Here is a 64,511-nt window from a genome sequence, read left to right as displayed (position 1 = left end):
TGATCTGGCGGATTTTACGATCGGCCGCCGACATAGATATTATGGGCAACGTTATAAATATATCGGCATATTTGTATTTACCTACATTAATTATCATACAAATACATACAAGAACTCGCGTGACACTCGTGTGTTATTGATTTGTTAGTTTATAATTTTATGTCCTAAGTGTAATAATAACTCAATTTACATGTACAGTCGCTGTTATAATATAAACATTAACATTATGTATTAACATGGAGCCGATTTCGATTAATTTAATAAATCACTGTTTATTGTTTCATGAATCTCAACATTCTGAGTTGACAAAAATCCGTATCATTTTGTAAAGTCAGGTGCCCAAAATATGCGAATTTTTAGATTTTTAAGAACAGAGACAAGCATCTTCTGAGCTACCTTTTCATAGTGGTTTATTTTGGAACTAATGAATGAGGAGTATGGTTGTCAACCGAGCAAGCAATCTAGTTCAGCAAATCAATGTATTAATCGATGTTCATGCCAATATCGATTCTTCCTGTTCGCAATTCTGCACAATCTGCATTCCACACAATAGTATTTCACCACATTCGCCATTGTGCACAGTCGTTATTTGTGTACAGCAGCGATTCTTCCTGTTCTCAATTCTGCACAGTCTAAATTCCACACAACACAACAGCACTTAATCTTATTCTTTATTTTGTCTTCGTTTTTAGTCGTTACATTTACTCGGTCGTGATTTTTCATTAAGACCGCTTCAGAAAACTACCACAAGCGGATAGAATGGGCCTTAGAATTTCTTACTTTATTGTAAGAAAACTGCATAAAATGAGACAGTTTCTATTTTAAATGTTATTGAAGATATTTGCTATAATTATATGAGGCCCAAAACACGATTTGATTAATTTGCCTCGCTAGATTAGGATCGCAAAGTTAGCTCTGATTTAGCGTTTTTTTGGTAGGTTGAGTTAACTAAAAACCTGTTTTTTTTTTGCTATTCAGTTTTCAGTATTCATTTTTGTATCCTTTTATTCCTTATTAAATATGTGACAAACAAGGGCGTTTTTTTATAATCATATAAAAAATTAAGCATGTACCTAAATACAAAATCACGCACAAAACAATACACAAACACGTCAAATATTTTACATTTTGACAATTGCATAATTCGCTAATTTAATACCAGCAATCAGGTAATAATACGTTTTTAGGGAAAATTAATAGGGTGTCATGGGGTGGGATAAACGTTCCAAATAGACTATCTGGCATATTAACAATTTTTGCTAATATACAACACAAAATTATTCATTTATTATTTTTATTTTTTTCCTTTTGAGGTACGACACCCTAAAAATCACGATTGTGTGATTATAACGACTGAAAACGAAGAAAAAATAAAGAATGTGATTAAGTGCTGTTGGGTTATGTGGAATTCAGATTGTGCAGAATTGCGAACAGGAAGAATCGATATTGGCATGAACATCGATTAATCCAACAATATAGATGGCACTGTAACGGACAAAATTATAAAAAAAAACTCAAAACTCCAATACTAGCTGGGTTCATCTTTCACTAGCCAAACTATTATAAGATTAAAAATACCTTGCCAGTAAATATCAAAATTTCACAAATGGTCAATGGACAATGAAGTGATCTTGCAAACGTAAATACAGCTGTATAAATTATCGTTTCTTTTCCTTTTGGAGATACGAAACCCTAAAAAAAGACAACAGTGACGGCCAATAATAAGAAAGGGACATCAAACCAATTTTAGAACAAAAATAGTCCCGAGGGATGATAGGGGCTTTTGTCTCGATAGAAACTAAACAATATTAAGTGCCCGAGACGTCTTATTTAATAAGAAATTGTGGAACGTTTGTGAAAGACTTGGTAATTGATATTACTTGTTTACATCACAAAATATAAAGAACCAATGGTGATTGTAAATTAAATCAATAAATATGAGTACACTACACAACACATACACACATAGCTGTAAAAACATGCAAGTTAACTGAAGTGGTCCTCGTGAAAGTCCTCGAGTGGCAACCACGAAGCGGAAGACGAAGCGTTGGCAGGCCTCCCACTAGGTGGACTGATGACATCGTGACAATTGCGGACATCCAACCAATGAAAGTGGGGAGTTGTCGTTCATTGTGTCCTTCTAAGGCCTTTGTTCACCAGTGAACGTCTTCCGGCTGATGATGATAATTTTTTTTTTTATTTGACTGGATGGCAAACGAGCAAATGGGTCTCCTGATGATAAGAGATCACCACCGCCCATAAACATCTGCAACACCAGGGGTATTGCAGACGCTTTGCCAACCTAGAGGCCTAAGATGGGATACCTCACGTGCCAGTAATTTCACCGGCTGTCTTACTCTCCACGCCAATACACAACAGTGCAAGCACTGCTGCTTCACGGCAGGATTAGCGAGCAAGATGGTGGTAGCAATCCGGGCGGACCTTGCACAAGGTCCTACCACCTGCAAAATATGATACCTCATATTGAAATATGAGTATTTACTAAGCAAGTTGCTCAACGTGCTATGGAAAAGGCTAGCTCGGAGTTTCTCTGAAAGATAGAATTCGTAACGAAGTGATCCGACAGAGAACCAAAGTTTACGACATAGCCCACCGCATTAGCACGCTGAAGTGGCAATGGGCCGGCCATATAACCCGAAGAACCGATAACCGTTGGGGTAGACGAGTTCTTGAGTGGAGACCACGGATCGGCAAACGTAGCGTAGGACGTCCTCAGACTCGGTGGAGCGATGATCTTCGCAGGGCGGCTGGCAAGAGCTGGATGAGTGGCCGAGGATCGTGCTCAGTGGCGTGCCGTGGGAGAGGCCTATGTCCAGCAGTGGACGAATGATGATGATGATAATGATGACTAAGCAAGATGTCATTAACCGCTGAAGAGCTCCATTCTGCGGAGATAATCCAGGCCAGCTCACCAGAAATTCACTAGCAGATTACATGCATTATTACCGGATTTACATGTACGCCAAATTTTAGCTCACTTGTCTAGTTTGTGACTATAACAATGGCTACAAAGTTACTTTATGTAAGAGAAAAGATTGATTTGGCCAAAAAGGTACCCACATACAAAATGAAGTTAAGGGAAACCAAGAAAACACGGTGTATAATATCCTATCGTTATAGATTTCCTCATTATTGTTAAGTTAACAAATACTTGGTATAGTGATTCTGTGTAAGTGGCTAAGCCATATCAATGATCTTAATTCATGTTAAAACGGTCTTTAGATCAATCGTTAACTAGAATCGTGATGTTCAATCATTTACCTCTTAATGTTCACTGCGACAATGTATTAAAGTTATATATAAGTATATATTATAATAAGTCCTAGTTTATGAATAATGTGTGCCTTAACGAGTTTGATGAAACTGATTCCAAGTAAAGCCAAAATATTTTAATTCTATTTAGGTACTTATGTACTCGTATAGGTAACAAGCACTTATGAATCAATGTCAAAAAAATTATACAACCGCTTCGGAAAAACTTCTGTTGAGAAAAATCTGGCAAGAAACCGAACAAGTACAGTCGAGGGCATAAATATGTAGGTATATACAACCGTAGCGTCAAATAGTTATATTCATGAAAGTTCACAGCTAATTCTTATTCGACGACCACGACCACTCTGCTGAGAATATAGCGACTTAAAAGAGTAGAAGATGGGGGCGTATTAAAATCTTAGGCTTAGCAAAGCCACCGGAATAGGGTGGTTATTTATGAAATAATTTCATACTCTAGAAAATTCAAAAAGTCCTCCAAAGTCAGGGCGAAACTGTAACGGTGGAAACACCAACAGCACTACCAAAGCCAAAAAAAACTTGTTTTTTTTTTAGTTGTTTTGTCATCATCAGTATGATGGCCTATTCAAATTCAAATCATTTATTCAGTAAATAGGCCGCAATGGGCACTTTTACACGTCATTTTTTTAAACTACGAATACCAGCGCTTTCGGAAAGACCATCATTGCCAAGAAGAAAGCGCCGCAAGAAACTTGGCAGTCATTTTTTCAAAATAAAATAATTACAAATAAAATACTTAACAACTACGGTATACAATTAAAGAAAAAATACAAAAAATAATAATAATAATACAGGGATGTATGGGGTCCCTTAGTTACAAAACTAAACACTAACTATATCGACGTTCAGTGTAAGTGTAGAATGCTTCCACCGTCATAAATGAAAAAAAGAAATAATAATAATTTAATTCTAAAATATACATTTCAGGTCAAGTAACCATTAAGCTTTTGGATTCCGAAGGCAAGCTCACGTCTGCCGCCCCCAAAGTTAGCTCACGCATTATCCAATACACTATTGCTACTGTTATTTATTATTAATAATAGGGTATTAATATCACGGTATCTATCGTTTCAAACAACATACAAAATATATTATTTTAATAGACACTAAATCAAAAATACTTATATAAAATGACAGAGAGAGACAGACAGCCAGTGAAATTACTGGCACTTGAGGTATCCCATCTTAGGCCTCTAGGTTGGCAACGCATCTGCAATTCCCCTGGTTTGCAGATGTTTATGGGCGGTGGTGATCTCTTACCATCAGGAGACCCACTTGCTCGTTTGCCATCCAGTCGTATAAAAAAAAAAAAAAACAAATTTGATTTATAATTAAATTAATAAAGTAAAATAACACAGAAACGTAATAAGTCAGCATTAAATGAATACGAAGATGACAATGAAAATTTCGAGAATCTCAATGGAAATTTCGTGAAATTTGAAATGTCAAAGAGCTCGCGTGATCAAATTGCACGTGTGTAAAGTCTCAGGTCAAAAACATACAAATTAAAAATAGAACAATATGTATAGATATAAGAGCAACATAATAAATTTTCCGACGACAAATTATGTAAATTAGAATCCTGTTGTATATCTGTGATAAAAATTGTCTACTTAGGTTTCTTAGCATCATCAAATTTAAATTTAAATAGGCTATCAAAATAAACTGTGACGTTTGTGATCGAATAATTAATTGTAAATAAACATATTAACGAATATGTTCCTTGTAGTTTTTGTATAAAGCTCAGAATGAATCAGACTTCTGAAGCAATACAAATTGTCTGAAGAATACGACACATGATGTCAATAACCTATATCATACAAATATATGTTGTTATTAAATTTAAAGCTTTTTCATACAATAACTGACGCGAAAATAGATTTTACGCAGATATTGTAAGGTTTAAAAATAGCATTTGACAAATGCAGGTCTTCTCTAAGTACTTTATTGAATCAAGCGTTACTTTGCGGAGGTCCATATCAACTGAAGTCACTCTCTGTCACTCTGAAGATGAGCTCTGGTTGAGTTCGAAACGCGTCAGTGTAGTGTGGTGGTGGTGATAGATGGGTTTGTGTGATTTGTGTGTGTTCTTACAGTGTGGAGGTGGAGGAACTGCATGAACACGCATATTTTGCATAAGCTTAGCTATCGTAAGGTCGCGGGTGAGCAAGGAAATTCTTTTAGTTCATTTTTCTCTAAGTACGTTTATCTATATCAATATTACTAGCCGTTACCTCGACTCTGTCCGCGTATTCGGTTATCGTTATCCCGCGGGAACTGTGCAATTTTTTGGGATAAAAACTATCCTATATCCTTCCTCGGGACTCATGCTATCTGCATACCGAATTTTACCTAATCGGTTCAGCGGTTTGGACGTGATGAAGTAACAAACAAACAGATTTATAATATTAGTGGGAAGTGCGATTTACTAGACTCGTACCTTCGTCTTTGTACTTCCATTAGGTCCGGCAATTGAATTGAAATTCCAGCCTTTCTAAATTCCCATGGGAATACTCAAAAAACCACATCGTAGTTTTCATCGACTTTGCATTATAATTATATACAATCGTGGCAAATTTCATGATACCAACTCCAGCGTTTGAAGTTTTGAAATGCTTCCCGATCCCCTAGGACTTATCGGTTAACGAGTAGCCCATGTGTTATTTCTGACGACCAGCTACATATCTACATACCTACCGAATTTCATCCAAATCCGTTCAGCAGGTTTAGCTTGAAGGACACACACACAAACTGTCGCATTTATAATAATAGTAGGATATCTCTATATTTGCTTACTGCGTCAGCTCAGCGACTCAAAATGGATCTTGGTCCTGATTTTCCATAGTGACCAAGCAATCAAATTTGTTGACTGTAAACTACGTTTATTACTTGAAACAACGATTAAAAATAATACATGCAATGAAAAAATGGACCCTGACATTATAGCCCAGTAAACGAGGCGTCACACGTGATCGCATGCGCACGCGTGTACAGTTTGCTTATCTTTTTTCTGACTGTAACTTGAGACATGTTTTTATGCATGCTTTTTAGGGTTCCTTATCTAAGGGTCCAAATGTGACCCATTGTTTTCATTCACGAGTCACATTGGTCTTGTGCTTACGGCATTCACCGCGATCCCGCGATCTTAACCAGGTCGTCGCTCCATCTTGTTGGAGGCCTACTGACAGCTCATCTCCCGGTCCAACCCGATCTGACCCGACGGCCCGACTGGTCCGAGTGGAGCCTTGGGGGAGGCCTATGTCCAGCAGTGGACGTCTTTCGGCTGACATGATGATGATGATGACGAGTCATACAGGTTTTACAGCCAAACGTTTAGAACTACAGTTGCAGTATAAAAATGTTATTGGCCCAAAGTCATAGAAATTGACAAAAAATATTTTCAAATGTTTTTTAGGGGGCCATGTATACAGCTCTCGTACAGCCTGTAAAAAGAAAATGTCAGCTACCCTATCTAGTTGGGTATTATTGTAGTATTGGTGCTAATTTTGTAGATGTTTTTTGTTTTTAAAAATATTGAACAAAAAAGAATGAGAAGCCACTAAAATCAGCTTTTTTCGGTACAAACAATTTTAAGACTTTCGATTCACTTTGAAACTTGAAATTTATCCGTAATGTTTATTATTACGTATATTTCACCAACTGATACTAATAATACTATTATTTAATTTTTCCTATTACAACCAACTTAATTTTGCTGTCAAATGCGTAGCACAGATCTGCTATTCGGACGGCTTATATTCTACAATTGGTACGGAACCCTCAACAAGCGAAGTCCGACACCTGTCCATTTTTTTTTTGACACTGTCACTTGTCTTTTTACGCGTTCTTTTTATAGACTTTACGAGCATCATTAATATTTGTTATTCACTGAACGAGTACTAAACTATGTTAATTTCCTGCTCAATTAATCACTTGACGTACTTTTTTAACTATCAAAATAAGATTTATCCACAGATTTTCTACGATAAAATATGATACTGAACTGTTGCGTCACTTGCTAGCCAACCCAATCAATAATTTTTGCGATGAGGTGAGTGTAATTTTTTGTGAAAATAAAAATTAGTAGGTACCTACTACAAACATTTTTGCTTACTATATTATTTTGCTTACTGTACTTGCATTGTTATTCAAATTACAATATCCATACCAAATTTCAAATTGATGCCATTGACCGCTGATGAGTGCTGTATTGTCACCGGGTGAATACCTATAAGTAGGTATGCTCAATGTAAGCTCAATCGGATATCAGAAGGCGTGCAAAAATTATCCGTAAAATTTTAAACCAGACATACAAACTCACATACGAACTTTGAAAGTTAAACAATAGTACATTGTTGTAGAAGCTGAAAAGTAAGTTCGTTTATTGCACTTTTGGCCGAGACTAAACATTGTGCTTTTCACGATCACTGCGAAGTTTTTTTTTTTATTCGACTGGATGGCAAACGAGCAAGTGGGTCTCCTGATGGAAAGAGATCACCACCGCCCATAGACACCTGCAACACCAGGGGATTGCACAAAACAAACAATAATAATCCAATGACTGCGTTGCTCCCGCCAATTTTAGTTTTTCTTTTGTGAATTTTTTTTTAAACGAGTCCGTTCGTAGCGGCCAGTACCCAACCACATATTTAAAAAATCAAAACTTCATCCTCGTTATGTCCGATCTACTGCGATGCTGTGGCGCTTTTTCATACTTGCTGAGGCCAAGCTGAGGGACTAAATATTTAAATATCATGGGACACTTGACACCAGTTGACCTAGTCCCAAACTAAGCAAAGCTTGTAATATGGACACTAGGAAACGGATAAACATACTTATATAGATAAATATAAACTTAAATACATATTAACCCAAGACCCGAGAACAAACATTCGTATTAAGGTAGTTTTCCACCGGCGAGGCGAGACGAGACGAGGCGAGACGAGAATTGAAATTTTTATGGCAGCGCCCGCGGCGGCTCGCGGCGGACGCGCGGGAATGCATACAAATTTCAATTCTCGTTTCGCCTCGTCTCGTCTCGCCTCGCCGGTGGAAAATCACCATTATTCATACAAATATCTGCCCCAGCCGGGAATCGAACCCGGGACGTTCTCTAACCACTAGGCCATCCGGTCCTCTAAATGCTACGAAATTCAAAAATCGAAGTTCGTATCGTACCGTCTCTCTCACTATCGTACTTAATTATATTAGTGCCAGCAGGACGCCAAGATGCGAAGTTCGAATTTTACACTACGTAGTATACTGTGGGGACTGTAACTAGGTAAGAGCTTAGGTACTGGGGATCAACGCGCGTGACTTTAAACTCAGTTCAAAATAAACAACTTCTTCAATCATTTGGATTTATTTCAGACTTAAAAATACATTTACATAGCATAGCACCAGCCGCTTAGGCTATCGGGAGCAATCTGCGCTCCGGCATGTATACCGCTGTCAAACTGTTTTAAAGTTATATTCTAGAAACACTATATAAAAAACCTATCAGTTTATACAAAACTAGAATAATCTAACCTGCCAGGTGGTCAGTTTTACCACCTGCCAGCGGTATACAGCCTAGTTCCTACAATACCTAGGGCCTGAATCGGAGACGCTTCGTAACCGCTCGGTCAAAAGGACGTCTGGTAAAATTTCTGGCAAATAATGTATTCAATTTTAGTCTAATAAGCTGGCAGCGCAACGCCAACCGTGTGGTGATATTGCTGTCAATTTAAGATATGTTAACGGTATGAACGGTTTAATAAGTTTCGATTAAAAATATTTTTTTAATACAAGCTTTTCTTGCCGACTGTACTTTTTGTTGTCTCTATACCAAATTTCAACTCAACCCGACTACTGAAACTGGATCAAGATTTGACCAAAAAAACACCAACAACAACTGCAAATAGAGCAAGTTAAATAAAACTAATATTAATTCATGCGTACCTATTCGCCTTAAATGTCGCTCAATCGTGTTTAACAGTCGTAATGTTTTCTTGTTCTATTTAGTAATAGGTATCAGCAGAAAGTAAACACCGGCTCGGCGTGTGGCGCACAGAGGGGTATTAATATCATGCTAACACTGCCGAGCAGCGGGGGTCAAAAAGGCCATAAATATTACTGCACAATTAAATCTTTATAATACTTGTGTTTTCTGTACTGCTTACTATGTTGGTATCCAATAAAGAGTTATTGTATAGTATTTTCCCAATAAAGTCGTCATGAAAGTGCACTACTAATCGTCATCAGTAGTCTGATGAGTCGATATACTCTCCATATGTATTCATATGTATGACCACTTTGTCGAGTGTATACCAACAGAAAAAAAAGAATGTAGGGTGGAAAATCCGTGGGTCACGTAATAAATAAACACTACCATTCTGACATTGCAACACAAGATTTGCCCAATTTGTTATTTAAAAATATTTAGTCAGTAAGTGTTACTAATTTAGTCATAAGTCAACGGTTACTAAATAATACTATGGATTTGCCGGTCTTAAATAAAGTTTTATTTTATTATTAGCAAGTAAAATGCTAGAAGCATCCGGACGAACTTTGCACAAAGTCTTACCTTAAATCTAATTCAGTTCGAATATATCGCGCGTCATTTATGTAATCCTAATTTTATACCAAGTCTACCTAAAATAGACATATAAAATTGAGACATTCATTTAAAAGCGTCATAAAAATAATAATAATATTAATTCATTTTTAATGAAAAAATCCCTGAATTTTACTCAATCTAACTTAATGAATCGACTATCGAAAACCAATAGAACTTTATCAATTTCATACTTCTACGGTTAATTGGTTCTTTTTCGTGGAATTTAATCAATACTTAGCTTTAGAAATAAAATAATGAAAAAACGAGAAAAATGAGAACAATTTCTCGTTACAGGCGATTTATGAATTCTTCGAAATTAAAAAAAAAAGAAACTAAGGGTAATAAAGCTGCACACAAATTCAATTAATTTCAAACGTGGGAGCGTAGATTGTGCATTAAGGGGCGTAAGAAGGGGATTACCAATTGTAATCCCCTTACGGCCCGTGATACACACAATGATTTTCATCACAATGCGAGGAAAAAAATGCAAAAAATTAAGTTATTTTGTGCCCACACACTTCACAGCTCGGCAAAAGAAAGGTGCTAAAGCAACTGAATAAAATAATGGCTACCCGCCAATACAAGAGGCTACTACAAAATTCGAAAATCGAAGTACGTATCGTACCGTCCCTCTCACTCTCGTATTAAATAATATTAGCGTCAGGAAAACGATATGAACTTCAATTTTCGAATTTCGTAGTAGCCACCCTGATTGTCACTTTTTTCGAGTCGTCTACCATAGATAATGCTAAGAACTGTGTTTAGTTTAGAATTCAAATGGTCTTACGGCCAAATTGTTCCAACGTGCTAAAGAAATATGTACTGAAATTATTGCAAAACAATTTGATAAAAATAAAGAAGTTTCACGAAGCGTGGCAAATTTTTATGGTTATAGCTAAGTTTTAAAGATGAAAATAAAACTTGGCTTACTTGAAACCTCTTAAGACCGAAATGACGTATCTCGACTAACTTTTCACAACTAAAGTCATAACTCCCTTGGGGAGGAAAACTATACGTAAATCCATAGTTCCCGCGGGAACAATTGAGGCCATTGTCCTTTAGTATACAAGCATGAAATAACATCATTGACGAGCAAGTGTGATGAAAAGGTTGTAGTTCATTGATACCGACCTCAACAAAGTAGGTAATGCCTCAATAAATAAATAATACCTACGGTTTTTTACACTGATGTCAAGTTGCCACTTTTCGCACAACTAATTTTTAATAGCAATTAAGTATCAAGAATAAATAAAAACTTCATTTCAAACATGACCTCCTATTAAAAACAATTAAGCAAATCTATAAATTAAATAGGACTCAACGACCCGTAATGTTACAAGCACGTGTAGCATAAACGGCTACTCACTAGCAGTGTTAACACTCAACACGGCTATTTATACAAATACGAGCAAGTCGCAGCCGCGTATGCATTCATTTGTTTGACACCGAACTGATCAATTGTATGTTATAAAGTCAATCGTCGTTTAATTGCTGACGCATTTGAAGTGTTAAGTTAGAAGATACGTTATCGTGTTAGTTATGTTAGGTGTGAATGTGAACTGTGTTATTGACAGTTAGTGTGACAGATCGAGACTACTGGTAAGTGTAAATTAAAAAAAAATGGTTAATTTCTTTGTTGTTGTGTAAGTTTGGTTTTTTTGTTACTTTAAATTATTTTAAATTGTTATCGTCTTCATTCATACACTTGCAAAAAGGAAAAATACTGCGTGACATTTTCGAATAACAAATGACGTATTGGTTTACTGATTGTTTGTATGTAACACTGCTAAATGCCAATGTATATATATTGACATACAGATGTGCAAATTGCGGAAAGTTTTAAAAAAGTTGGAAAAATTCTCGGAAATTAATGGAAATTTTCACAAGATATAATAATAGGAAATTTAAATTTAAGAAACGGAAATTTTCAATTCCGGTACAAAATTGTGAGAAGTTTTCGAAATTTTCCTATATGAAAAATTCAGCAATTTTGGAAAGTTTCCTGAAGCACACCAGTACATGTATACAACAAAGTGGGCTATCTAAATGGGTGAAACTTTGTTCTGTTTGTCTGTTGTGGTAAATGCATGATGATGTTTGTATATGTTTATCTTTAGTTGTGTTTCTGTCAATTGATTGTCACCGGTTTTAAACTTATTTCAAATATGTTTAAATTCTATATTCCGATCCCTTTCTGTCCCGCATTGTTGATAAGTTTTTAGGTTAAGTTTTGATTTACCTAGTAACCCTCAAGGTTAAGATTCTGGCAATTTGCGACATCGTGCTGAGCCAGATTCCCTTTTTGTGTCCCTTTTGCTCTTTTCGCTTTTGATTTGTTTGTTTTTGATATGTGTATATATTTTCTTTCTTTCTTTCTTTCTAATAATAAAATTATGAAATATAAACGAAAACTTAATCTCAACTAAAGTAAATCTACAACGTGACGAGGTTTTCTGCCTCAGGCATCGACCTTAGGACAGGCCGCATTACCTCCCTGAACTGCAATTCTTACCCCCTTATTCATAAACGACAATCAAACCTATTTTAGTTAAAATGCCGCTAAAATTCGTTTGTCCTTATCTGTCACTTCGACATTTGTATTTGTTAGAAAGGGACAAAGCACCAAGCAGCGTTTTATGAATAAGGGGGCTAGTTTTTGAGAAAGGTGACCAGCCCTGGGATTGCCTGAGACTAGAACCAATCGGACACATATATTTTTTAGGTCATCTGACCATGGTTCCACTGTCTCAAAAGCAAGCTTGTTATAGCAGAATATCTGACCGCTCGGAAATAAGTACTTATAGTGACTATTTTTATGATCATCATCTCAGCCTATATACGTCCCACTGCTGGGCACAGGCCTCCTCTCAGAACAAGAGGGCTTGGGCCATAGTTCCCACGCGGGCCCAGTGCGGATTGGGAACTTCACACGCACCATTGAATTGCTTCGCAGGTTTGTGCAGGTTTCCTCACGATGTTTTCCTTCACCGCAAAGCTGGTGGTAAATTTCAAATGTAATTCCGCACATGAATTTCGAAAAACGCAGAGGTGCGAGCCGGGGTTTGAACCCACGACCCTCTGCTTGAGAGGCGATAAGTCAACCCACTAGGCCACCACGGCTTCCGCTGTAGAATTGTCGTGTTCCACTTGTTTAGTTTTAGACACTATCTAGATAATAAAAATATACGTGACAACAAATAAACTTATTCTAGGATATTGAACAAAACAAACTGCCACATTAACACGTTTTTAAGCGAAACTTTTTTTTGACGTAAGAAACTTTTCATTCCAATCTGACATGTGATATTCAAAATTAGATTTGTCATTCAAATTCATCTCGGCTGCCATTCTGTAGAGCTATAATAACGGCATTGCCTAGAATTTTTAACTCTTACCAAGTCTAAAGGATATCGTCACCCATTTTAGATTTTGCAACATGTGAGCAATAAATCGTTTGAATTTGAGTAAACTTTGTTTATGTCATGGCATGTTGTTGTTGTCGTAATGGTATAGCAATAACATGAAAAGTGAAGTGGAAAGTGGTCTGACTAATAGAGCCTAGTTAATAGAGATTAATCTCGATGGTATACAGAAATTAAGCTTTTACATGTTTTTTTTTGGACTTACCTTTTAAAATAAACATTCATTTATTAACTACAGATACTAATTATCTACACAACATAATTTTCACTATTGAATTGACATTATAAATGTTAAAATATTTAATGAGTAAAATATCTATCCCAATTTTTAGGGTTCCGTAGTCAACTAGGAACCCTTATAGTTTCGCACTGTCTGTCCGTCTGTCTGTCCGCCGGTAAGCTAAGAGACCGTTAGTACTAGAAATCTGTAATTTGACATGAATATACATATTAGTCACGCCAAACAAAGTGGTACAATAAAAAAAAGTTAAAAAAATGGGGGTATTTTTTTTCTCGACTAACCTTATATTGTGGTTTATCGTTAAATAGGTACTTTCAAACCATTGGGGGTTTCTAAGACAATTTTTCTATTCAGTGATCTGTTTGCGAAATATTCAACTTTAAAGAGCAAATTTTCTTTGAAATCGAGCGTCCCCCCCCCCTCTAAAATCTAAACTGTTGGGTGGAAAAAATTTAAAAAATTCAGAATGGTAGTAAATATATCAAATTTTATAGCGGCTAAGATTGCTTGAAAATTATTAGTAGTTTAAGAGTAAATAGCAGCCCAAGGTATTATACCTAAACTTGGAAGATTAATAATAATCTTTATTGTTCAATAAGAACCTTAAACAAACAAAATAAAATTCAGTACACAATACGAAATCCTTAGAAAAATATTTGTGATTTTTTCGTAATAGCTACGGAACCGTATCCTGGGCGTGTACGACACGCTCTTGGTCGTTTTTTTAAATAGCCTATATACTGCCCTGCTGGGCAAAGACTTCCCCTCCTGACCTCCACTATTCCTGTTCCTGTTATGACGCAAATATATATAAAAAAAACTATTTACAATAAAATAACTTGCCGTAATAATCCAAGACGTCCTACTAACATAATTATAAAAACACAGTTACTTTCATCTCCACTGATAGCATTATCTCTGTTTTCCCTCAGCCAGCGCCTAATCTAATCTTCATCAATCATCTTTTTGTAAAGAACATTGTGGGTGTTATAAAAAATTCTTTCCCGGCCAAAGGTAAGTCTTTCCTCTCGTTTAAAATCTTAAATAAATTACTTTATCGCAAAATAGCTGAATCTCGTACCTACCATTGTAGAACATTTTTATAATAACATAGCTGACAATATTTACGAAAGTTAATGTAAAAATATCGATATAAGTAACAAAACATAGTTTTTTTGCCTATATAAGCTTATCATTAATTTTAATCTAATCCTAAATTCAGTGAGTAATTCTGTGCCTCCAGCGAATGTTGGTACAATTCAGAAAGTGTTATTTATTTTGAAAAAAAATCGTATTTTAGACAAACCTATTTATGCCTAAGCTGAAACGGAGATACTTCCCTTGCCCTGTAATCGCTTTGGGATAATAATATCACTGTTACTTAATAGCATTTCTCCACATGTGACAATGGGGATTGCCAGCATATAAAAGACACTGCTAAATTTCACTATTTCTCGTCATTGATTCAATTATCGCCAATACAATAAAGCATACTGTTTCGCATTTCTCATTTTCGCAAGCAGCATCATCAATTTGGTTTATATATCGAGAACGAGGATAGGTACTTAAGGTCAAGGATCCTTTTAACTTGTATCCTTTTAACTATGTACAAGATGTACAAGTGCTCATATAAACCCGGAAAATACTACAAGAACCTAAAGGTATAATCTTAACGACAACACTCTTCAAAGGTTCAATTAAGGAAATACACCACATTTAAACGTGGTACACAATAAACGTTTAATAAGTAATTAAGGAGGGTACAAGGTACGAGCAAGGTCTTTTAAACCAGTCGATCGAAAAGTAAAACGATGAACCGAATGCGATTTACAATCTCTGTCTTTTTTATCGGAGAAGTAGAGACAGAATGATATTTATGGCTAACCGGAATAATTTGTTTGTTGACGCCATTACAAATTTACAAAAGTTCTGAGATTCTATGTCATCCAAATATCTATTAAGTTTATGCTATTTAATGTGTCACGTAATTTTGATGCCGTCCTTGTTTGTTTTATTCGATTAAACAATGATGGCATCATATAATATTTTACACATAAGATAGTAAAAACTTAACAGAAAGTGGTGATTTTCGTTCTGACTTCTTTGATTACTGTAATTATTTTGCTTTTACTTGCCTTAAATACATCGATAATAAAACTGAAACATGGATTCACAGAAAAACCAGAAAAACTCCTGTACAGTGGTGGTGTAGTGGTATAGCACGCAGCACGGAATGCTGAGAACCTGGATTCGATTCCCAGCGCTGGTCTCTTTTTCTGGTTTTCAGTTTATATTTTCATCCATGTTTCAGTTTGTATTTTCGATGTGGATTTTACGGAATATAATACAAAAAGACTCCAAAAAACCAATCTTAATTTCCTTAAATAGTTATTCCTAATAAAAATAAAAACTAAATAAAGATGGATTGAAAGAATTTTCTGTAAATTTTTATTTTAGGTTTTTTATCGATGACCCATATGATAATAATCAATTCAGAACAATTAGGTACACTAAGAGAGTTTTAACGGCAAGCGTATGTAGTTTTTTTTTGATGACATGTATTTTGCACATAATAAATAATCAATATTCCATAATCGTTAAATGTTTTCTTCATTTCATGGCAAAAATGATTTTTAACCTTTCTCGATCAACTTTTCGAACAAATATTTTTGTCTGTATAATTTTTTTTTATCCAAGTCGTGAGAACGTTTGCGACAAACTAATTACGTTTACTAAAGCAATACTCGTATCATTAATAAACGGAGGTCGTCTGTAGAAAACGTGGAATGAATAAAACAACATTCACACTTGATCCATTCACAAACTTGAACCTGTGAGTACGGAAGCACTTGCCAAACCTGTTACATTAACGGCTATGTTTAACGTTAATTTTTTTGTTACTCGTAAAACATGCAATGTATTATCTAATTTATCTACAACTGAGTCATGCGTGATGAATCGTTGCACATTTGCAGTAGATTTCATTAATATCGCGTTGTTTTTTATACCCGTCAAGGGTAAAAAGGAAGGGCTTTGTAAGTATGAATGTTTGTATTTACGTGTTCCATCATAGCGCGTAGGCTACTTACTTGTCTGTTAATAGATTTGTTATTACAGACCGTGTGACATGGGCTATATTTTATACGAAAAACAAATAGTTATTATAGTTAAATCCTACCATAAACGGGGCTAATAAACTATGAATGAAAACCAAGAAAGCTTAAAATAATCACTCTTGATTTTACATTAAATAACCGAGCGAGAAAATTTGAGGAATTTTTTTAGGCATGCCGGAATTTTGAGGAAATTTAATTCATATAAAATTTCAGCTGATAATTCATTGGCATTTCAATTTAATTACGAATGGTACTCGTAGTTGTAGGTTTACAAGTGTGAAACCACGGGCTTTAATATAATTAATTACTCTAGTTTTTTTCAAGCTTGTGTTTAAGAGCGTTTATACCTGCTGAGCTGGCAACGTTGCATTTTTGTTAGTTTTTCTCGATTATTCCATGAAAATTGAATGAAAATTAAAAATGTTGTCTGATAGAACACTTCTTAATATGTAAGTTAATGTGTCTACTCCAATAATTATGCGGGATAGACTTTTATATTCTTTAAAAACGAATTAATGTTTATTGAGGTTTAAAGAAAATAAAAGTCAATAACGAATAATTATTGGAGTAGACACATTAACTTACATATTAAGAATCATACAACATTTTTAATTTTCATTCATTTTTTATGGAATAATCGAGAAAAACTAACAAAACTGCAAAGTTGCCAGCTCAGCAGGTATAAACGCTCTTAAAAACATGGTCAATTTTATGAACAAAACGTATAGTAAAAGTGCATATCTCAGCAACTTAAAAGGAAGTCAATGCATTTAAAATAGTTATTAAATATAACTAATGTCTCTGCTTGAGGTCAAGTTATCAATTATGTGCTGTATCGTTGTTCATTACGTAAACATTGTTGTTATCATATTTCAAGTTGCGTTGACAACTAATTAAGGATGCCTACAAAATCGTGAACATAATTTATTTTATTATTTACGAAGTTTTCGTCGTTATTTAAAGCCCACTAACAATAAAAGATTGAAGCTCAGTATCACACTAATATTATACTCGTACCTGAATGAGAACATTTGTGAAGATTTGATGTTTGTTCTTCAACTATTGCATCTAATAACATCATCATCATCAGCCAAAAGATGCCCACTGCAAAAAAAGGCCTTCCCCTTAGAACGCCATAATGAACGACAATTTGCCACTTGGATCCACCGATTTCCCGCAACTCTTTCGATATCGTCAGTGTACCTAGTGAAAGGTCTGCCAACGCTTCGTCTTTCAGTACGTGGTCGTGAGTCGAGGACTTTTATCCCTCAATGGTTATCTGTTCCTCATCATCGGCCTATCTTAGTCCACTGCTGGACATAAGCCTCTCCAGTTGCACGCCACTGAGCACGATCCTCGGCCAGTCTCATCCAGTTCTTGCCAGCTAACCTGCGAAGATCATCGCTCCACCTAGTCTGAGGGCGTCCTACGCCACGCTTGCCGATTCGCGGTCTCCACTCAAGAACTCGTTTGCCCCAGCGGTTATCGGTTCTTCGACTGATATGGCCGGCCCACTGCCACTTCAGTTTGCTTATCCGGTGAGCTATGTCGATGACTTTAGTTCTGTATCTGTTCCTATAATGTCTTAACAGATTAAGCTGAGTTTTAGTAAGTAAATGATATTTTAACGAAAAATCCAAACTGAAACATGGATGCACAGAAAAAACCCAGAAGAAGAGACCAGCGCTGGGGATCGAACCCAGGTCTTCAGCATTCCGTGCAGCGTGCCATACCCCTACACCACCACTTGACAGGAGGAGGTGGACAGGAGCGCTGGTCTCTTTTTCTGTGCATTCATGTTTCAGTTTGAATTTTCGTTGGATTTCACGGGATGACCGTAAAAGTAACAAATTTGGAGTTGAAATAAAAAATACATAAAAAGACTCCAAAAAACCAATCTTAATTTAGATGATGAGGAGTAATGTTAAATTCTTTGAGGAATTTTCGACCACCATGGCCACTCGAAAAAGTAGCGACTTAGAAGTCATCTTTATTCATAATACATTCAGTTTCAATTCCGAAGGTAAATTCTCCATGATCGGAAAAAAAACTCTTTCCGAGTTATTTTCGGTCCGCAGTTATTTTCGAGTTTCAACTTTGGCCGGATTCACGCCCGAAGTTTCCAATCAGCGTATTCACACCACAGTTTATTTGGAATCTTTCGATGAGTTACAAATTTCTTCGATGTTTATGAATGAATTTGTAAAACGGGGAAAGTAACGCTCTTTTAGTATTTGTATTAGAAACTTGGTCTCTGAGACTGCAGGATCGCCGTAAAATCGACGCATTAGAGCGGCGGTTTTTTTGGTGCTGGAGGCGTCTCTTAAAGATCCCGTGGTCGGCATTTCGTGCCAATGTTTCTATCCTCAAAGAGCTTCATATTAAACACCAGCTTTCGTTGACTGTGCAATTACGAATACTGCAGTTGGTCACATCTCCAGGAATATAAACTCAATGGAGAGATTGGTGGTTCAGGGTCAGGCGGAACGCAAGAGGGCACGCAGCCGATCACCAACTCGCTGGACTGACCTGATTAAAAAAGTTACTGAGTCCACCATGGTCCAGTGTACTCGCAACGCCTCTAACCGGCAGAAATGGAAGCACATTGCTAAGAGGGCTGTCCTCGAATAAGTCTACGACCCACCGAACATCTCTCCGTGTACCTCGTCTGCGCAACTACGACCACTCTAACAAGAGTGTCCGACTGAGAAGAAGAGATTAGTATTTGTATTAGAATTTGTACGCCAAGTCATGTTATTCTTTTGTTGGTCAAAATAAATATCCAGATTTGCGCTGTAATCGTTAATCCAACAATAGATAGGTACCTCTCATATTTCGTTTTCTGGTTAAATTGTTTAACATACTTGTACAACGGCAAAACCCCTAGACAATGAAAAAAATATCCTCCGATAGATAGAGCTATTTTTTTAACTTAACTAACTAAAACGTTTTTTATTATTATTAGGTTTTATTAGGCGTTGTTATTACAACAACAACATATGTGTTGGGCATTATTAACATTTTTTTTGTTTAGTTTATAACAGATTTGTATTACAATTATACCGTATTCCATACCACAGTGATATTGAACTAGCTAATGATATTTCGCCTTTTGTTTATTTAGGTTTATGTAGTTATCAATTACAATTATATGAAAACCCAAAAAAACTTCTCAGAGGTGTGCAGTCAAACTATCCTAACCATCAACTAGAACATTCCTGATATTTTTTCAAACCACTTGTATACTATTCCAACGAAAAAAAATTCAAAGTGATTCATTAACACATTATAGTTCTGAGGGTACCAATCAAAATAAGAACCTATCCTTTTTTAAAGTCGGACAAAAATAATACAAGGGCTTTGTACAGGCTGTAGCTTTTTCCCTAAAATTTTCACAAGAGTTCGGTCGTTGCTTTCGGCAGTTTTGCATTCAGAATTCATGGTAGGACCTCGGAACGCATAATTATTCACTCGAATTCTGTGTATTTTTGTCACGCTTTTTTACTTTAACATAGACTTCAGTTGTGAAGTTCGTAAATTCGAAACATTAAAGAGGAGAATGTTCGCGCTACGGATGTAGATTTTGGTTACCTTGCGACGGTTGGCTCCCAGTAACCTTGTGCAAACAATCGGGCATGATCAATGATCCCAGCGCGCACTTTTTTCGACCCTATTCTTCACACTTTGTTAAGAAAAAAATCAATACCCTTGATTTAAAATTCAAACATTTTTGAAGACTAAAGTAGGTACAATACAACTAAAACTGAAAGTTAAAAATAAAATTGATGCCGCCATTAATAATTGTAGACAGATACAAAAGGGCACCATTATTATTAAAGCATATAATATGATTACTACAGAACTCAACACTTCGTGTGACTCGACGCACTTGGTCGGTTTTTTAAATAACTAAAAAGGGGACACCAGCACATTGTAAAATTAGTACTAAGTGAACGAATAAATCATTTTTCATTTTCATTTTTATTTTCAACTATTGTTCACTCGTCTGAATGATTTCAGTAAATTATTCTCGAAGGGTATTTTAATAAAGAATAATGTTTTAAGAATAAAAAAAATTCCCCAGGACTTTAAATTTGATTTGATTTGATTCCCAGGGATTTTTTATTTCGGCAACATTTAGCAAACAATAAAACTACTTGCAGATAATTTTATATATTCCTATTGGGTCCCAGCGGTTTGATGCTTTATAAGGAAATAATAAAGTGGTTAGTGGACCTCACAGGGGACCGAAGGAAGAGCCCCCATGCAGCTTCCTCGGACATAGAATTAGCTTAGCAATTCAGAGTGGAAACGCTGCTAGCATCTTAGGAACCTCACCTAAAGGAAAAAGAGGGGTCTAAGGGAGGTCCTTTAAAAATAACTGATTTAAGTTACCTTTATTTTTTCTATGTACTTTAAGGATAATTAATTACACAAACATTACGTTGCTTATCAATTAAGACTTATTATCTACGTCATAAAGTTCATTATTGTAATATAAAGTACCCACCAGTTCATAATTTAAGTATTAGCAATGTATAATAAAAAGTACATATAGTCGAAAATAGGACCTCCTCTTTTTTGAAGTCGGTTAAACATCTACAATGATAAAAATAAAAAAAATAAAAGTACATATTTTTTAAGTGTCAATAAGCGCGATTAAGTTTTAGATTTTTAAAATCAATCGATCGGCTTTGAACGATAATGCCACGCATTGATCAATATTTTTTTAATTTTCAAATCTTTTGAACTGTTTATTATGTGGTATTCAATAAAGAGTCATATTATTGCTTCGTGAAAATTGACGGGAAAGCTGTTTAATTTCTTTGTTCTTGTGTTGCAAAATAAAGTCTTTGTCAAACGACACATAAAAATTTACAACGTGCGGCAAATATGACTGGATAGCTGAATTTCCTCTTTTGTATCATATTCATTGATTATGCTGTATCTAAGGTCAAAGAAGGTTATCATGCACTCCATTGCGGCCAGTTATTAGTTTTTTTAATAGTTCACGAAGTCAGATAAAAAAGTTCCATTCACTTTAAATATAAATACACCTATTTTTTCGAGACATGGTGTTAACTTCTTAATTTTAAGACGGCTTGACTGAGGCAAAGTTCTGTTACGGTTATGAATCTCTATTAAATGTACGTCAGAAAATTGGTTTCCTGCTACAACCAGAACTGTCACATCCAATTATTATTTCATCGTTTCTTTTTTTTACAGCGTCATCTTATATGTAGTTTATTTTACCGTGCTCTTAGGTCTCATATTTGCATACTATGATGTTTTTTTTATATAAATTCATTATATTATGGACCCTCACATGACAGCACTCAATTCATTGAAAAAAAAACCAAGTTATATCGTAGTTTTTTGTTTTTGTTGTCTATTGTAATTTTTAATTTTGTTGTCTTTGTGAATGTGAATGTCTCTTCTTTATCTCCTAGTTACAACACTTCATTTAGACTGCTAAAATTATAATATTTAGACAGTTGGCAGCACACAGTTTAGGCATGTTCACACGTCCACTATTTGCAGTTGTTTATTAATAAACATTAAAAAGTCTGCTGAACTTTCAAATAGCTCAGCCTTTAGTAAAAGTTTTTACACGTGTGGTCTATATAAATTATATTTAAACAGTTGATGTATCAATTATGCGTAGCTAGTCCTACTAAAATTATAAATATGAAAGTTTGTGAGTATTGTGTGTGCGTGTGTTAGTGTGTTTGAGATTGGTATGAATATAGTTTGATCTCTGGAATAACGGGTCCGAATCGGCTTGCATGCTTATTGAAGGCCGAATGCAAGGTTTGTTGATCGTTTGTCATAACTTTTTTTTATCTGAATCCAATGATTTTTCAGAATTGTTATAAAACAGACCTAACCTAACCTATAGTTTTTAATAGGATGACCATTTAAATTTTTCAGAAAAATTTAAGGTGCTGCAATGTAAGTGCAACTGTCAACTGTCCATATATTCCCATCGCAGCCAGCGTGCAGTTTGCGTGCAGTTGTGCCGACTGCAATGGAATGGCTGTGCAAAATGTATGGGCAGCCGGCAGTTGCAGTTACGTTGCAGTTGGAATGCAGTCCGTCTGCACTGGCCCTTAGGCAACGTAGTGCTGGCCATGATGTGATTCTTCGAAATTCATCATCATCATCTCAGCCTATATACGTCCCATTGCTGTGCACAGCCCTCCTCTCAGAATTAGAGAGCTCTTATGAATGGACTGGGAATTCTTACAGAGATTTTAGTGAGGTCGCGAATTTTCAATTGACTACCAGATCCAATGGTTTGCATGAGCAAAAACCCAAATAAGGGCTATAATAAATTAAAGTACAAAATACCACACACGTTCATAAATTCTTACTACCGTCCTTATCAGGCTCGTTTAAATTAGTTGTAAACGACAGTTTCAACTCTAAACATAATTATATATACTCGTACAGATAATATTAATACACGTGTAGCCTTGGGACATAGAAATTCAAAATATAAACAATTGTACAAAAAAGTGACCCAACTTCTTATCGGGCATTACACGATATGTATTTAGAAACTGCGAGAAAAACGCCTAGAAGTTAACATTACGTTTTAATTTTACTTACATTATAACATGACGAGACGTAGTGCTTCTCTATGGGCTTTATAAATAGGCTCAGAGTTGCTCAGCAAGCTATGGAGAGAGCTACACTCAGGGTTTCACTAAGGGATCGAATAAAAAATGAGGAAAGGAGATGCGTAGAAGAAGGAGGGTCACTGAAATAGCCAAGCGAATGGCTTGTTGAATTGGCAGGCCATATAGCTCGGAGAACAGACGGTCCTAGGGAAGTGAAACGTTCTAAAATAGACTGCGGAACGGCAAACGCAGCGTGAACGGATGATCAACGAGATGGACAAATGACCTGGTTATAGCCACGTTCACGGTGGATGCTGACCGCTTCCAACCGAAGCAACTGGAGCTCTATAGGGGAGGGCTTTTGTCCAACAGTGGACATCCTACGGCAATTATGATGATGATGATGACGAATATTTATAAATGCGAAAGTTTGTGAGTGTTTATTGGTCTTTAACGTTAAAACAGATGGAGATATTTGGATTTATTTGGGATTTTAGATGTGTGACTGGACATAAGCACTATTTAAAAAAAAACTTGTTACAATCATCCAGTCCACTGCTGAATAAAGGACCCCCTTAGAAAGCTACAATGAATGACAACTCGCCACATTTATTCCACTTTTGCCCGCAACTCTCACTTCTTCTTCTTCTGAAAGTGCCACTCCATTACTGGAGGTTGGCCGTTAGCTCTGAAAATTTCCCCTATCTTGAGCCATCCGGAACAGTTGCTCAGCACTGCTGATCCCGGTCCACTCCCTAATTTTCCGCAGCCATGATTTCTTCCGCCTGCCAGGGCGCCGCTTCCCCTGTATTGCCCTTCAATATTAGTTGCAGCAGCAGATACCTGTCATGGCGCAACACGTGCCCCAGATATTCGATTTTGCGCTTTTTGACGGTATGCAATAATTGCCGGGTCATACCAGCATGCTGTAGCACCTTTTCGTTGCTTACTTTCTGGGTCCAACTTATACGAAGCATGCGACTATAGCACCACATCTGAAACGCTTCTAAGCGCCGTCTGGCAACTTCCTTTATGGTCCAAGATTCGGTGCCGTACATAACCACAGGCCAAATGTAGCAATTCTCACGGCTCTCTCTATCGCTCTCTTGTTACTAAATGTCTAAAGCAAAATAAATAATTTCATTACATGCGGGCCTCCGCGCCGGCGCGGCCAAGTCTCGTGTTTACGGTGGATGCAAGCCGCTTCCAACCGAGGCAACTGGAAGTCTATGGGGGAGGCCTATGTCCAACAGTGGACGTTCCATGGCTGATATGATAATGATGATTACATGCGGGCGAAACTATGGAGAAATGCTAGTAGGAAATGCTTCAACTGATCTTAATCTGAGTACTGTGTCTATACTGACGCAATCATTAATCATACAAAGTATTGGATAATTATTAATTATTCATAGATAACCTACGCTACGAACCCCTGATAAAACTCTCTTAGGTTTCGTTAAGTAGAGGAACAGCTGTACTAGAAAGGTCACGGTTTGCAAGCTGTTGGTTGGATTTTTGGTCATTGCTGGTAGTTTAATTATTTATGTAACGAGTTCTTGTTTTAGTAACTTTTTTACGTACAAAAAATTGCGTTGGCGTAATCGCGTGTGTAATTATTAAAATACGATACACGGGTTAGTAATGTATAGCCGACATATTTCGAACCAATACGTGGTTTATTGTCAAAGAGATCTAGAACGGAAACGGAACGGAAACGGAACGGAAACGAATAATAATAATATTCTTTTATTTCGGAGATTATCCATATCAAGTTAGTAACAATGAGAAACCTTATCGCCTTTGTTAGTACGAACAAATATACACATCAACAAATATACAAACTACACTTACACACTACCTAACTGGCAAATGCCTAGAGCTCCATCTCCGTACGAATGGGCCATCCACTCTATTTGCGACAGTCGCCACGAGGGTGTTAGCGCTGCCGGTGTTTTTATGTAGCCTGTAATAATGTCCCACTGCTGGGCAAAGTCCTCCCCTTTCTTTCGCCGCTCTTCCCTATCATGAGTATGCACCTGCCAATCGAGCTGAAAAGCGCTCAGGTCGTCCCGCCATCTCCTCTTGGGTCTGCCTCTCCTCCTTTGACCATCCTTCGGAACCCATTCGGTAACGATTCGTGACCATCGGTCTGGATGCATGCGGCAGACAATGTCCAGCCCAGTCCCACGTCAGCTTAGCGGTCTTGACACCCACATCGGTTATACCGGTTTTACTCTATTAAGCACACAAATATGTCTGTAACTAGCAAAAACTCTTCTTTTTCAGGTAGAAAAATACTTAGCATAATGGATTTCTCATATGCGAATGCGACGATGGAGGAGAGTGCAATGGTGACACACCTGAAAGGAGTTGGAAGACTATTCTACATCATGTCTCCGCAAGAAAACATGTTCAAGAAGAAAGAAGACGTTCCTAATTTCTTTATACAGGTATATATAAGTATAAATATAGTTATTTACTCATTAATTCATTCACAGGTGAACATTTTTTAACCCTTTATAAAAGAAGATTGTTCAACAAGGGACTAAAACAAGCCATAATGACACGAGATGTTTAGCCACCCGAGCAGAGCGAGGGTGGCTATAGTTCGAATGGCACTATGGTTGTTTAGTTACAATATTACTTTTTAAAAACGTACGCTCGACTAATGGACAGGCCATCTGTTCAAAATTCAAATAGAGAAAAAAATTGTTAAGCGGTTTTTTCTTTTCTTTTATTGTTTATGAAGTGACGCCTAAAACTATTTTAAAACTATTAATCCTTAATATAATTGAATAGATTTATATTCTTAATTATTAATTGTGTTTCACGAAATTAAATCGTGTTTTTTTCAATAATTTTGCACAGTTGTCATTTTGAGGTTATTTCCACGCCCTAAAAATCCTCCATTCACAAACACCGTCTTGGCTGTTTAGGGGTTTCCAACGTAAAAAAAAATACTTTAATCCCTAGAGAATAAAAAGGAGCTTTAGTCCCGATTAGCAGAAATTAAAGTAACATTTTAAGAGCAAGAGAAGTGAAAAAAATTTTGAGCGAGGTTGCATGCTATGTAGACAATACTGGCCGTTTTTCGGTCGGTTTTATTTTTTTCTAAAAACGACGAAAGTGTAACCGACAAGTACAATTTACGAGTAGGCAGTGTAGACTTAGAAATTAATTAAAACTACTTTGTTACCAAAACAATTGTTTTTTTTAATAAATAAGGTTTTTGGAAAATACAAATACAAATACAAATATTTTTATTAACAGAAACATATTTGATACAATACAGAACATATCTATCAGACTCCAAACTAGGCTGAGCCTGTATCTTGGACGTCTGCGAGTGCGAATAACAGATTTGTATAGCTTTAGAATTAAGCGACAACATGCAGGAAAAAATAATAATAATAATAATAAAAAATTACAAAATTGACACAAAACAACCGGCAAAAAAGTAAAACTAACGTTTATACTATGTGTGTATGTGTGCTGTGTGCGTGTGTGTGCGCGTGAGTGTGTGTGTGTGTGTGTGTGTGTGTGTGTGTGTGTGTGTGTGTGTGTGAGTGCGTGTGTGTGCGTGTGTGTCTTCACGCTTGTATTTTTGACTTGTTCCTGGAGTATTTAAGTTATTTATCTCACACAATTGGCAACCAAATTTTCCGTTTCTCCATACGACAGGGTTAAAAGCCATTTTTGTACAACATTTTTCGCTTTAGACACTGAGAAACACTTAATATCACACTGCTTACACACACTGTTGTAAGTGTAAGGGTGGGAGTAGGCTGGAGACTTCCTAGCCATAGCAGATCTAACAAGGGGTAGAGGTGCCTTATAGGTTCGTTTGCTCATCATTACTCCGTACAACGAAGAATTGAGAAATAAATGCAATAAACTTAAAAAAATAATAGAAAAGGCTGTTGCGGTTTTCAGTTAATTGATAGACATGTAACTTGGATACTGGCATTAGTATTTAAAACATGTTTAAAAGGAAAACAACACATTTTTTTATCTGTAGACAGCGCGTGGCCCGAACCACACTTGGCTACTTTTTAATCTCCTAAACGCCTGCGGCTCTACCGGCCAGCATTCCAAATTTCTTCCAACATGCGTTTATGAAATTGCGATACGCTCAAGAATATCTGCTCCATAATAAAAGAATTCAACAGAGTTAAAAATTTATTGAAATATCAACTATATTCCCCCTAACTGAAGACTGAACTCATAGCTAGCTGGATGGTAGATGGGACCTTTTTACAGTATTTCCAACGACGGGGCTTGTTCCATTCAAGTCATATTGCATGCCTCATAAAAGTAGGATATTTCGGTCACAAAAGAACGGCTCCTTTTAATTTTCCTAGTCTAAGACTCGAATTTTAGGTCTTGTGAGATGAAAATGCAACCAAGCATGAGAGGAATAAATTAGAACTGAATGAGGGCTATCGTTTTTTGTCTCACTAGATGGCGCACTGTAGCGTGAGGTTTTTAAGTATGGCTTTCAAAGTCTGTTATTACGGGCGTGAAAACAAAGTTTAGATTAAAATCATATTTAATACACCTTAAAACCGTACCATAAAAATATCGAGCATGCCACAGTGTTGCATAGTCCCCGTTTTGTTCGGAATAAAGGGAGGACAAAGGTTTCCGAAAGACAAAACTGTCTAAAAACACAGACATTCATTGCCCCGGAACGCATATTTGCTATAATTAATTTCAGATATTGCAAAATATTCACAAATTTATTCTAATTATAAATAAACCCGCGTAGCTCACCCAAAAACTATGAGATTTGACATTTCGGAGACCTCACGCTACACTAGCGCCTCTAGCGGCGAATTCACACGCGATAGCCCCCATTGTAAGAGATTTCCAGAGTATACAGCGGCGTCTTTAGCCCATGTAGCGCCCGTGTGCAATTATTACTTTAGCACCATCTACCTAGGAAGCGCGCGGTCAAAATGGAATAGGTACAAAGTGCCGCGGCCGGCGCCCCTAACACCGCTTGCGCTCGTGTGCAACGCACACCTTGCACTATAGGTAAAGACGCCTCTGAGAGTATATCAACTATCTCAGCGTATTTTTTGTGAATAGATACTTACATGATTTATGTAAAATTTCGGAATTAAAATTCAACTACGCAATTAAATTCCGTAACCATTATGTTACATGTTTTATCTCTCTTTGAAATAACCTTTCAACTTTGACGCGACACTTTAGTACTCGTTGGAGATGAAGAGTCACTTCCACGTCGTGTGCTATTTTAAAGTTTAAAATTTAAACCGTCAAGCTTGTAACCAAAATGTTTGACGGCTGGACAGTCCAGTGGTTAGAGAACCTGACTACGAAGCTGGAGGTCCTGAATTCGATTCCCGGTCGGAGCATTATGTGTATGAAAAATATGAATGTCTTTTCTCCAGTCTTGGGTGTTTAATTATGTATTTAAGTATCTATCTATTCAAGTATGTTTATCTATTGTCTGGTACCCATAATACAAGCTTTGCTTACTCTGGGGGGTCAATTGGGGTCAAGTGTCCCATTTATTTTATTAATTATGGCGTCACTACGTTATACAAGGGATTTACTAGTAACACTCTATGGTCTAAAACAATTACTTTGTTCACTCGCGACCTTATAACGTTTATGCGAGAAATGTGTATATATGTACTCTACTTCCACACTGTAAGAACACACACAAATCACACAAACCCATCTATCACCACAACCACACTACACTGACGCGTTTCGAACTCAACTAGAGCTCATCTTCAGAACAACACAATCGTTCACCATGCTACCAGATGTAAGACAAAGATAATAAATAAATTACCTAGTAACTCTTTTGTTTATAAGTTCGATGTTGCAAACAAATCCACATAGATACACGACCTTAAGTAGGACTCTTCTAAATTTATATTACTTTCAAGGTCTTATTACTACATTTTCTAAATCAGGTCACTTTCGATCTCGTTACCCAATATATTTTAACGACGTGATCGATTTAATATGAGTTAATTGTCAGATTCAATTAATTTACAAATCAAAGTTTCGACATGGCTACATCCGTTGTAATTGAAACTGGAGGGGAAGAAGGAATTTGTAATTTTACTTTGTGTTAAAAATCTTTGAATACAAAATGAATACTGTTATCAATCCCGTGCTGGGCACAAGCATCCTCTCAGGCGCCTCCCATAGACGTAAAGTGGCGGTGTTAGTTTTTCTCGAATAACCCTTTACTGTGGGGTATCGTTGGTAGGTCTTTTAAAACCATTTGTTGCCAAGACGATTTTTCGATTCAGTGATCGGTTTGCGAAATATTCAACTTTAAAGAGCAAATTTTCATAAAATCGAGCGTCCCCCCCCCCCTCTAAAACAGCCTAAGGTAAAACCTAAACTTGGAAGATTCCGTACACAATACGAAATAACGCTCTTGGCCAGTTTTTTTATATATAAAGAAGAAGATAGATATGATAAATTACCTGGTATTGGTTTACGTTATACGAAGAACAACCATGTAAAACATGTGTTTTATGGGATTTTAACGGTACCCATAAGTATTTTGTGTCGTAGTAACACTAAAAAAAAGAATCCACTAATCACAATGCTATTGGAACCCTAAACTCGTCAAGATAACTTCCTTAAGAGAAACGTGTTTTTCATAACAAAAAGAAAAAATACATGAAAATGTGACGTTAAAAGCTAAGAACAACATTGTTAATTTCAACTTTAACGCGGCATGTTACGACTCAAATTGGAGCGAATACATTCACAGTTACGACTGTTTGTTAGCGAAAAGTTTCAGTAGCCTAAAGCATGTACTCGTAACTCGTAAGATCAAAGGTCAGTGACCTGTTACAACTACTTTGTACTAACATCACGCACAGCCAAATGGCATGTTAAAACGTGTACCGAAGTATCTTTAACAATGTGGAAAGTACCTACCATTTTTAAAGTTATTACTAAATGTATCCGAGCATGAAACTACCGTGAGACTCACTCATATTAAATGATATTGTACCAGATAACTCACATCTTTAATCGAGTCAATGGACTCGGATTCGACGCACTATACGAGTACCTATCAGATTTGATAAGGTATCTTTACTTGCGAGAGAAAAAAAAATCATTCCGCGGAAAGTGCGTGAAGCCATTTGTTTATAACAAACAACATCTCACTAATATTATAAACGCGAAAATATATACCCTGGATTAACATATAGGACACTTTTTATCCCGATATTCCCACGGGATAGGGATAAAATCTCGAAATAGCAACCACTGGGCAAAGAGTCATGAAATTTGGTATGTACGTAGCTGAACGTCTGGAATAACAGATAAGCTAATTTTATTCCGATATTCCCACGGTATAGGGATAAAATCTTGAAATTTCAACCGCTGGGCTTAGTCATGAAATTTATAAATCATATTAATTTAAAAAACCCAAATAAAAAGACTCTATGAACTATAAACAAAGTTTGCTCTGCAACCTTCAAAGTTTATCGCGGGTGAGCAAAGTAATTGTTTATAGTTCATTGATATGGACCTCTGCAAAGTAACGCCTGATTCAATAAATTAGTTTATAGGCTCTCTTTTGTTCCGAAAAATTCTTAGAAATTACCAACTTTACGCGGACGATTAAGCGGATTAAATTATTTTTGGGCACTTACAATAGGATGCATTGGCAAAGCATTATTACATTTTTACGATGTTAGAATCTTGTTTGAAAATCGTCTTTCTTTATTGTCATAAATACAGCAATTAAAGCACAGTTATGTGCGTAGGTCAGTCCGTTTTGTATCATATTACTGTGGTTTCTCAATGTTGGATATGTGATCGTATTTACATTGACACCTTGCACTATATTGCGGCGGATCTGCAACATGGTTTCATTTTATTGATTACTTTGTTTTTTATATGTGTTGCTAGGCTAGTAATCTTACAAAGGTTTTAAGTGAAATTGAGGCCGCATTGAATAGTGCCCGTGAGATAATTTTTCATAAATTATTGGATACGTTTTTGTTATTTTTTCAATAAGACTAAAAATGGCAAAGATGCAGCGCGTCAAAGTTCGGGAGTGGGAGCCCGTGACGTGACGACGTATACCAGCCCATTGTCAAATGCTAAAATAAGAAGTTCAATCTGCTACCATGTTAGAGTTTTAAGGAAAACCAACCATGACAAGGCATATAATAAATAGAATCAAGTAAAGAAGAACAGCGTTGCTAGGACACAGCCAAAGAACACATTTCATATTTAGACACAATTATGTTTACAATCTCTAACAATATGAAGTCAGGCTGTTCCCAGTTATCCCAACTACTTTGTCCGCACTGCTAAGCAGTTGTTTGAACTCTGGATAAGTGGGAAAGAAATTGCCAGTGGTCCGCGCTTATTGCTACAGACAAGAGAGACTACTCAGAATTCGATCGGTGAAGATCCCGTAGTATAGAATACGAGTAGTGAGTGGTTGTGGTGTTCAAAACTATCTTCACACATCTCTATGCCGAAGGGAATAAGTTCGTTCATTTGAACTTCGTAACCGTCAAGGAACTTTTATGTCGATTGTACGCACTATATATAACAGTTTCCTATAATACATATTTTCTTCTTTTCAGTCATGGCAATATTTCCTAGTCTTCATGGTGTTAGAACACATAGTCTTGCGGCTGGAGGGGAAACCAGGGATCAGACTGAATGATGGGATCACCAGCGTGTCCCATGGAGTCATACAGGAATGTGGCAGGTATCTATACAAACCTATGCTATCAGAAATGAGGTAATACTCAGAAGAACGAGGGTCACCGACATAGCCAAGCAATTAGCTCGTTGAAGTGACAATGGGCGGGCCATAAAGCACGGAGAACAGATGGCCGTTGGGGCCGAAAAGTACTCGAATGGAGACCGCGGATCAGCAAGCGCAGCGTGGACGTTCACCAATAAGATGCGGGTTCACGGTGGATGCAGGCCGTTTCCAACCGAAGTAACTGGAGGTTAATGGGGGAGACGTATGTCCAATAATTGTTATGATGTTGATAATGGTGAATCTCTTTTTGTGTGAGTACAATTTGACATTGACTTTGACTGGATGATAGTGAAACTTTAATTCTTTGTCCCCAGAATATTATGGCGTGGTGCAGAATCCTGCCTTTACACGTGGATATACACCAATTTTAGAATAGTAGAGCTACCCTGGGACAGCCTGGTGACCTGGTACGCGGCAGCTCTAGGAGTTGATTTCTGCTACTATTGGATGCATAGAGCATGCCATGGTGAGTACATTTTTATAATAAACTAGCTGTTGACCGCGACTCCATCTGCGTAGAACTCGTTTATCGCTATCCCGCGGGAACTATGCAATTTTCCGCGATAAAAAGTAAACTATTGGGTTTCTCCGGGACTCAAACTATCTGTTTACCGAATTCATCTAACTGTTCAGTGGCTAAGACGTGATGAGGTAACAAACAAACAGACTTACAAACTTTCGCATTTATAATATTAGTGGGAAGTGTGTGAAGATAAAGCAGTTTATTATAACTATACATAATTATGCATTAAAAAACTCATTTGATGTTATTATGAAACCAATCTATAGGCTCGTTTCATAAACCCGCATGCACTCGTGTTTAAATGCGTCTCATTATGTAACAGTCAGTTAAACTACTATAAAACCGGCCAAGAGCGTGTCAGACACGCCCGAAATAGGGAAAAAATTAAGTAATATTTTTCTAAGGATTTCGTATTTCGTATTTTCCTTGTAAGTTTGATATACTTACTACCATACTGATTTATTTTTAATTTTTTCTCCCACCGGTTTAAATTTAAGATGGGGGGGAAGCTCGATTTTAGTGAAAATTTGTAATTTAAAGTTGAATATTTTGCAAACAAATCACTGAATCAAAAAATCGTTTTAGCAACCCCCTAATAAATTAAAAGACCTACCTAATGATATCCTACACTACAAGGTTGGATGAGAAAAAAAAACACCCCCACTTTACGTCTATGGGAGGTACTCTAAAAAATATATTTTTTCATTTTTTTATTGTACCATTTTGTCGGCATATAGTTTATATTATATTCGTGCAAAATTACAGCTTTCTAGTATTGATAGTCCCTGAGCAAAGCCGCGGACGGACAGACAGAGACATGGCGAAACTACAAGGGTTCCGTTTTAGCCATTATGGCTACGGAACTCTAAAAAACCCTTCATTCAATTCATTTCTTTTCTATCTGTAGAAGTTAGCAAGCCTTGACCTATCATAAATTAAGATCACTAATCAAAAAAAGCCTTTGAAATTCCTGAGTACCTACTGATAGCACATAATTCTAAAACCCTTTAGAACCTTCTCCAAGAAGACTTATAACCACTACAGATGAAAGAAGATCTGTATTTTACATGTCACTTCATTGGGTCTAAATCAAATTACACGAAGTCAAAGATACGTCCTTCTGACAGTATTACCCTTTGAACATAAAGGCTCCGTAAGGAGTCGCTTTTTCATACAATTTTAAATAATGGCACGGAAGATGGAAGCCTGGAGCTTGTTGCGTGATCTGAAGTGAGTATCTTTGAGTGACTTCGCAAGCATCCGGGTCGGCCTTTCAAGATTAAATTTCTGAGAGAAAACAGACAAATTCATCTAACTTAAAGTTACACGCTTTTGTGCACGATTATCATTTCTTTGAAACAGACCTCGCTCTCGGTATTTTTCAGTGAAATGTGTGTGTGATTGTACAATAATATTAGGTAATTTCTGACAATTAAATGTAGTTTGATTACTTATACAAAGTTGACTAGTCTATTTTGGTAGTGTTCATATTGTTTAACGGATCTTATTGGGGACCTTTCGACTGCCATAATCTTATAAATCATAATGTTATGTTTGTCATAATTATTGTTAGTCATAATTTTTATCCCTGCTGAAACCGTACATTTTTCATAATTTTTTAAATGGTCATTATGTAAAACTCTATAGGTTATGTTAGATTTCTGAAAAATAAATAGTTTCTAAGAGAAAAAAAGAGTTATGCCAAATAGTATTATGACTAACAATTTTCTACCAGTCGATATAGACCCAATATTATTACCTACATAAATAACCTAACCAACAAAAAGTTGGAAAACCCAAGATTTTGTCACTTCAAAATTCAATAACTCAAAAACGGCTGAACCGATTTTGATGAAAGACATACAGACACACATAGCGGTCAAACTTATAACATCCTCTTTTTGCGTCGGGCGCGGGGGTTAGATAGCGGTCAAACTTATAACACGCCTCTTTTTGCGTCGGGGGTTAAAACAGTTTTTTGTCTCACTAGATGGCGCACTGTCGCGTGAGGTTTTTAAGTTTGGCTTTCAAAGTTTGTTATTACGGGCGTGAAAACAAAGTTTAGATTAAAATCATATTTTAATACACCTTAAAACCGTACCATAAAAATATCGAGCATGCCACAGTGTTGCATAGTCCCCGTTTTGTTCGGAAAAAAGGGAGGACAAAGATTTTGGAAAGACAAAACTGTCTCAAAACACAGACATTCCTTGCCCCGGAACGCATATTTGTCATAATTAATTTCAGATATTGCAAAATATTCACAAAATTATTCTAATTTTAAATAAACCCGCGTAGCTCACCCAAAAACTATGAGATTTGACATTTCAGAGACCTCACGCTACACTAGCGCCTCTAGTGGCGAATTCATACGCGATAGCCCTCATTGGTTATGCTATAAGAGCTTCACACCAAATTTCAAATTTAGTTTTAACCTAAATTTGATGAATCATTTTGTTCCAGAGGTCCACATCTTATGGGCCCAGCACCAGGTCCACCACACGTCTGAAGACTTCAACATGGGTGTTGGTATCAGGCAATCCGTGCTGCAAGGGTGGTGTGGCTTTGTGAGTACAAAACATATTTATTTATTTATACATACCTATTTGTACTAGCCCAGGCGTTTTCAACCTTAGTTTTAACGGCACATTCGTTCATTAAAGTTTTACGGCACACCAGTAGTAAATAGTCAAGTGCGAGTCGGACTGCCGCGTAGAGTACCTAGAGGGTTCCGTACAGTATACCCATAATAATTTATAACATAACGGACTGCGGAGGCTTATTAATAGGGTCTCGTTGACACCTTTTGTACGAATCGCATACACTTCGCGGCGATCGCAGCACACCTAAAATAAAATCACCTAATCAACAAAAAGTTGAAAAACCCTCGACTTAGTCACTTCAAAGTTCAATATCTCAAAAACGGCTGAACTGATTTTAGAAAACCTGCTATCAAATAAAAAAAACGCATTAAAATCGGTCCACCCGTTTAAGAGCTACGATGCCACAGACAGACACACACACACATAGCGGTCAAACTTATAACACCCCTCTTTTTGCGTCGGGGGTTAAATATACGCGGCACACCGGTTGAAACCTCTGTACAGTCACCAGCACCAATATCTGATATGACTCTATTTCTAGGGCCGGAAGGACGTGTCAGATATTTTTGCACGTTCCGCTGTGGCAGATATTAATGCTGGTGACTGTACTAGCCTGTTACCCGCGACTCCGTCAGCGTAGAATTCGTTAACCGCTATCCCGTGGGAACTATGAAATTTTCCGGGATAAAAACTATCCTATGTCTTTCCCCGGGACTCAAACTATCTGTGTACCGAATTTCGAAAGTTGAGACGTTTCTATTAAGCGGTTATAACTATTTTACAATTTTATATATGTAAAGCGTGATCCCGTGGGAATACTATAGATATTGTGACCATTTCAAAGTCAAAGTCAAAGTCAAAATATCTTTATTCAATTTAGGCTATAACAAGCATTTATGAATGTCACAAAATCTACCACCGGTTCGGAAAAACCTCTGTTGAGAAGAATCGGCAAGAAACTCAACGAGGTATATTTTTTTAAACAGATTTACAACATTAATAAATGATATCTACACATCACAAGTATTTAACACAACTTTATTTTTAACACAGTAGGTCCGCTATTTGAAGGGATCGCCAATGCGGATCGGACTTATTTCCAAATATCCCTGTCCATGGTATAATCATTAACTTTCTTAAAGTCAATTATTTCTCAAAGTCAGCACTGCGACATATTCTTAAATTCAATAGAATGTCTTGTATGTTTAGTCTAGTAAAAGCTTTCATTGGTAATGATGGCTAGCCTCAAATAAAATGGATCTAGTTTATTTTATCGTCTCTCAGACTACGAACTAGTCTTTTCTGTTGTTATTGCGTCACGAAGCACTGACGACAGGAGATGGCAAAGCGCCACTCGGCCAAAATATAAAGGTACAAGCTTTGCTTAGTTTGGGACTAAGTCAATTGGTGTCGATTGTCCTGATATTTATTATTTTATTTTATACCTGCATCAAAAAATAAATTTCTATTAAGGAACTTGTTCTTTGAGCGGTTATTATATTATACGAAATCCAACCAAATACTATCTAGGACTAAAGGGTACATAATCAAATTTAGTCTACTGCTTCTGTTCAAGTGGATACAAGTTTTAACCTAGCCCAATGTCACTTGTGTTAATATTACTAATGGAAGCGTTCTAGACGTCCTATTATTCATAATAGCTCCATGTTACATAACTAGTTACATTTCAGTAAATACATCGTTATTTCTTCGTCCATATTTTCTTTCTTTTGTAAGCTGCTTTATATTTCGGCAGGTATAGTTTGGAACACGATTCATAATTGACTTAGGACGTAAGACAACTCAATTTAGGATTTAGTAAAAGCATTTTTTCCGATCCAGTCCCAAGGACTTCCATAAAATGTTTCTTACTTAAAATGATTTCAAAGTGTTGTTTTCTGTAATTCAAATCATCGTATTTAATTTCGTCCTGTATGGACTAAAGCTAGAAACAAAGAGGCGGAGTGGTGAGGTGCGGCGCGGGAGCGGTACCGGTTGTAATATTCGAGCTAACATGAATGAGGGCACATAGAATACCGCTCCACGCTTATTTCCCGTGCGGTATTCTGTGTGCCCTCTTTCATGATAGCCCAAATAATACAACCGGTTCCGCCTCCGCGCCGCACCGCCCCGCCACCGCTCTCTGTGTGTTTCAGACTTAAGGCTCCGTTGTTCTTAATCTCTCTTCTTTTATTGACAGACTTGATAAAAAACGAGGATGTTCTGAATTAAGTTCTATTTTTCATCTTTGCCTAGAACGCCTTCAAGTACTAGAACCCACTTTCATTTTGAGAAGTCTAGCTAATAGTTGTAAATAGCCAACCACTTTTGACAATGAAGTAAACCCCAGTTTAAATCTATTCAACTTGGAGTATTTTAATACTGCTATAATCATTATTTTCGACCACAAACCGTAATACGGAGCGTCGGCAGGCCTCCCACTAGATAACCTAACATCTTGAGAATTGCAAGTAGACATGGGTTCTTGACTCCAAGAAGGGATCTGATTCAGTAAATCCAACTCCGATGTCCACTTCAAACTCTACTAATCGACTCCGGTTCTTTCAAGTGATTATTAGTTTGTCTATGGCCGATCCGGTATGGTTCGGTATCGAGGTACTGAAGTACCGAATCGTCCTAATGACTCTTTTGAATCTGAGTCACTTCGGATATCCTTACTACTGGCGTACCGGCTACGGCTCTGAAATTCGTATTATGCTACCTCTCTTCCTCTCTTAATAAATTCTATTAGCGTGAGCGGGACATATCCGATCCGATCCGATATGATTGAACAAAAGTGAATTTAAGAGAGTGCTGAATCGCCGATCGCGAGTCTCTCGATCCAATAAGTTGGTCGGAGTTAGTAACTCCTTAGAGTCGATAAGATTTGAAAGGAGTTGATAAGGGATCCGGATCCGCTTAAGGATCTGACTATTTTGAATCTTCAGATCCGGATTTACCCATCTCTAGTTGCAAGCAATCAGTGGATGCAAATGGTGATTTGTCCTTCATTGTGGCGTTCTAACGGGGAGGCCTCTGTTCAACAGTGGACGTCTTCCGTCTGATGATGATGATGATCATTAATTGTTGTTACAGATCTTCTACCTCCCTCTGGCACTGGTAATTCCACCAGCGCAGTTCGTGATGCATCACCAGTTCAGCTACCTCTATATGTTCTGGATCCACACTGAGGCCATCAAGAGCCTGGGTCCTCTGGAATACATCCTCAATACACCTAGTCATCACAGAGTACATCATGGTAAGTAAATCTGGTAAAGACCAGGAGAAAAATGTTCACGGCGTTCAAGCAGACGAGTTAACAAAAATGACTAACTTTGGTCTTTGGATAGGTAGCCTATCTAGGGTATGTAATAAGGCATGAGCGTTATCATCTACTCGAGACAATAATGACGGGAAAAATTGAGGGGAAAAGCCGCGTTGGAAGGAGAAAGATATCGTGGCTCCGAAACATCAGAGAGTGGACCGGTATAGCTAGTTTGGAAGAACTGTTTTCTCTGGCAAGAGATAAGGAGAGATATGCGGAGCTGACAGCCAACCTCCAGTAGTGGAGATGCACTGCAAGAAGAAGAAGAAGAACTTTGGTCTACCCAATTGTTTTTAAAGAAGAGAAAGACAGGAGAACATTTATTCGTGACATTTTACAAAGCAAAGAAAAAGAAAAAAGGAAATCAAGACAAATTTTGTCACGAAATGGTCCCAACTCAGCATGATGTCAACCTTGCGGCCGACGCTGGTCTTCCGTTGGAACCATTTAGAAGAGTTAAAAGTATACATCAACAATGAACTCGACAGCTAAAATATTTTTTTCACAATACACAAATCTAGTAATTTTAATGCACATAAAATCGAAGAAACTATTATCACGTATTAGGATGGAACCTTTGTGCTACTAATGCCATGTTGACACCCTATGCCTAGCAGTGGGTATAATAGGCCGAGATGATTATATGATACTCTGACTGCCGAAAGCCTTTTACTAAGTACTATTTGGGGATCTCCATAAAAGCAGTTTATTTACCAAAAAGTTATACAATTAAAGTGGTTTCCTATGACCAGGTTCCTATAAAAGTTAAAAGTGCTACAGTTTTAACATAATTGTCAAGTTTCTCATACAAAAAAGTGACAATTATGTAGAACTTGTGTTTACCCGCGACTTTGCACACGTAAATCATTAGATCCAGCAGCTGAATTAATTTTTGGTATTTTTGAAAAATTCCCCAGGGAATTCCCGAAAATTAAATTATGGTTTTCATAGACGTTACTTTAAAAACAATCATGTCAAATTTCATGGCTCTAAGACCAGCGGTTGTTGTTTCGAGATTTTATCCCTATCCCGTGTGAATATCGGAATAAAAAGTAGCCTATGTTTTATTCCAGATGTCCAAATCCGTTCAGCCGTTTCAGCGTGAAGGAGCAACAAACATACTCACTCACTAATCACTCACAAACTTTCGCATTTATAATATAAGTAGGATTGCAGCACTTGTATCTTTCATTAATAGGAGCCTGGCTAAACAGAGCTTGTCTCGTGGGGTCCTTTAGTAGCAGTACCTACAGTACTTTGACGGACTAACACAGGGAATAATATTTGTATTGAAAATACAAACTGAACTATAGATGCACAGAAAAACCAGAAAAATAACCCCAGCATAGCACCCAGGTCCTCAGCATTCCGTGCCACGTGCGAAATAAAAAATACAAAAATAAATATTGTTTTCACAGGTAGCAATAAGTACTGCTTGGACGTGAACTACGGAGGTGTCTTAATCATCTGGGACAGGTTGTTTGGGACATTCAGACCAGAAACGGATAAGGTTCAGATCGTGTATGGTCTCATCTATAACCAACCGTCGTTCAACCCCATGTATCTTCAGGTGAGATAAAATATATAATAGGTAGAAATAATGTTTTGTTGGTATAAGGTGTTACGTAGTGTGTACTTTTAAATACATGTGAAGCAGAAACAGCAGTAATAATATGAAAAGAAACAGTTCAATTATTTATGGCTTTCTGATTCGGTAGTATAGTAACTAAATCAGAAAGGCTTTCGATGAAGGTTTATAATAGTAATATAACGTAGAAGAAGTTGTATTTCGAACATAATTCTGACCTAAATGATAAGGTAAACTTACGTAAAGGAAACCATTTTAAAATCATAGATATTATTCTTTCATGAAATCTAATGACATACTAGGTTTATCTTGCGTGAACCACTAAACTTCGTATTCTTTTTATTTCTTATAAGTATTCAAATGCCAAGTTTCATAGAGAACCATTGATTTATCTTCGACAATGACGATCTTCCATAGAAAGTTTCATCCCCTATTTCATCCCCTTACAGGTCGAATTTACAAAAAAGCTCAAACCAATATCGACATATCTTATTATTTCTTATATGCCAAGTTTCATGGTTTTATCTTCGACAGCGACGAACTTCCACCATATTAACTTTCATCCCCTATTTCAACACCTTAAAGCCTCTTTTTCGCGATAAAAGATTAAAGTATTATTTATAAGATCTACGTATAGTAAAGTATGTTTACTATACGTAGATATTATAAAACGATTCGTCAACTTGAATACAGAACAAGTCTACGGCAGTTGAGCCAATATTATTCGAGGCAGGTACGCATCGGATGCGGTTTCTGAGGAAATTGTACATCGAAAATGAGAATGAGGCTGTATCAAGACGAGTACAAAATATGTTGGTCTATGGTAAAGTAAATTATGCTGACAAACATTTAGGATGTGTTTATGTAAGATTTACCAAAATACAACGTTTATCTTTAAGGCTCGTTATTTGAATAATGTTTTGATAGAGTATCTTTGCTGAACAAAAGCCTCCCCCTTAGAACGCCACAATGAACGACAACTCGCCACTTGCATCCACCGGTTTCCCGCAACTCTCACGATGTCGTCAGTCCACCTGGTGGGAGGCCTGCCAACGTTTCGTCTTCCGGTGGCGGTAGCGGTGGTGGTGGTTTATTGTGGCGTTCTAAGGGGGAGGCCGTTGTTCAGCAGAGGACGTCTTCCGGCTGATGATGATGATGATGATGATGAGAGTATCTTAGTAGATTTGGTTTCTCTCCGGAGTTTTTATTCACGATGATGTCACTTTTTTGATACGGTACATTTAAAACATCGATCAATATGGAAACATAATTGAAAATCAATCAATTTAAAAAAATCTACGTTTGTGGGATAATGTGCATTATTTTTGCTTGCTACTCCGCAATACCACCACCACCACGTTCTTTCCTTATCCTTCTTTGAGGATGAACTCTGGTTGAGTTGGAAACGCGTCAGTGTAGTTCATTGATATTAACCTCCGCTAAGTAACGCCTAATTCAAGAAATTAATACAAGTACAGTCTGACAAAAAATGTTTTACAGAAGCTTATTTTTTTTTGCAGGCGTTCTACACAGGCTACGTAGTTGAGAAATTTCGTCGTCTGGAAACATACGGCGATAAGGTCAAGGCCATATTCTGGGGACCGAGCTGGGAGCCTGGACAAGCCAGACTAGGAGACGAGGCCGACAAAGTTGACGTAAGTTGTATTGTAATTGTACATAAAGATATGAAAATAACAGTTAACAAGACAAAGAGATGTACAAAGGTGAACTTATCCCTAAAAGGGATTTCAAACCATACTTAATTTTTTTAGTGTAATACTAAGTATTAAAGTTAAATCCGCCAGTCACTTGACTGAAAGTATCACTGACTGAAACATCTTGTTAGTTAGAATAAATAATAATAAATGGACATTATGTTTGGAAAAAAAATAGTTTGTTCGGCAAACGGAAAACCCATTTAAAAGTTTTGTTAATTTCTATTTATTGTTTTGATCTAATACTAAACGTCTCTTAAAGTATTGACACAATTTATTAGCATTTTGTATAACTACAGTAAGTACACGCCAGCAAAAGCATGTAACAAAACGTAGAGCCAGTTTTAAAAATATATTTTCACAAAAAATACGCATAGAGATCACTCAAAAACTTTCGCATTTATAATTTTAATGGGATTACGCAGTGGGCCACAGATGTAAACCTTCAGATTCACTCGGGCGTTACGTTAAGAGTTGGTCGCTTGAACATGTCTAAGTTAAACTTTGACAAAGGTTTCAAGGGTCAGGGTTGGATTGTTTAAGGCCTACAACGGCTTAGTTTGACGTGCGCCTTTGTTGCTCTATGAAGAGTTCAATGACATTAGGGGTCAATTCAATTCTTGGAAGTATAGCTCCATCGATCCTATCGATGGGGGGATGTTGGTTCCGACACTCATGTACGGAAGTGAAAGTTGGGTATGGCAGAAGAAACATGAAAGCAGAATAAATGCAGTTGAGATGAGAGCGTTAAGAAGTATGATAGGAGTTAAACTGAGTGACAGGATAAGAAATAGTGAGATAAGGAAACGTTGTGGTCTGAAAGAAGATTTAGTGACAAAAATTGAGAAAGGTATGCTGAGATGGTTTGGCCATGTCGAGAGAATGAATGAAGAACGATTGACGAAAAAAGTATATGAAGCGAGTGTGAATAGTGTTGGAAGGGGTAGATCTAGGCGGACGTTTCGAGACCAAATCAGGGACGTCTTTAAAAAACTGGCGAGGAGCGTGTCGGACACGCCCAAAATAGGGTTCCGTAGCCATTACGAAAACATTAAGTAATATTTTTCTAAGGATTTCGTATTTTATACGGAATATTCCAAGTTTAGGTATATTTTATACCTTAGGCTGCTATTTACTCATAAACTACTAATAATTCTCAAGCAAACTTAGCCGTTATAGTTTTCCCTAAAAGCTTGATATACTTACTACCATCCTGAATTTTTTCAAATTTTTCCACCCACCGGTTTTGATTTTAGAGGGGGGGGACGCTCGATTTTAATGAAAATTTGCACTTTAAAGTTGAATATTTCGCAAACAAATCACTTAAATCGAAAAATCGTCTTAGGAAACCCCTAGTGGTTTTAAAAGGCCTATTAAACGATACCCCACACTATCGGGTTGGATGAGAAAAAAAAAACACCCCCACTTTACGTCTATATAGTATAGTTACGTCGACATAGATTACCTACATATTCGTGCAAAATTACAGCATTCTAGCATTGATAGTCCCTGAGCAAAGCCGCGGAGGGACAGACAGACAGACATGGCGAAACTATAAGTGTTCCGTTTTTGCCATTGTGGCTCCGGAACCCTAAGGCCAGGTCAAGAGTACCCTAAACCGAAGAGCATGTATGAAGGGGGAATAATATTTATTTGTATTTTTTTGGAGTCGGTTTTACTTTTTTGTTATTTTTTTTTACTTATTTATAATTATTATGTTGTTTTAGGTCGAGTTTCGAGAGAAATACGATGTAACCTTACCATCATGGTGCAACGTGTACCTAGTACTACATTACGCTGTGGTATTCTACGGATTCTTTGAACTGGCATCAAAATACATGGTAAGTGTTATAAATACCACATGTCAACGAATACTTAGTAGTACAGTCACCAGCACAATATCTGATACAACTCTATTTTTAGCACCGGTAGGACATGTCAGATGTTTCTGCATGCACCGCTGTGGCAGATGTTAATGCTGGTGACTGTACAGTCAACGTCATAAATAAGTGATCATTTCTGTACCTTGTCGCTTTAATTCGTTGCACAATTTCGTATGGCTTTTCAAACATGATGTTAAAGTGACAAGGTACAAAAGTGATCACTTATTTGCGACGTTGACTGTACAATCAAATTCTTAAACTGCCTTCAATATGGAACTAGCTTTCTGGAACAGCATTTTCGGAGCGGTACAACTTAGAAATCTTTAAAAAACGAGCCTATTAGTCTCAAATGCCCGGTAACGCACCTGTGATACTCTTCGTGTTACGGGTGTCCATGTTGGCGATTACTTCACATCAGGTGACACGCATACTTGTTTACCCCTTCATATACCCTTTACCAGATACAGACAAAACAATTACTTTGCTATAACAGGTTTGTAACATATCGTGCTTCAGGAGGCTCTTTGAATATGAATGTCCTCGTACAAAAATGTTGAAAAACTCCCACTTTGTCACTTCAAAGTTCAATATCTCAAAAACGGCTGAACCGATTTTGATAAAATATGTCTAAGAACCAACGCTATAAAACCTGCTTTCAATCTAAAAAAACAGCATTCAAATCGGTCCACCCGTTTAAGAGCTACGGTGTCACAGACAGACAGACACACAGACACACATAGGGATCAAACTTATAACAGCCCTCTTTTTGTGCCAGGGGTTAAAAATAATATTAAAAGTAAATCAAAAACCTACATTTATTTTTAAAATTAAGTATAAAAAATCTGACTTAAATGAAACTTAATCAATAACGTTGGTGTTAAATCAATAACAGTAAATTGAAAAAAAAACTTTTTAATTTAAATTAGGTACTTACCATATTCAGTCCAAAATTAATTCAACACAAGATACACGAAAGTCTAAATATAATATTTTATAAACATAAAGTGGGTGAGCTTTAGTAAAAGATAATCGGAAATAACAATTCCAAATAGATAGGTAAGATAAACTTTTTCTAATGATATTCTTGGAAATACGAAGCGAAAATGTCAGTAACTCCTCGACAATTTAATTTCAAATTAACGTAGTAACTATTTTAAAAAACCGGCGAGAGTTTTATGAATGATATTTATTTTTGTCTCACAATTTTAGAAAACTTTTCACTTGTTTAACCTACTTGACGTAACTTTAGTAACTAGTAGGCGGGAGGGGGTAGGTGGAGATTTCAAAAGTTCTCGAAACGTAAATAAACTCATTCCGCAGAACTTCGCTTCATCTTTTGTAATGTGAAATTAAATTTTAAAGCGGAAGTGGAAAGGCTGTTACTAAACCAACCTTTGGTCTCACCTGCACTTACCATCAGGTGAGATTAGGGGTTAATCTTTAGTAAATTTAAAATTAAAAAAAAATTGATTATAAGAAATATAAAATCTTTCGTACTTTGTCCCCAAAACCATTATTCGCCGCATATTAGACGCATTATCTCCTCTTCGTGTTATTTAGGGGATCCCATGCCCCAATGACCTTCGATCTGAATTCCTTAGTTTTCTAATGTTTTTTGTAGCTTATTATATTAACACCAACGTCTTTAAGCAATATAGTATCCCATATTTACTTCAAATTTCATTGTTTTCGAGATATTTGGCATCAAAGTTAAACAATTTTAGGCCAAAAAACTGGTTTTCTGGCCATAACTTTTGTGTTAATTAGTTTCAAATGAAAATTAAAATGTTAATGTCTGCCATAGCGGAGCGTGCAAAAATATCTGACACGTCCTTCCGGCCCTGGAAATAGAATCGTATCAGATATTTATGCACGCTTGTTGTGTCAGACTTTGGTGCTGGTGACTGTACACAATTGACAAATCACTAAAATAAAAATTAAATTGAGGGATTCCCTTCTCGGTACCCTTGTCCACGAGGATCCAAAATAATTATGTACCTAGTGTGTGAAGGTTTCTTATATACATTTTTTTTTCTTTTTGTTGCTTCCGTTTGCAAGTTTGTAGGTACAGTCAACTGCAAAAATAAGTATCTATTCGGAGCACTCAAAAATATGTTACTACGGCCTTATTGCAACGGATCAAGAGTCAGTGGTACTTATTTTTGAAACTTTGAATAAGTTCATATTTTTACACTTGACTATACAATACTGTAGAATGAGGTGGTTAGGTTAGTTATGTAAGTTAATATAGAATGAGCACTTCTCCCCAATAAACGTTACAGTTGGGCGAGTAACACTAAATGTAATGCAAGTTGAATTGTTTTTAGTTAAATAAATAAAAATAAAAAAAATCGTAGATAGATTACGTCGCAGCGTGTAGTACACGTTTCATGATTTATTATTTCGTATTGTTTCGTATTGTTTGTATGTTTTCTCAAAAATGTCCGTAAAAGTTGACATTATTCTTTACATATCAGAAGGTGAAGTGCATAGTTTATGGTCAGCGAAAAATTAAAAAGTTAAAAAGATTGCAGGTGCGCTAGCTCGACAATAATGAATTAGCGCGCCTGCAATCAGTCACTTTTTTTTTTTAAAGTTAAAAAGGCCATGGAAATGTTGGCACAAGTCGTATACAGCCAAGTCTAATGGCCGGTATCAGATATTTTGTTGGAACTCCGGACTTTTTCTATTGGGTCTGAAATAGCTTGTGGTGTTTTCGGTGGAAAAATACTCCTGCAGTTTATTTTTAATGAAAAAAGGCGGGAAAGCATAAGAAAAATATTGGAATAAAATTAAATTTTACGATATATTTTGAGAAAAGGTTTATTCTATTTCAGAATTATTCACATTTTTGAGAAAAGCTTTATATTAGTCTCGGCTGGAATAGCAATTGCTGGCTTCGTATTAGTTAAACGGACTCGCAAGCTCGTCCGTTTAATACTCATACTCAGCCAGCAATTGCCTACTTCCAGGCCACGACAATAATCTACTATTAATTATATAAAGAAGTAAAGGAAAGAGCGGAATGTAGAATAAGCTAGAAATTACTCCACCGACAAGAGCCTAGCTCTTAAATATTATGATGATGATGATTGTTTGAAATGACGTAAGACTTGGTCCATCTATCGCCCTCTACATACGTTTCCGTAAACCAAAACACACAATTGAAGGGTCCGAAACAAAAAACAAACGTTTGTCTTTGGACGTACAACAAAAGTTTTCCCAACATAAGCTTAATTCCGACAGGTGTACGGAATGGCGGGCTTTATTGTGTTTATTACCAACTTTTGTTCGTAAATGTTCGTCTTTAGTGTTCGAAAAAAATGAGTTTATTTGAAATACATGTCAGTTAAAGTCGGAAGGGTTGTATCAAATGAACTGAAGATGTGACATTGCTGACACCATATTTTCAGTTTTGTAATCATGTTAATCTTCAATCAGCATCATTTTACAGACAACAGCGATTCTTCAAAAATATTCGATAACTTTTATAAATTGGCGTGTTTTTACTAGCTTTTGCCTGCGGCTTCGCCCGCGTGGAATTTGGTTATCGCGCGCTGTTCCCTCGGGAACTGTGCATTTTTCCGGGATAAAAAGTAGCCTATGTCACTCTGGCCCAAAAACTATCCCTGCCAAAAATCATGTCGACCCGTCGCTCCGTTTCGACGAGAAAGACCGACAAACATACAAATACACACACGCAAGCGGGTCAAGTGTGCGCATTTTGATTTTTTCTCATTACTTACCTTTTTTTTAGTGTCAAATTTCTATGTGTTATGACTTGATTTAATTATTGGTTCAATCAATACTTTATCATATGCATGGGTTCTTTTGTCTTTATTCCTTACTGTTTAATTTTGACATGAGTTTAAATCCTTAAGTGCGCACACTTGATCCAAACGACTCTACAAGAAATAATCCATTATTGCAAAACGGTACACTTCTGACCCGCCTGCTCGTTCGCCAGCTGTTCGATAAAAAAAAATCTGGCGTCGTTATTTTTTTGTAAAAAGCTCATGTTAAAAGCTTTACTATACTCTAATATCCGAAGAAGCCCCGGGCATTTTCTCGATCCAAAAACAATATCAGATAGAATTTCACTTGTTTATTCGAGATCGCATTATTTGCGCAACTCAGTTGAATACACTTTCAACGAATAAGCGAGCCTAATTAAGGTAGGGAAAGTTAAATATAAATTGCTAGTGCTATGACGGATTGAAAAATAGAATAAACGTCATCAGCTATAAAACGTCACTGTTCAACAAAGGTCTCCTCCTAAGCCAGCCACACTAATGTTGGAAAAACGCTCATTTCGAGGTTTAACGACTCAAAGCCCTCAAAGACAGTTTCTTGCATCCATGCGCATAAAATAAGCCAATTTAATTCTCAAATATATAGTCGAGTCTTCAAGACTCTGAAGTCTTAAGGGTTCGAGTCTCTTGAAGACTCGAAATGAGCGTTCTCCACAACTCCAGGCCACACACGCTAGGTTTTGTGGGTCAGTTTTTCGTGGGCGAGCAATACCAACAGGCTCAACCGAGTTTCATAGGGCACACACACGTAACGACAAACCTCCACAAACTCTCAGTTCAAACCATCGTGGCACAGGTAGAGTCGGGCACACACGCTAGGTTATAACCGATGGTTATGCCTGCACAGTTCATTTGGTGGCATCTGGCATAACCAAAAAAATCTCAATTTGCATACTCGTATTTCAAATTTTGCTTGCGCAAGCAAGGAGTCATGTCATACACACGTTCAGTTACGCCTGCACAAATAAATGAACTGTGCAGGCATAACTATTAGTTATAACCCCCCCTTTCCTCACAAGCAAGAAATATGTTATTTTATTATTATCTAGCCTGAATTGATGTCCCACTGCTGCCGGGCAAGGGCTCCAATGGCCTCCATTTCTCCCGATCCAAAGCAGCCTCAAGCCAGTCGTCTAGAAATATGTCCAGGTCGTCCCGCCACCGCCGTCTACGCCTACCGTCTTGTCGCATCCATTGAGTGGTATTTTTAACCCACCGCAGTGGGTGCATTTTATGTTATTTTATTTTATTGTTTTTTTGTGGCAATATTTTTTTTCATTCTTTCTTTTATAACCTAGCATGTGTGGCCTGCTTTAGAGCGCTACAAAGAAACAAGTCACTTTCCACATGCATCTACCGGTAGCCTATACTCGCAATGACAACGGTTTACGTAGATGGAGGCCAGTCAATCTGCGTCTTCCATTCCGTGGCCGTCACAAAACCGTCATCATCCCAGAAAGAGGGCTTGGGCCATAGTTCCCACGCGGGCCCAGTGCGGATTGGGAACTTTGTGCAGGTTTTCTCACGATGTTTCTCTTCACCGTAAAGCTCGTGGTAAATTTGAAATGCAATTTCACACATGAGTCAAGCCAGGTTTGAACCCACGATCAAGACCACGCTTGAGAGGCCATAGGACCACTAAGCCGCCACAGCAAGCTACAAAATAGATTTTAGAAATAAACAAACTTTGTATGTGTGTACATAGAACAATCTTGAACACTCCCGAATGGAATTTTAACATCTTTTCACTGCTAGAAAACTTCACTACCCTGATTTACATAAGCTACTTTTTATACCGGCTAAGTGCAAAGTTTTTATATAAACTACTTAGGTATGTTTTGTAACTTTTTCAAAAAAAGTTTTTTTTTGGATCATTTATTGATCCTCAAAGTTTAATTGTTAAATCAGTGTTTCGGACATGGCGGTGTAATCGCTGTCTCTTGGTACGGGGGCCTTGAAATAATAATTTTTGACATTTATTTGACGACTCTAAGATAAACATTTCAACCAGATTTCAACACATAATGTGCCGTCAATTTAGTACCGTAGGTATCGCATACACTACACCACAATACACACACACACACTGTAGTGTGTGTGTACACTACAGCACAATATCTCTTATTTTCCTCTCTTCTCCTATTTATGTTTTTACTGTGTTTTTGTTGTGATGTAGTGTGTTTATCTTGTCAATAAATGTTGTGAGTTTGAGTTTGAGTTTATACATTCGGTCTTTCCGAAAGCGCTGGTAGTTTAAAAAATGACGTGTAAAAGTGCCCATTGCGGCCTATTTACTGAATAAATGATTTTGATTTTTTTTTATTGCAAATTACATGTAATTTGTATGAAAAAAAAATTAAGTGGCCATATTTTTAAAAAGTTGCAGGACAAAAGTAGCTCAGTTAATGTGAGTAGAATCGAACCTTGGATGTAATGCCCCATGGTCAGACTCTCTCTGTATTTTTGTAAGTTTGGCCGTATAGATGTTTTTGTAGTTGACTGTACTGAACTGACGCCAGAACGAGCGTGTACCGACATTTAAATAAATATTTTTTTGGATTAAAAGATGTTACAGAGTAAATCCCGTTGTATGAAGTTTTCTATAGCGATTCTTCCAATAAAACCGCCCATCGTTATACGAAGGCTAGCGAACTCGTAAAGTAAATCCACTGGTTCCTTTTATATTTCTAATAAGTGCCGTAAAATATTTACGGCTTCTAGAAAAACGGTTACGGCGTGAGCACAATGTGTGTTTGTGACCAGACAAATGGGGCCAAATAAAATAATATATGTGGCCGCGAACTATTGCTATTATATCGGCAAAGCGTTTTATCATTTATGTAATATGTGAATATACCAACGCTTAGCTTATAAGCTGTAAATAAATAAAAATAAATTTACCTATTTTGTTATAAATCTGACCGGAAACCTCGGCTCACATGAAATTACATATGGAATTTACCACGAGCTTTACGGTGAAGGAAAACATCGTGAGGAAACCTGCACAAACCTGCGAAGCAATTCAATGGTATGTGTGAAGTTCCCAATTCGCACTGGGCCCGCGTGGAAACTATGGCCCAAGCCCTCTCGTTCTGAGAGGAGGCATGTGCCCAAAATAAATTGACTGGGATGGTGATGATGAGACCGTAATTGAAACCTAAGACACATTTTTGCAAGTTGTTGCGTTGTACAGACATTTTTTACTTACGTAATAGGTATACATAGGTATGTCACCGGCCGATGGATCTCCTCAAAGAATCGCCTGAATCTTGTATAGAATATCATCCTGTTTAGTATTTTAGTGCCCGGCTGCTAAGAAGTAAATCCTGATACATTGCACAACTATGAAGTTCCTCCATTGAAAAAAAATGCTATAGGTACCTACTTATTACTCTGCCGCACGCAACATGTAAGCATTGCATTTTCGCCTATGATTCATATTGTTTATATTCAAAAACTTCATAGTTTTGCAATGTTTTAAGTATTTGCTTCATACCGGCCGTTTATTTATAGGTTTGTTGAAGTTTTTTACTCGATTATCAAAACACATACAGTGACGAAATACGAAAGTATAAACATACCTTTGTTCTCGACTGTATAGACGTGAGTGTAGAGATAATCCTGTTTAAACGGTTATGTACGGTACAGAGAGTAATGGACAAAGACCTTTAGTTACGATTCAGGCTGGAAGCAAATTTCCATAAACACACAAGTTTGTTGTATCGAAACTGTTTTCGAGGTACTCCTATTTACGTATGGGATTATTCAGAGTTAGTCTAGGGTACTTAGTTATTGTTAGTGTAGATACTATATTTGTATCAAATTAAACTGCCCGAGCGTAGTTTACCGGCTTCTATAGGGCTGCTACGAAATTCGAAAATCGAAGTTCGTATGGTAGCGTCCCGCTGACGCTAATGTTATTTCATACGAGAGCGAGAGGGACGGTAAGATACGAACTTCAATTTTCGAATTTCGTAGTAGCCCTACTGTTGTACAGATAAACACTAAAAAAGTGTTTGGATACTAATTATCCCTAAACAAATATGATGTTTTGACTCAGCAGTAACATGCCTATATTGAAATGTTCAAAATTGTCTAAGGATAATAAATATCCCTAGGTACTTTTGATGAGTGTATTTGTATTCGAATTCAAGAAGCAATTTTTGTGGGAAGTTGATAAAATTACAGTTCAAAATGTGTGTTTTGTAGTAATTACTTACTTACTTACTACCACGACTCAGTGACCTAAAGTGGGTCTGGGCCTCCAACACCAGATTACGCCATCTTACGATCTTGAGCCAGCTCTTGCCTGAATTCGACCCCGAGGTCCAAAAGGTCTTTCAGGACCTCGTCTCTCCAGTGGTACCTGGGACGGCCAACCGGCCTACGTCCACTCGGTCGTCCCAAGTACGCTCTCTTCACGGCTCGATCCAAACTAACTTACAACCTAACCTTATTACTTAATTCAATTTTTATTTACTTCATAACAAAAAGTCGATACCTACCTCAATGTCATCAATCATATCTATTTTAGTTCTTTCACTGTTAAATCCAAATGAGGCCAAATGTGTATCTCACTAGTTGAGTAACAGCCTATTCTCTCTAGCCTTGATGAGCTCTAGGTTGTACCTATCTGGAATTAAAGACGATTAGAGCAAATTCCACTCCTTTACTCACAAGGGTCTCGATACCGAAAGGTACAAAATTATATCCGGCACCGATTATGTTCAATGACTTACATAATTAGGTAAAACTGGTTGGCGTTCACGAGCGCGAAACTTCCACGGTGAGGGGACGCGATAAAATTTTATCGACAGCGGATATAATCTTAACGGCAGTTTTGAGTGCCCGTTCAATACTGAACGATGTCCTTCGTCCTCGTTTTGTTATATATTGGAGGTAATTAAATCATATTCTTTGAAAGAAGAACTGGAATGAGTTCACGGAATTAATAATATGAGGTACCATAAATATTCATTGCTTGTACTTCCTTTCAGAACCTGTTCTTAATCTTTTCAGCCCGGCTGACGAGTTAATTCGATTTGTGCGATAAACTCTCAGATCCGGTAGCCGAGTGACACTATGTCCTGGATAAGGGCAACGACATTGAGTAATACCCAGATGCTATAGTATCATTTTGCCAATATTAGCTAACGAGTTATCTCGTCAACCAGCTTTCACAGCGTTTTACCTAGCCAAGTTAAATGTCGGACGTATGAGCATCATTTCTGTGAACGAGTTACTCGCCTACAAGACTGAGGAACCGATATCATTTCACTGAACCTGCCTGGGTAGATTTTGTGTACGACTTTGCCGAAACGAAAGGGTTAATTTATAGATTGTGCTTGCCGTGTGGTGTCGGTCGAGAATTGCACCTCCCCATCTCTTCCCGTGGGTGTCGTAAGAGGCGACTAAGGGATAAACCGGAGGATGTGCAGCAGCGTCCTTCGCAAACTACCTGGTCGCCGACCCGTCTGCCAAGCGTGGCGACTAAGGCATTTTCCCTCCAAGGGATAAAAAATGAACCCACAAAATCAGCCCAGAGCTTTAGTCCCCGGCAGCCCTGCTCTGCTATTCCTTTCTCCGGTAGCGGCCATGGTAACGGCGGGGTAGGAGGTGCTATAGTTGCGGAAAGCACAAGACCGGCCTGAGTGGGGAGCGTTGGGGGAGGCCTATGTCCAGCAGTGGACGTCTTTCGGCTGACATGATGATGATGATGATAGATAGATTGTTTTGTGTTTTTAACCCCCGACGCAAAAAGACGCCAATGTCTGTCTGTCTATCTATCAGTCTGTGAAGTCATAGCTCTTAAACAGATGGACCAATTATGATGCAACTCTTTTTAATTTGAAAGCGAGTTTTCTTATGTTTTTTAGCTTTGTTTCATAAAAATCGGTTCAGCCGTTTTTGAGATGTTGAACTTCGATATTGTCATGTCGGGGGATTTCAGCTTTTCTTTATAGATTTTACTATCTAAGCCCATTTTAAGCCGCAATGGACTAGTGGCTTGGCCTGTGTCATCTTACATCTCAAGCAAAGGGTCGTGGGTTCAAGCCCAGGCTCACTCCTCTGAATTATCAGAATTACATTTGAAATTCACCATGAGGTTTACAGCGAAGAAAAACATTGTAAGGAAACCTTCACACACCGCGAGTGCGTTGTTAGACTCAAATCATATACGTACAGTCAAGGGCAAAGATATCGACACGGCAAAGTTGCAAAAATATGTATACACGGCCTTAATGTTAAGTGCATAAAGTCGTGTATACATATTTTTGTATATCTTTGCCCTTGACTGTACATACATAAAAAGTGATACCGGCACAATTTTTAACTCCAAAACATTTTCATATAAAATCCTTGACACTTTTAAAACTAACTTGCGGAAAACTGAAGCAGCCGTCTTAAACAAAACCACATCCTAATGACGGCTCTTCTTGTGTAAGGCTTGCCTCTGCCATTTAATTAGCCTTAACAAGGTTTTACTTAGCGAGAACACTATATTTTACGTTCTTATTAAGCTCTCCAAGGATAGTACTTGGCGTGGTAGTTCTAGGGTTTTTTAAGGTTTCATAGCTGAAGTTTTCTGACACACGGAGTCCTGTTAATATCGTTATACTGTCTGTTCGTCTGTCCATCACAGGGCTGTATTTCAACAACCATGACAGATAGATTTGAATTTGAATTTGAACAGATGGTCGATGGGGCCGAAAAGTGCCCTATCTATAAGGGTCATTATCCAACAGTGGAAGTCCTACGGCTTATATGATGATGATGATACATAGATAGCTGAGATTTATACGTAACTAGCTTTTGCCGCGGCGTGGAATTCCCTCGGGAGCTGTGCATTTTTCCGGGATAAAAAGTAGCCTATGTCACACTCTGGCCCATAAACTATCTCTATGCCAAAAATCACGTCGATCCGTCGCTCCGTTTCGACGTGAAAGACGGACAAACATACTAATATACAAAGTTGAAAGTTCAAAGTTTTATTTGCTCGAATCATGGTACAAATGATGTTACAAAAAATCAGTGTAGATCAACACAATTCACCATTCACTGGCATGCAAAATTTATAATCGGATCTAATAAATAATAATAATCATAATCATAATCACTTCATTCATTATCATTAAATTATATAGAAATAATGTCAGAATAGAATAGGTAGTTACAAAAATCAATATACAAAAATAATCAATTAATATTATACCACCTACTTAATCACAATTATTACCTACTACATTTCAAAAAAAAAACAGACAGTATAAAATCATTTTTCCTTGAGCCAGAACCGCAGTTTGGCTACAAATATTTTATAAGTCAGCGCTCTTATATCTATCGGAGTTAAGTTATAAATTTTTGCTGACATAATGAAACTATTTCTGTTACACAATGCTGTCCTGGAAAATGGTACTGTAACGCGATATAAATCCCTACCGCGTAACTTTGTGTTCTGGACTGGTTTGGCAAACATTCCAGGATTGTTTCTCACAAACTTTGCATGTTCCAATATGTAAATGCAAACACACAAACATAAAAACACACACACATTTCGCATTTATAATAATTAGTATAGATGAAGACTGATTTTTGGAGTCTTTTTGTATTATTTATTTCAACTCCAAATTTTTGTTACTTTTACGGTCATCCGTGAAACCCATATCGAAAATACAAACTGAAATATGGATGGCACAGAAAACCAGAAAAATAAGACCAGCGCTGGGAATCGAAACCAGGTCCTCGGCATTCCGTGCCTCGTGCTATACCGCTACACCACCGCTGGACAGTAGTACAGACACGAATTTCTCCTATGCACCACATATCTCGGCTTGTTTGTTTCCTATTTAGTCACTTAAGCAGCGACATATATTAGTATAGATAGTATTTTTATTGCCGATGCAACGATAAATTATGTAAAAAATTATGGGTCATATGTATAATGGCCAGTGTTTTTTTTTTCAATTTTGTGCGTTATTATGTAAAAAATAGGTAGCGTTATTAGGTGTAGGAAATAATATATAATTAAGATAGTGGATTAAAAAAACATTGTTATTTAATTATTTTTCGAGTTATTGAAGTAAAATGGTCGAACTAGATGCAATTTTAACGTATGAGGGCTAAACGTGCGTTTGATACCTTTACGCGGTAAATCCCGGGCGGTTTTTTTTTTATCTGTGGGCATAACTGCCATTTAGTTACTTGTACGTCAAGCGGAACGCTGCTACCCCGATGCTACATCGTAATGTGACTGTATTACTTTTTTTTTATTTCTCCAAGTATCTTGGTTAACGTATTTTTACCAAAGATTTAGAGTTGAACACGTATATGAGCCAAAGTACCACTATTATATGAAAATCTGAAAAACCACAGGCATAGATAATTACGTCTAGTCCATACTTACAAAATTTCATCTATTTCTGTTGCCTAGTTTTCAAATGAGACCGGGACTACGTTTGTGTGGAGAATAGAACGAAGAGACTTCTCCTAAGGATTTTACACATAAGCCCTTGTACGTAGGACCCATCGATATATGCCTATAAATTTATATGGAATACTCGGTTTTAACATAGAACTTTCTTTTTTCCCAGGGTATGTCTCCACTTTCCGTCCTCGTATCTGCGTGCTACATCATATTTTCGCTCACTGTAATCGGCATGTTGTTCGACAATTCTTCGTACGCCCCGCCCATGGAATGCCTCAGGTGTTTTGCCCTGGCCTTCTTCATAAGCAAGGGTCTTGTTTTGAACCCAGGGCTAGAGACTGCACTTTTGACCGTCTATGCTGCATCTGCTATGTTTTGGGGTCTTTACACTCTGAGGTTCCTCGAGATTAAGAAGACACAGAAAGTGGAGTAGAAGTGATGCCAGGAGCTTTTGGATTTGTATTTCACGATGTTTTAAAAGTATCACCTTATACTCTTAGTACTTATTTTAAATTTAGAAAAGATTTTTAAAAATTCTTATTCAAAAACCTACTTTTATAAAAAAAAAGTTCAGTTGAAAGAAGTTTGACTTGATAAAATGCTTAGTAAAATTTCCCTTACAAAAGTAAATAAACGAAGGACTTTCTTTTTCATAAGCGCTTATTACCTAAGCTGTTGTTAACGTAAAATTAATTTGGCCACATTTAAAGTAAACTTACTTTGCCATATAGATGAAACATTTTGCTATCACGGACTTTTTAAGAATAAGTGAGGCAAGACAAAAATTTTGTTCAATTGCTCTACCGTTGTTAAATTCGAATACATACCTATAAAATGTCCGGTAATTTAATTTTGATGCTTATTATTGCAAACTTCTGAACATCGAATTAAAATATAAGGTGATTATTTTTATGTAACATCATTTCATGGTGAAATTAGGATAATTTTATAATTATAATGTAAAGCCAAAGCCTGCCATTATTATGTGCCTTAATTAAGTAAAGTTTTACTGGATTATAAACTATTAATATTACAAAAGCATTAATATTTAAAGTCACCACTGAGTTTTGAATGTTCAAATAACCTAGTGCAGAAAATAATGCAAGTCACTAATGTTTTGCAGAATCATGTTCCTTGTATCATTGCCTTGTATATTTAAAAAAAAAACCTAAAGCCTCTTCAAACTTATCGTCAACTTTTCGGCATACGAAATTCGGTCTACTAAAGTCCAATTTATAGGCCAATAAAAAACTGTATTTTTGTAGTTATTTTTTAGAAATAATTTATATGGGTGTAAATGTTGTTTGTATAAATAATTGTCATTTCATGTTATTTTATATGGACGTTTCCTATTAGATGCAAAGAATGAGTTTTCTTGCAAATTTGTTTATGAAAATAGTTAAAAAATATTGTTACCTACTCTTTTTAAGGAAATCTATCATTAAGAGTTGTTTAAGAAAATGCAGTATTTATTGCGCTTTCAATAAACTTTGAATCTGAAACAGTGTTTTTCTTTAATTCTCTAAAAACGGCCGAGTGCGATTCGGACTAAAGCCGAGTTTAGACTTGCAAGAAAAATCTTGCAAGTTGCAATACATTGCGAGGCCGTAAAGCCAACGAGTCTGTAGTGGTCAATCGAGCGCCGCAATGTAATGCAACTTGCACGATTTTTCTTGCAAGTCTAAACTCGGCTTAACAGACAATTTGGTCCCCTTAATGTTGTAATTTATTTTATTACATATTTGTTTATTATTTGTTATATCATCCCAGTCTATATAGGTACGTCCTACTGCTAGGCACAGGCGTCCTCTAAGAATGAGAGGGCTTGGGCCGTAATTCCCACGCGGGCCCAGTGCGGATTGGGAACTTCACACACACCATTGAATTGCTTCGGAGGTTTGCGCAGGTTTCCTCACGATGTTTTCCTTCACCGTAAAGCTTGTGGTAAATTTCAAATGTACTTGCGTACATGAATCTCGAAAAACTCAGAGGTGCGAGTCGGGGTTCGAACCCACGATCCTCTGCTTGAGAGGCTATAGGTCAAACCACAAGGCCACCACGGTTTTTTTTTATTAAACAAAATTTTAATTTAATAAACAAAAAAATACTTTGGACGACACAATATTTTTAAGTACTAAAAAGTAGTTTTCCTGTACTAAGTTTCTTAGGCTTTAGACATCCTACCAAATTTCATAATTCTATTTCAAGTAGGAGTACCTACTCTATAAAATTACAAAATTAAACGGTTCAACATACGATTATAAATTATGAACGGTCCGACTTTTCATTTCGACTGTGAGGAAAGTAAAATACTACAAAGAAATATGAGAATAATAATACATTGAATTTACTTATATGCAACCTCTAACGGTCACGACTGGCCACTTGCCACGGCCGACTATAAAAAAAATCGAGTTGGTCACGACCAAGGAGCTTATATACAAAACTGGAGGTTGAACGCCGCACGAAGAAGTTTGACCTTTATTACTTATTCATATATTCCATCTCTTTTTTTCACATTTCACGAATGACTTCCATCTCTTTCTTAACCTAACTAAAGAAAGAAGTGGAATATGTTCGCGACGTAATAAAGATCAAATTTCTTGTTTCAAACGGATGTTCGGCGTTCAACCTCCAGTGTTGTATATAAGCTCCTTGGTCATCTAGATGGCCATGCCAAACCGTGAAAAAAGTGTCACTGACGTAACTCAATTATCTTCGACTCCGTTGCTAATCGAAAATTAAAAAGAAAAATACTTTCCACCCTAGAGATGAAAGCGCAATTTTCCACACGGCTACTCGTATCTACCCATGAAAATTAAACTTTCCGAACAGGAGAGATGAAAAAGATCTTAGAGGCTTTGACAGCGTCACGACTTCTTTGCCCGGAGTCGCGACGTTTAATACGATCAAACAAAAGAAAATTAACTTTGTAAAAAAATTATGTATGCGAGAACATTTTTCAGCCAGTATTCACCTCAAAATTTGAAAGGAATTTATATTTTTGTAATTGGCTGTTCAAATAGGGAAAATAAAGCGATCGAGGGGGAGAACCTCGTAAGACCTCTTCCGCGTTTGTAATTGATATTCTGTATTTTGGATTAAATGAATAGGCACTGGTTTTCCGTTGGAAAAAAAGTATAATCAAAGTCACATATCCAAAATCCATAGACAATAAAAAGATGTATTAAATCCTAAAAGACTCTAAAAATTGTGCAATGTTGCACATTCTGTAATTTTAACTTATATCTTTAAATAAGCAATTCTTGTATATTTATTTATATCTGGGATTTCGGAAACGGCTCAAAGATTTCGTCAACATTTGCTAAGTGGGATCTTTCAGGAGCGAACAATTGATCTAGTTTAAGTTCATCTGTATAGGAAAACGGGTGTTTCCGAATTAATTAGCGGCCACACCGCTGCATAAAAAACGGTGACGGTGCGGAATCGCAGTGACGCATCGTATGCGCACCGTTTTTATCGCAAGCTCTCCACACCGCTGCTTAAAATACAGAATCGCAGTAACGTGCCGTAAAAATCAGAGGCCGTATTGCCTAACGTTTGATCGCTATCAAATGACAGATGTCGCATACAAAAACTGTCATTTGATTGCGATCGCGAGCGTCAGAAACGCTAGGCAGTACGGCCTCTGGACTTTACCGAACAAAAGCCGGTGACGTTTACGGCGCATCACTGCGATTCCCCGTATTTTAAGCAGCGTTGTGGAAAGAATGCAAAAAAAACGGTGCTCCTTTATAATGGTTTTATAGAGTAAATTTTACGTGCAATAAGATCGGTAATTTTTATAGCTCTGTAATAGTTTATGGGTACAGGTGTAGTGAACAAATGTTTTGCCATAGTATTTTCTCAACGACCTACTGAATGAACTTTATAATATGCAACAAGCTTACTGAATGAGCATTGATTATGGACCTCCGCAAGTAACACCTGATTCAAAAACCAATAAATTAAAAAAAACCCGACTGTCTTAAAAAAATACTTAAAAAGAAGAAAACAAGCCTAATGGGCTAGAACTTTGTTAAGTAGCTAACTTAAAGTTCAACAGTCGGGACCCATTAGGTAAGAATTTTTGAGCGTCACGATTTAAATGGGTCCCGACTGTTGAACTTTAAGTTAGCTACTTAACAAAGTTCTAGCCCACTAGGCTTGTTTTCTTCTTTTTAGTATTTTTAAGGCAGTCGGGTTTTTTCATTTTTTTAATTTATTGTTTTATTTCACACTTTTCTGTGAAAATGGTATATTAAAACGGTTATAACTCATATATTTTTAGAATGGGCTAATTATTAGCTTTCATTTGATACCCCACTTGATAGGTTTGAATAAAAATCATTTTTTGAAAACTTACAATTTGGCGCCAAAAATCCGCCATTTTGATTTGCAAGAATTAAATGTACCCAGTGTTACTCGCGTCATTAAGACGAATCCAATGACGTATCATTTATTAAAATCGGTTAAGCCGTTGAGTAGTTACGAGAGGACATAGGAATAGACATACATATAGCCTTCGAACTTTTTGACAATGAACAATGTGACACCTGGACGTTCTGACATTTAGACATGTATGCCCCTAAACGATATATACCTACATACATACGCGTCCAACATATAACCCTCCTTCTTCGCAGTCGGGTAAAAAGTGAGCTTATTGAAGTTTATTGATGCTAATTCAGCAAACAAAATAAATACGAACATATCCTACGAAATTCGAAAGCAAGACATTATTCAATAAGTACATTTGTATAGTTTTGGAGTTGTAAGCAGGAGGCTTAGAGCTCAATTCTAGGTCGGATGGATGCGACTAAACTTACTGTTATTATATTTTCTTTTCCCTTCTTAATGTTTCTTTATTCCAAAAATAAGTCTGACAAATGTCAAAATAGCAACAGTAGTTTAGGCTGTGCATTGTCTGTCAGTCAGCCAATCAATCTCTCAGTAAATCTTTTATAGGCATGTAATGCATTTTGGTCCGTGGGGCCCTGGCGCTCTGAGTCTCTTCAAAGATCTATCAAAGAGACTCAGAGATACCACAGGAGACCAAAGAGCTGGCAGTTTCCTCGCTCAACGCATCAGTCTTGCGATCCAGCGGGGAAATGCTGCCAGCATCTTTGGTACCATGCCGCAGGGTCCATTTTTAGATTTATTATAGTTTTAGTTTCTTTAATTTTATTGTACCTAATATACCTTACGGTATAAATAAATATAATTCCATTATGGCATGTATATGTAGATGATTTTAAAAAGTAAAAATCTCACCATACCAGTCTCCTGAAATACTCGTAATTTATGGCTTTAAAACCCGAAACGGTGTAACAAGAGAGAAAGAAAAATACAGGTGCAAAAGAACCCTAATTAGTTGGTTCCGTGCCTCGTTATTAATCGTATAAAACCAACGGAACCGCAACAGAGACGCATATACAAGGGTCCTAGGATATAACTCATGCTTTTTTGTTTCCATGTTACGCCGACTTAATTACCTTAAAGACAGTTATATATTATTATGACAACACAGGAAACGGAGAATGAATAATCAAACGGAATTATAAACAGTAGGTGGTATTTTCTTTATGTTAATATTTGTTAGATTAATTATTTCTTCGAAAACGTTTCGTATTATTTATGTTTGACCAATCAAACTGCCCTAACCTATTACGTTGTCTAATCTGTTGTATATATCTATCTTATCTGTAAGTTTCTTGCGGCGCATTCTTCTAGGCAATGATGGTCTTTCCGAAAGCGCTGGTAGTTTAAAAAATGACGCGTAAAAGTGCCCATTGCGGCCTATTTACTGAATAAATCATTTGAAATTTGAATTTGAAATTTGTATCTTCACTGTTGTTTGTCGTATCTAATGTTGTCCCTACTTTCTCCCCATGGCCACGCGTGGGCACCGTGGAAACCGGCTGAGGGTTAAAGCCAGAAGATGGGCAGCAGCGTCTTCTTGGCAGCCTTACTGCGTTTGCCAAGCGTGGCGAGTATTTGTCAATATACCAGTGGGGTAGACCTATGTCCAACATGGACGTCCTACGTACGGTTGGTAAGATCATGATGTGAATAACAGTAGTAATTCTATTGTGATTGTATTTGAACTTAAATAGTACATGCACACCGAGCATGCGGGTCACCTGATGAGAAGCAATCACCGCCACCCATGGACACCTGTCAACACGAGGGGTATAACAGGTGCGTTACCGGTCCGTTGAGAAATTGATAGACTGGTTTCTTACCCGACTGCCCGAAGGAGGGTTATGTTTTTCGAGCGTATGTATGTATGTATGTGGGTATGTATGCCCATTTCTTTGGTCATCGCTGCAGCCTAAACGGCTAGACGGATTTTGACATATGAGGTATCATTGGATTCGTCATAACTGTCGGAGTGACATAGGCTACATAATATTTCAATATGGCGTCTGGGTTTTTTTTTTTATTCGACTGGATGGCAAACGAGCAAGTGGGTCTCCTGATGTTAAGAGATCACCACCGCTCATAAACATCTGCAACACCAGGGGTATTGCAGATGCGTTGCCAACCTAGAGGCCTAAGATGGGATACTTCAAGTGCCAGTAATTTCACCGGCTGTCTTACTCTCCACGCCGAAACACAACAGTGCAAGCACTGCTGCTTCACGGTAGGATTAGCGAGTAAGATGGTGGTAGCAATATCCGGGCGGACCTTGCACAAGGTCCTACCACCTGCATATGGTGGAGGAATGAAAAAAAAATTTTTGTATTGAAACAATATGGGTATCAAATGAAAGCTAATAATTAGCCCATTCTAATTCTATATAATATATAGGTTATAATACTTTTAATCTACCGTTTTCACGTAAATATCAAAAAAAAAGTAAAATAAAACATTAAATTTAAAAAATCAAAAAACCCGACTGCCAAAACTAAAAGGAACAAAATAAGCCTAGTGGTCTAGAACTCTGTTAAGTAGCTAATTTAAAGTTCAACAGTCGGGACCCATTTAAATTGTGACGCTCAAAAACTCTTAGTAATGGGTCCCGACTGTTGAACTTTAATTTAGCTACTTAACAGAGTTCTAGACCACTAGGCTTATTTTGTTCCTTTTAGTTTTCGCAGTCGGGTTTTTGATTTTTTAAATTTAATGTTTTATTCAGATCCCTAAGTTGTACCGCTCCGGAAACACTGTCCCAGAAAGCTGGTTCCATATATTATTCTAATATTTGAGCGTTTTGATCGATCGGTAAACTACCCCACGTTTACTAGCACAACGAAACGACAAAACGCAATCATTTAAAACACTCTAGAGAAGGCATCGGTCGGAATCGTCTTTAGTTCTCATAAAAACTTAACCCTGAACATAATCTATTTTAAAAATACTTGCCGAGACGCCAAAAAAACGCCGCAAACACGGTGACTATTTATTAACCAAATTTAGTATAACACTCCGAATACACCCTGTATACCGCAAGCCAAGCATGATCATAACCGCGTCGCTTTCAGTAAACAGACGGAATTAGCTACAGATATTAAATATTGTCCAAACAATGTCGGATTTTTTGAAGTGTTTACGAATGCTTTGTATGTTTAGAGTAGCGGGATTGGGCTCCAAAGCTCGGTTTTACACGGCTTTTGAAATTCGAAGAGCTAAACAATTGCTGTTTTTATGGTTCCGTAGCCAAAATGGCAAAAACGGAACCCTTATAGTTTCTCTAGTCTGTCTGTCTGTCCATCCACGACTTTGCTCAGGGATATCAATGCTAGAAAGCTGTAATTGTGCACGAATATATATATAAACTATGCCGACAAAATGGTAGGTACAATAAAAATTAAAAAAAAAAATTTTTTTCGAGTACCTCGCATAGACGTAAAAGTGAGAGTGATTTTTTTTCTTATCCAACCTTGTAATGTGGGAAATTGTTGGATAGGTTATAGACTATGGTAAAACCATTACGGAAATGCTAAAACGATTTTTCGATTCAGTGATTTGTTTGCAAAATATTCAACTTTAAAGTGCAAATTTTCATTAAAATCGAGCGTCCCGCCCCCTCTAAAATCTAAATCGATGGGTGATTTTTTTTTTTTTAAATTCAGGGTGGTAGTAAGTATATTGAACTTACAAGGAAAACTATAACGGTTAAGTTTCCTTGATAATTATTAGTACTTTATAAGAGTAAATAGTAGCTGGTATAAAATATAACTAAACTTGGAATATTTTGTACAAAATACGAAATCCTTAGAAATATATTACTTAATTTTTTCGTAATGGCTACGGAACCCTATTTCGGACGTGTTCGACACACTCTTGGTCGGTTTTATTTTATAGGCACAGATAATAATAAAAAATAACTAGGTACAAAAAAAATGAAAAATTGATTTAACACGTTCACAGCCCATTGTGCCATATCGCTCCTGCGGTAAAATAGTTACAACTTCATCATCATCATCAGCCGGAAGACGTCCACTGCTGGACAAAGGCCTCCCCCTTAGAACGCCACAATGAACGATAACTCGCCACTTGCATCCACCGGTTTCCCG

The 64,511-nt window shown here is 37.0% G+C and overlaps 1 protein-coding gene across 1 annotated transcript; it reads left to right on the top strand.

The window, feature by feature from the left end:
• The first annotated feature begins 11,328 nt into the window (after positions 1–11,328).
• Positions 11,329–57,463, top strand: LOC141427272 (alkylglycerol monooxygenase-like). The gene is made up of 10 exons (XM_074086560.1): positions 11,329–11,509; positions 25,602–25,765; positions 31,928–32,055; positions 32,430–32,581; positions 35,102–35,205; positions 38,338–38,500; positions 39,985–40,136; positions 41,675–41,809; positions 43,597–43,710; positions 56,156–57,463. The coding sequence occupies exons 2-10, from the start codon at positions 25,622–25,624 to the stop codon at positions 56,420–56,422; spliced, it is 1,359 nt and encodes a 452-aa protein (XP_073942661.1). The 5' UTR covers positions 11,329–11,509; positions 25,602–25,621; the 3' UTR covers positions 56,423–57,463.
• Positions 57,464–64,511: the final 7,048 nt, after the last annotated feature.

This window comes from Choristoneura fumiferana, chromosome 4, assembly GCF_025370935.1.
Source record: "Choristoneura fumiferana chromosome 4, NRCan_CFum_1, whole genome shotgun sequence".
In the NCBI taxonomy this organism is placed as follows: domain Eukaryota; kingdom Metazoa; phylum Arthropoda; class Insecta; order Lepidoptera; family Tortricidae; genus Choristoneura; species Choristoneura fumiferana.
Note: the sequence above shows the minus strand (reverse complement) of the source record. Positions and strands in the feature narration are given on the sequence as shown.

What these genes read in the sequence shown, in the direction of transcription:
- LOC141427272 (XM_074086560.1), top strand. Translation starts at nt 25,622, where the DNA reads ATGGATTTCTCATATGCGAATGCGACGATGGAGGAGAGTGCAATGGTG. An exon ending in TTCCTAATTTCTTTATACAG is followed by an intron (nt 25,766 to 31,927) that starts GTATATATAAGT and finishes TCTTCTTTTCAG; the next exon opens with TCATGGCAATATTTCCTAGT. An exon ending in GTCATACAGGAATGTGGCAG is followed by an intron (nt 32,056 to 32,429) that starts GTATCTATACAA and finishes CTTTGTCCCCAG; the next exon opens with AATATTATGGCGTGGTGCAG.